Source organism: Lathyrus oleraceus, chromosome 5 (assembly GCF_024323335.1).
Source record: "Lathyrus oleraceus cultivar Zhongwan6 chromosome 5, CAAS_Psat_ZW6_1.0, whole genome shotgun sequence".
Lineage (NCBI taxonomy): Eukaryota > Viridiplantae > Streptophyta > Magnoliopsida > Fabales > Fabaceae > Lathyrus > Lathyrus oleraceus.
Genome location: NC_066583.1, coordinates 490,143,091 through 490,205,108, shown reverse-complemented (window position 1 = coordinate 490,205,108; position 62,018 = coordinate 490,143,091). Strand labels below are relative to the sequence as shown.

The 62,018-nt window shown below is 37.1% G+C and overlaps 1 protein-coding gene, 1 long non-coding RNA gene and 1 pseudogene across 3 annotated transcripts; all 3 read left to right on the top strand.

Moving 5' to 3' along the window:
• Window positions 1-24,191: 24,191 nt before the first annotated feature.
• LOC127085660 (uncharacterized) lies at window positions 24,192-25,909 on the top strand. 2 transcript variants are annotated; one of them, XR_007789242.1, is made up of 2 exons: window positions 24,192-24,758; window positions 25,166-25,909. It is a non-coding gene; the product is annotated as an uncharacterized LOC127085660 (long non-coding RNA). The 2 variants fall into 2 exon arrangements; XR_007789243.1 differs by having other exon boundaries at window positions 25,155-25,909.
• A 9,985-nt stretch (window positions 25,910-35,894) lies between these two features.
• LOC127081495 (uncharacterized mitochondrial protein AtMg00810-like) lies at window positions 35,895-36,457 on the top strand. The gene is made up of 2 exons (XM_051021747.1): window positions 35,895-36,069; window positions 36,189-36,457. The coding sequence occupies exons 1-2, from the start codon at window positions 35,895-35,897 to the stop codon at window positions 36,455-36,457; spliced, it is 444 nt and encodes a 147-aa protein (XP_050877704.1).
• Window positions 36,458-59,126: 22,669 nt separating this feature from the next.
• Window positions 59,127-60,057, top strand: LOC127081494 (putative disease resistance RPP13-like protein 1; annotated as a pseudogene).
• The last annotated feature ends 1,961 nt before the right edge of the window (window positions 60,058-62,018 follow it).

Here is a 62,018-nt window from a genome sequence, read left to right as displayed (position 1 = left end):
ACAAACTTGGTAAAACCCTAAATCTCACATCACCATGCCTCCACGCACTATTCCATCCAGAGCAAAAGAAAAGGAAAGGAAAGGAAGCAGCCGGTACTTCTCAGCAACCACCAGATGTTCCTTCAAATGCCTTAGACATACTCATCCTGCCATTGCTGCTGAATTGAGGCATCCTTCAAGGCCAGGTTGGTAATGAAACCTCATATCTTTGATAAAATAGATGTTGTTCATCTGCACCTAAATGAAGTGTTGACTCTTACATGCACAAGAGACTTGGGTCCTTTCTATCTACAAAAAGATGACTACATGAGGATTTCGATCGGGCCTTTTATGATGGTTTACAAACTGGTCAGAGGCTATATGTTTCCGGTGTTCTATCGGAGTCAGAACATATACCTTTGAAGCCTCTGATGGGAAACGGTATTTCAAATGCCGTCTCCGTCGATGGTTTCAAGTGCTGGCATTGACCTGCATTTTGATCCTAAATTTGACATACAGGACTTTATAACCTCTATCCTAAAGATTGATAGACCGTTGCGTGAGGATGAACACGTCACGTCAGGTATGATCAAGCAAACTCCGCGTATTCTTCCTGGATTATCACACATATTCTGCGTCCAACAAACAGCGGACATCTTGGTTGGATAGGCCTAGCATACATCTCTCTACATTCTGCAAAATAGTTCAACAGCACTTGGCATGTTCCAACAATCTGAATGGCACAACGAGCATCGGGACTGGCATGATGAGCATACCACGGATGTATCACAATCACCACGCTTGGCACCAAGACTTGGTTAAATGGCATCATGTTTTCTACAACGAAATGTCCGGCTTTATGGATGACTGCCGTGAAAATCCTGGGATTATGGACAGCTTTAGAAGCATTGAAGTTCAGAACCGATTTCGGCAATACTCCTTCATGGGCCAAAATCCAGACACAATGCCTCCTCCTCCGCCTCCGCCAAGCTACCGAGATCCTGACAGACATGATGAGAGTCCTGTGGTGGCAACAATCCAAATTACCCACCATCTTACATCTCACTGCATTTCATTTCATCTTGCTCATGTTTTATTGTGTTGCAAAATATATGGTTAGCTTATGTAACTCTTAAACTCGTTCGCATCTTTAAACGCGTTTCTAATCTGTTTATCTCTATTGTTATTGCCCTTATTCTTCATTCTTTGTGAATGATTCTTACTTTGAAGCGTCATTCTATGGTGATGATAGCCTGTTATCCATTTCTTGCCATGTCCTGCTACACTATGCTACCTTGATACTATGTTTCTTCCTCTTTTTGATGTTGACAAAGGGGGAGAAAATGCAGATATGCACAAACTCAGGGGGAGTATCACACATCTTGCCAAGAATTGCCATCATCAAAAAGGGGGAGTTTGTGAGAAAATTCTTTATCTGAATTAATTTTTAATGATAGCAAATTGTGTGATCATCATCCAATTTGGTTGTGCATTGCATTACATGATACATGTGTGTTTTATTATGTTTCATCATCCCACTCTATTGTTACATAACTGTACATATAAACATACATGATACTTCCTTTTGAATAAAAATTAAATGCATTTTGTCAGTAAGCATCGATACATAAAGCCTCTGCATCGATACATACAGCATGTGATAAATCACAAACCCTTTCAGTTCAGTATGCATCGATACATACGAGTCATGCATCAATACATGGAAGACAAAATACTCTATGCATCGATACACACGATTCCTGCATCGATACATGACTAAGTGAAACAGCCTGTGTATCAACACATACGCACCAGCATCGATACATACTAGTGTAATAGCATTTGCATCGATACACACGACTTTTTGCATCGATACATGAATAATAAAATTCATCAAAATTTACATTACTTACAGTATGCATCGATACACATTTGTATGCATCAATACATAAAACTGTTTTATGTTATAACAGCATCAGTTTTGCAGCATATAACACACAGGTTTGTGACAGCAGTGCAAAACACGAATTCATTGAGGGAAAACAATTGAACACGATCAATAGCAGTGTTGGAGCAATTGTTTGTGAGCAATTAGAAACCTGAAGAGACTTCATCTTCTTCATCTTCTCAATCACTTTTCTTCAAGAACATTTATACATAACCATTCTTGTTCTTTGGATTAAAGAAGCATCGAGATAACGTTCAGTGGTACGATCAAGGATCTAGCTGTTGTTTTGCAGTGGAACGATCGAGGATCTAGCTGAGTCGAAGATTGAAGGGGGTTTCTAGGAAAAACCTACTGTTTGTCCTTCAAGAACTGGAGTGTTCTTGAGGGTTTTGGGAGTCACATTTGCAGAACATATTCAGCCGCAGCGTTGCGTTTTGAGATCGGGGGATTTCGCAAGCAGGTCGTGGAACCGGTGAATTGTTTTGAACTTTGTGCAGGAAAATCTTGATCGTGCTCAGATCAAGTCAAGGTTTATACAAAAGAGGTTCTTAGAGTTTAGAATTCTGTCTTTGTACCATAACCTTGTATCAACGGATTCGGCAATATTGATAATCAAAATTCTCAATTTCATTTGAAATTGAGAGGGAGACGTACCCACACGCGAGGACGACGTGGGGAACTTCCTTACCAAATCTCTGCGTATCGTATTCTTACCTTAACCTTCTTTACGTTTTAAAACTGTTTTTGCAATTTCTGTTTGTGTTGGGGACTGTCCCTTTTGCAAGACAGCAGTGGCAATAAACCTTTAATCAACTCCATTGCTGTTTATCATCAATCACACACACACCAACTGTTTGACAAACGGTTAGCTTGATTATGTTCATTGGAATAGTCTTTAAGGATAAGTGCATTCAAATTAGTTAAATTTCTGGTGTGAATTGTTTCTGTCATTCTCATTAAAATCCAGCAATTAAACTTGTGTGTCCGGCTTTCTAGTAGCGGTTCAGAATAGACGGAAGTCGATTCGGGACGATTTTCCGCCAACTTTGAAAACTCTGATAAAACGTTAAATCCGTTAACTTTTAAAGAGGTGATCTATTCACCCCCCCCTCTCGATCACTAGCCACACCGTCTAACATATTCATCCTGATTATCTAGCTGATTTTAATGTATTGATTTCATCGATTTTAATGTGGACCTAATTACTTAATCGGTTACGACTATCTAATTAATTGTAAAACTTTGCCGTTAAACATGCGATCTTGGACCTCTCTTTGTTACCCTACGATTACGGTATTATGGTCATGTCCCGCGAATGTGGGATGCACTTAGCAAAGACCCTTCGGTTAAATCATCATAGTTCCTCGAATGTTGCCTTTGTCCCTCGATGACCCTTCGGTGTAGCCTACGGTTAAATGATGATAATCCCTTCGAATGCTAAGGTATCTCACAACTGTTGCCTTCAATGACCAATCGATGACCTTACGATGACCCTTAAATCCAAAAGGACAAGACTACTTACTTCTCAATAGTAAGGACAGTTTTACCCTCATAAGGATAGGAAATGCCCATAAAGACCTTGGGAAGGTATACCTCTTAATTGCTTATTGTCATACCCCAAAATTTGCCCATTAATATTTTAAGACATTTTTTCAGGGCACTCCGACTCATTTTTATGACACTGATCTTAAAGGAACAAAGGCCCAGCTCACGAATGGCCCAATCCAGAAAATGGCCCAAACGGCCTGCTCGCTAGGCGAGCAAATCCTTCGCCTAGCGAACGTTCGCTACACGCTCGCCTAGCGAAGCTGGCAGATAACAGAAAATTCTGGGCTTCACTCTGAGCCCATTAGGTCACAAAAAAGAGCATTATAAATACCAGCACTTCAGTAATGAAAAGGAGAACGAAAAAGGACGAAAGGAGAACCCTAGCAAGCAAACCCTCGCGCTCACAGACGGAAAACCCTGGAGGCCAACCCTGAGAATTCCGAGAAAACTCTGAAGGAAAAGCCGGCGGCAGCAAGGTCACTTCCGCTCAATTCGATCCGTCGGCCAATTCAAGGTTACAATTCGATTACAAACAGGTTGGCATTGCTATTACTACCTTATGTTCTTAATTTGCATATGGCATTATGATTAAATTTATGAAAATATCTTAAGTTTGTCATGTGAATTGTAGTGTGCACTTGAATACCTTAAATGATTAACCATATAATTGCTGTAATGAAAGCCATAAGCATAAAATTGGTTGAAATTGTACTGATATCAAAACCAGAATCCGCAGTCGCTCGCTCGCTAGCACGTCGCTAAGCGAGCATGAAGCGAGTATTCGCTAAGCTTTCGCTAGGCGAGGCAGGCGCGAACCTGACAGTAGCCGACTTTTCTATTCTGATTTTCATTCATGTTTTATCATAGCCAGGCATTGTTTATCTGATCATATTACTGTTGTGATTTCTTTTGCGGTGTAATCCTCGATTGCACCCTGATTTGGTATTCTACCCGTTTGCTGAATGTTGCAAAGGTTCACACACCCCAGGAAAAGATTGTTGTTTAGGTCTTCCACTTTATTTGTGGGATACCCTTGTGAAGAGCTGCCCTAAATTGCTTAATTAATTTTAATGTATTAATTTTAATGTATTATTTTAATGTATTGATTTTAATGTGGAGATTCACCCTAATTACCTAATTAACTTTAAAACATGGCCTCTAAATATGTGATCTTGGACCTCTCTTTTGCCCTACGGTATTACGGTATAACGGTCATGTCCCGCGAATGTAGGGATACACTTAGCAAAGGCCCTTCGGTTAAATCATCATAAAATAAATCATGGTCCCTCGGATGTTGCCTTCGAATATATGATTTCGTCCCTCGATGACCCTTCGGTGTAGGCTACGGTTAAATGATGATCATCCCTTCGAATGCTAAGGTATCCTTACAACTGTTGCCTTCAATGACCTATCGATGACCCTACGATGACCCTTTTACATCCAAAGGGTAAAATTACTTACTTCTCAGTAGTAAGGACAGTTTTACCCTCATAAGGATAGGAAACGTTCATAACGACCTTAGGAAGGTATAACTCTCAATTGCTGGATCATAACCTAAAACATTTCCCACCCCTCACACTTTGCAATCCTAGAAAATCACCACTTGGTATACATTCATACTAGAATCATTACCAAGTTACATTTTTCTAAACCGTTTTCAAAATCAAACGAGATAAATACTTTGTATACATTCATACGAGAATCATTACAAAGTTAAACTCTCTTTTCGAAACATTTTTTAAACAATTCACGAACACTTTTCAGACAAAAATATAAGTGATCCAGCAATTAAGAGCCCATGGATAACCGTGGATACAAAGGATGCTAATACCTTCCCTTTGTATAATGTACCTCCCGAACCCAAAATCTATTGAGGTCTTTCCTGTTCTTTTCCACCTTTCCTTATTGGATAAAAGAAAAGTCGGTGGCGACTCTTGCTATCCGCGACATTGCGATAAAAAGCAAAACACCCCAATCAGTTCACCGTATGACAGAACTGACGACTCTGTGGGGATCATTACAAGAGAGGTTACCTTAAAAAACAAGATCACTTATTAAAATTGTCTGATTTACTTTTAAGGGATTGCTTGGGTATTCTTGAGTGAAAGATCTTACACCCGGATCTAGTGTACCTTAGGTAAGTAGCAATAGATCATCGCGACTATCCGGCGTATACTGGAATGGTTTAAATGATGGCTACGGTTAATGTGACACTTTGGATGTCCTGATGTTCCTCATGTTTACTTGAGGAAAAATTTGGCATCTGCGTGGTGTCATTAAAGCATTAACCAGACTTTTAGAACCCTAATTGACTCATCCTGGCCATTAGAAAGTAGTGAGATAACTGACTTCGGTTCCGACTGGGGTTGGTTGAGACTCGATACTACACTCCTTGAGATTGGACTTTAAGGAAGCTTCGGTCAACCACTTGGTGTTGCACTGAAGTGGACTTGAGGGAAGGTCAATGATTGGAGATCCTTTTAGAACCCGGTTACTATTCTAGGACAGGTTGAACCAACTAAACTTCAGTGGGGAGGGTACTTACCTATGGAACTCATGCAAGCCTTAAAACCTAGGAATGATGGTTGTGTGACTTGCTTGCGCTTGTTATTTATTTAACCTCATAACATCATAACATCATGACATCATAACATTGTACTAACCATTTCAAGGACTTAGGGATTTAACTTTGCTCTGTTTTGTAAAGCTATGGCTCCCAGGAAAACCATCCGGATTAATCTTGTAGCAATCTCTCCTCAACTCAAGAACTTAGTGTCAGAACTTTCCGATCATGCCCAGTTCATCAAGAAACACGGTTCTCTCCTCAATTTGGTTACCACTGGTTTCAAAGAAGATATGATGAGAGTTTTATTCCAGTTCTTCGACCCTAAACATCATTGCTTCACATTCCCAGATTATCAGTTGGTACCTACACTGGAAGAATTCTCCAGACTGCTGGGATACCTATCCTTGATCAAATACCTTTCAGTGGTTTAGAAAAGGTTCCGAAGGCTGAAGAAGTTGCCGCAGATTTACACATGACGAAGTTCGACATTGAAGCTAATTGGGTAACAAGGAGTGGAGTTAAGGGTTTACTTGCCAAATTCCTGACAAATAAGGCCCGAGAATTCTTAAAAGTTATGAATGTCCGTGCTTTCGAAGACATCCTGGCATTGCTAATCTATGGCTTGGTGTTATTCCCTAATCCAGACCAATTCATAGACATGAATGCTATTAAGATATTTCTCACTCATAACCCTATACCTACCTTGCTGGGAGACATTTTGCATTCCCTCCACACTCGTACCATGAAGAAGCAAGGGACTCTCATGTGCTGCATACCTTTGTTGTCTAGGTGGTTTATTTCGCACCTTCCTCAATCAGTCTTGAAGAACGAGCAGAATTTGAAATGGTCTCAAAGGATAATGTCGCTCTCCCACCCAGACATCTGTTGGTGTCCTCAGTTCAAGGAAAATGTTACCATCATTGACCGTTGTGGCGAGTTCCCTAATGTACCACTCCTAGGAATAAGAGGAGGTATTACTTATAATCCTGCTTTAGCTCTGCGACAGTTTGGTTGTGCTCGAAGAGATGGTCCACATGAAATGATCATCGAAGGCATTGTGTTCGACTATGACAACGATTCCCAAGGCCTCCGTCAAAGATTTGTACGAGCTTGGGGCATGGTGAAGAGAGGTACGTTAGGACAGAAAATTTTATTCCTATGGAACCTTATCTCAGATGGGTACGCGCCAGAGCTCGTGAACTTGTCATGCCATATCTTGCAATCGGACCTCAGATTATCGAACCTGAAGCTGAAGGAGGTGCTCCTCAGATCATTCCTTATCCAGATATGCCTACCAATGTTGAGGAACTAAAGAGATCCTGGATCCAGTTGAGAGAAGAAAGGGATACTTTCGAGACTCAGTTCGTCGCAGAAAGGAAGAAAGTGTTAGAACTTACCAGTCAGCTTAATGAGGAACGAAGACTCAATGCATATCTTCGCCCAAAAAGAAGTCGCCCCTGGGAGACTTAGCTTTCATTGTATTTTTATTATTATTCCTTTTGTAATGAACATTGATCAAAGAAATTAGCAATAAACATTTCTCTCTTGTTGGTGATTTACGCAAAGTTAAATTCCAAAAGTCCTTGAAAACATTTCATGCATTGCATAACATAACATAACACTGCATAACAGGTATTCTACAAGTTCAATGTTCTCACGGTCTTCATTGAAAACAGAAAAATGGATCTCGAACAAACTGTCAAAGATCTCCAGACTCAGAATGCTCAATTCAAGGAGATGATGCTAAGCTTATCCAAGGGGCAGGAGGAACTGAAGGCTCTTTTGCTCGAAAAGAAGAAAGACAAGAAAGCTGTGAGTTTCATTAACCCGGGAAGAAGGCGTAAAGGACAGGCCGTAGGAGTCAAGTTTGGAATCCCGAATGGTCCAGAAGAGGGGGCGGAGAATGATTCAGAGGAGAGAATGCTGATTTCTCCAATCCTGAGGATGACGATGAAGATTATGAAAATGAACAGTACTCTCCAAGAGATGATAAGTACAAGTTGCTGGAAGAACGTATGCTAGCTATGGAGGGTCAGAAGGCGCCCGGTCTGGATTTCGAAAGTTTGGGTCTGGTCTCCGATGTGACCATTCCTCGCAAATTCAAAATCCCCACTTTCACTAAGTACGATGGTGCGTCTTGTCCTCAGATGCATCTGAGAGCTTATGTGAGAAAGATTCAGCCACATACCACTGACAGGAAGCTATGGATCCATTTCTTCCAAGAGAGCCTGTCTGGCACACAGTTGGAATGGTATTATCAGCTCGAGAGCTCTGACATCCGCACCTGGACTGATTTAGCAACAGCTTTCTATAAACAGTACCAGTATAACTCTGAACTAGCACCTACCCGGCTACAGTTGCAGAATATGACTATGGGATCTAAAGAAAGCTTTAAAGAATATGCTCAAAAGTGGAGAGATTTGGCTGGCAGAGTCAAACCCCTATGACTGACAGAGAATTGGTGGACATGTTCATGGGCACACTGACCGGCCCATTCTACAGCCATCTACTGGTAAGTTCTTCATCAGGTTTCACTGAACTTATATTAATAGGTGAACGTGTTGAAAGCGGCATCCGAAGTGGAAAGATACAGGCGGCTACCTCTGCAAGCACCAAAAGGTCCTATCAGGGGAGGAACGAATCAAATGCTGTGTACGGTCAAAAGGGTCGTAACAAGAAAAACCGTGACCACGACATTGGAGCAGTTACGATTGCAGCACCACCATCTCAAAACTTCCAGCCCAAACAAGACAGGCCAAGAAGGCAGTTCACCAGGATCAATATGACCTTGGCACAGGCACTGCAGGGAATGCTAAAGGCAAATTTGATCACCCTTAGAGATCCTCCTACAAATCCCAACACTACCTCTTCTCGTTATAATCCCAATGCCAGGTGTGTATATCACTCCGATAGCCCCGGGCATGATACAAACGATTGCTGGTCATTGAAGAATAAGATTCAGGATATGATCGAAGCTGGAGAAATTGAGTTTGAGCCTCCGGAGACTCCTAATGTCATCACTGCTCCTATGCCTAACCATGACAAGACTGTTAATGCTATGGATGACGATTCTCACATTTCCAATGTGGCGGACTTAACATCTCCTCTCCCGATCATAAAGAGGAATTTATTGCAAGCTGGTTTATTTCCAGGTTGTGCTGAAGATTGCAATCTCTGCATACTCCGGCCCGAGGACTGTTTGAAATTGAAGAATGGTATTCAACGGCTGATGGACGATCGTACAGTTCTCTTCGAAAGGATTCCTAAGGCGGAAAACCCTATTGAAGAAATATCTGTGATTGCTAGGTCCAAAGTTCCAGTGAAGATTACCGCTACCAGGGCGCCTGTGAAGATTACTGCTGAGCCCAGGGTTGCTCCCCTAATCATCACTGCACCTGGCCCGATCCCGTATTCCTCAAGCAAAGCTATTCCGTGGAATTATGGCGGTGATGTTTACGTCCATGGCGTGAAGCAAGTGGATAATGCTGCTAATACTAGTGGCATTGTTGGGACTAGTAAAATTACTCGAAGCGGAAGGATCTTCTCTCCAGAAATCTCACCTCCTGTCCTTGAAACTCGAGGAAAGGAACCAGTCAATCCTTCTCAGTCAGAGACACCGGTCGAAGTTACTCCCGAAGATGTTGCCAAACAAGAAATGGAAGAAGTGCTGAAAATCATTCGCAAGAGTGATTTTGATGTTGTAGAACAGTTGGGGCATACCCCGTCTAAGATCTCAATGTTATCCTTGCTGTTATCTTCTGAATCTCATGCCAATGCATTGGTAAAATTCTTGAAGACTGCTCACGTGCCTCAGGAAACATCTGTCGATTAGTTCGAAAATTATGTTGCTCACTTGGCTGTTGACAATGGCCTAGGCTTTTCCGATGCTGATCTGACACCAGCAGGAAAGAATCACAATAAAGCCCTGCATATCTCCATTGAGTGTAGGGGAATCACTTTGTCTCATGTGTTGATCGATAATGGCTCTTCCTTGAATGTGCTGCCGACAGCTGTGCTGGATAAGCTGGATTGTAAAAGCATTGAACTGAAACCTAGTGACATTATGGTACGTGCTTACGATGGTGCGAAGAGTGTTGTCCATGGCGAAGTAGTCCTTCCTATCAAGATAGGACCTCAAGTCTTCAACACTACCTTCCATGTAATGAACATTCGTCCTGCCTATTCCTGCTTACTGGGACGCCCTTGGATTCATGGGGCAGGCGTTGTAGCCTCGTCTCTCCATCAAAAGTTGAGGTATCCCACAAAGGGCAAAATTGTCACCGTGTGTGGAGAAGAAGAGTACATTGTCAGTAGTGTGCATACCTTCAGATACGTCGAGATGGATGGTGAATTCATTGAGACTCCTTGTCAGTCATTTGAAGTAGTTCCTCCGACCAATCCTGTCCTTAAGCCAACTTCCTGTGTACCCAGGGTTATTCGTGCTCCTCCTGCTATGATTTCTCTGAAGGACGCTCAAGCCGTGGTTGAAGATGGTGGTCGTACGGGCTGGGGTCAATTGATCGACGTACCGTACAAGTCTGACAAATTTGGCCTGGGGTTCAGCTCTGACAAGAGTCAAATTAATGCTGTAGAAGATGCTGACAGCGATTGCGACCTGGATAGCTGGATTTTCCCAACAATTGGTGACGGACTCAATAATTGGAAGGCTGAAGACACTATCCCGATTTCCTTTAGTCAGGAGTAATTGTTATTGTCTATTTTAGTGTTGCAAATTTTTGTTTTTTTTTTACAATTGAACTTCTCCAAGCGTCATGTCTATGCCCGGGGCACAATAGCTAATTGGTTAAGGGTTTTGTCATCTTCATAAGCATATTCATATTCAATAAATCAATGGACTTTTTGCATTCAAATATTGCGCTCCTTGTCTTTTCTGTCATCTTCCAAACGAGCTATGTTTTCTTACACACACTCACGTAACGAATTGCAGATCCATACCCACTCTGGATCCTGTTGACAATAGTTCTACTACCATTCATTATGACTTTGAAAATCCGATCTACCAAGTCGAGGATGGAAGTGAGGAAGATTGTGAAGTACCTGGAGAACTTGCCAGACTGTTACTGCAGGAAGAAAGGACTATACAGCCACACGAGGAGTCAGTTGAGACTGTAAATCTGGGTACTGAAGTAAACAAGAAAGAAGTCAAAATAGGAGCAGGCTTGGAAAACAGTGTCAAGAGAAGGTTGATTCAGATGTTGCATGACTATGTAGAGATTTTTGCTTGGTCTTATGAAGACATGCCAGGACTGGATACCGATATAGTAGTGCATCGACTGCCAACGAGGGAAGAATGTCGTCCTGTTAAGCAAAAGGTTCGTCGCATGCGTCCTGAAATGTCTGAGAAAATCAAAGCCGAGGTGATGAAACAATTTGATGCAGGTTTTCTGGCTGTTACTTCTTATCCTCAATGGGTTGCTAATGTGGTACCAGTGCCAAAGAAGGATGGTAAGGTGCGAATGTGTGTAGATTACCGAGACCTGAATAAAGCGAGTCCCAAGGATGACTTTCCACTCCCGCACATTGATGTTCTGGTAGATAACACCGCTCAACACAAGGTGTTCTCATTCATGGATGGATTCTCAGGTTACAACCAGATTAAGATGGCGCCTGAGGACATGGAGAAAACTACGTTTGTGACGCAATGGGGCACGTTCTGTTATAAAGTAATGCCATTTGGTTTAAAGAATGCAGGGGCAACGTACCAGCGTGCTATGGTGGTTTTGTTCCATGATATGATCCATCATGAAATAGAAGTATATGTGGATGACATGATAGCCAGATCTCATACTGAGGAGGAACATCTCGATCATTTATACAAACTGTTCGAGAGGTTGAAGAAATACAAGTTGAGGTTGAACCCGAACAAATGCACCTTTGGGGTAAGGTCCGGCAAACTCCTGGGCTTTATTGTCAGTGGTAAAGGGATTGAGGTTGACCCGGCCAAGGTGAGAGCTATTCAAGAAATGCCAGTTCCCAGTACAGATAAAGAAGTCAGAGGTTTCTTGGGACGCTTGAATTACATTGCCCGATTTATCTCCCATTTGACCGCCACCTGCAAACCCCTCTTCAAGCTACTGAGGAAAAATCAAGAGATGATATGGAATGAGGAATGTCAAGAAGCTTTTGACAAAATCAAGAAGTACCTCCAGGAACCTCCGATCCTGATGCCACCGGTTGAAGGAAGACCTCTAATCATGTATTTGACTGTGTTAGAAAATTCAATGGGGTGTGTATTGGGGCAACATGACGAGTCTGGTCGAAAAGAGCATGCCATATACTACCTTAGCAAAAAGTTTACCGACTGTGAAACAAGATACTCACTGCTCGAGAGAACTTGCTGTGCTTTGGCCTGGGCTGCTCGCCGACTAAGACAATACATGTTGAATCATACCACTTTATTGATTTCTAAGATGGATCCTATCAAATACATATTTGAGAAACCCGCTCTCTCTAGAAGAATAGCAAGATGGCAGATGATTCTAACAGAGTACGACATCCAGTATACTACCCAGAAAGCAATCAAAGGAAGCGTGCTAGCCGATCATTTGGCTCATCAAGCAGTGGATGATTACCAATCTATGAATTTTGAGTTCCCAGACGAGGATGTCATGCTTGTTACTGATTATGAAGAACCTGGACCGGATGAAGGACCCGAACTAGGATCCCGATGGACTATGGTTTTCGATGGGTCTTCTAATGCATTGGGCAATGGTGTTGGTGTGGTAATCATTTCTCCCGAGGGTTACCATACGCCTTTCACTGCTAGACTATGTTTTCATTGTACCAATAATATGGCTGAGTATGAAGCATGTATTTTGGGACTCAAGGCTGCTATAGACCGGCGGGTCAAGTTTTTGAGTGTGTACGGAGACTCAGCATTAGTAATCAGTCAGATCAAAGGAGAATGGGACACTAAGCATCCGAATCTCATCCCTTACCGAGAACGGGTGATGACATTAATCCCATACTTTGAAGAGATTACATTCGAACATATTCCACGAGAAGAGAATCAGTTGGCAGATGCATTGGCTACCATGTCATCTATGTTCAGAGTCAGATGGGACAATGAAGCTCCCAGGATCACCATTGAGCGACTAGATGAACCGGCATACTGTTATGAACTTAACACTGAGGGAGTACGGGAAAAACCTTGGTTCCACGAAGTAAAAAGATATTTAGAAACTCAGGAGTACCCTGAGGGGGCATCTATCAATGATAGAAAATTCCTGAGGAAGTTCTCTGCTAAATTCTTTTTGAGTAATGGAGTATTATACAAACGTAATCATGACTCAACTTTGCTTCGCTGTGTGGATAAAAAGGAAGCAGAAGAGATTATGGAAGACATGCACGACGGTATTTTCGGGACTCATTCTAGTGGACATACGATGGCCAAGAAGATTCTGAGATCAGGGTATTATTGGTCTACCATGGAAGCTGATTGCCACCATCACTCCAGAACCTATCATAAGTGCCAGATATATGCGGATAAAGTACATGCACCTCCTGCTCCATTGAACGTGTTGACCGCACCTTGGCCCTTTGCAATGTGGGGCATTGATATGATTGGGGAGATTAAACCTACTGCTTCTAACGGGCATCGTTTCATCCTTGTTGCTATTGATTACTTTACAAAGTGGGTAGAGGCCGCCTCATTCGCTTCTGTCACCAAGAATGTGGTGGCACGATTCATCAAGAATAATCTCATTTGTCGATATGGCATCCCTGAAAGAATTATTACTGACAATGGTACTAATTTGAACAACAAGATGATTACTGAACTTTGCACGCAGTTCAACGTAAAGCACCATAACTCTTCTCCGTACCGGCCAAAGATGAACGGTGCCGTGGAGGCTGCTAATAAGAATATCAAGAAGATCATACAAAAGATGACGGTGGCGTACAAAGACTGGCATGAGATGTTACCGTTTGCTCTTCACGGTTATCGCACTTCAGTACACACTTCGACAGGAGCAACTCCTTTCTCTTTAGTCTACAGAATGGAAGCCGTTTTACCAGTGGAAGTTCAGATTCCCTCTCTAAGAATCATGAAAGAGGCGGGCTTAGATGAAGAGGAATGGATTCAGACTCGACTCGATCAGATAAACTTGATTGATGAGAAGAGACTTGCGGCTGTTTGTCATGGACAGATATATCAGAAGCGCATGACCCAGGCATTTAACAAAAGAGTCAAGAGACAGGTGTATCAAATTGGCGACTTGGTAATAAAGCGTATCGTTCTACCACAAGGTGATCCCAGAGGCAAATGGACTCCCACATACGAAGGGCCATTTGTAGTTAAGAAGGTATTCTCCGGTGGAGCCATGATACTTGCTACGATGGATGGCGAAGACTTCCCTCATCCCGTGAACGCAGACATAGTTAAAAAATACTACGCATAAAAGACACCCGCTAGGTCGACGTACCTAGGCAAAAGTAAGGGCATCCCGGCGAACCAAAAAGGTTCGGGAAAAAATTAGGGATAAACATAAAAAATGTGCACCCGGCAAGTCGAAAACCTGAAAAGGCGGCTTGGGCAAAAAAGGGGTATCCTGGTGGATTGAAAACCTGAAAAGGCGGTCCAGGCAAAAATTAGGGATTAAAGCGTATGACTATGTCCCGTTCTCAGACAGCTTCATCCAAGTTCAAAGGACTGAACAAGCTAATCACTTCTATCCGACAGCAGGAGATGAGAGGCTTGAAGACATAATGGCAGTAGTGGAATTAAAGTCAATAGGACGTTTTCGGCATAGCTTTCTCTTTGTTTTCTTGACAATTTCCTCTTACTAGGATTTTTGTCTCCTTGTACACAAATTGCCTGTTTATAGGCCCTCTTTCGAAATCAATATAATTTTAGTTTCAAAAAAAATGCTCTTGTTTTACTTTCTCTGTTTTGTTTGCATAAACGTCCATTGATTTAATTCGAATTAATATATGCATTTGGATATGATCGATGTGTACCAAAAATGCGTGCATAAAATAGAAATAGCGATTACTACTAGGCTTCAGGATCGAGGAGAAGGTCTAATCATGCTTTCCAATGAATCCGTTGCTAATTCTATTCCCCAGCAAAGCCAGTTATTCCCCAAAAGCAATTGGCATTACTAGACAAATTGGTCATCTCTTCCACCCCCAGCCGGGCTTCTGTTGAACATTTCTACCATCAGACAGAAATCAAGCATCCCCGGCTAAGAAAGGATCACCGACACCAGTATCTCCAACCAGAAGATTGAGATTTATTTTCCCCAGTAGAGTCCTCTGGAAGAACTTTTCAGATGCATAATTCATTCATTACATCATTTCACAGCATACGCATGCATACATCGTTCGCAGTTATTTTCGAAAGCATAAAACGTCTCATGCATCATGACATGGCATGAAGCTAACTTTATTTTTCAGGTTAATTATTCCCCTGATACGGTCAAAATGAAGATCCATTCAGACGGACATCTTTATCGATTACATTCAAGATTCAAATACATTCATTCTGATAAGCACTCTGATATCCTCCTAATGGTGGCATCTTTAAGCCCACCCCAGATATTCATTGCAAATACAGCATCTACAAATACGATCAGATACAGTCTAACGTACGGTTCATTCTGATTCAGCCCAACATATAACTCCTTCCACTCAGATACGATCTAACGGACGATCCATTCTGATCTTCAACTACTCCAACACGGTCTAATGTACGACCCAGTTGGACCTTCATTTCTCAGGTACTGCCTAGCATACGGTCCATCCTGATTCATCTCAACATATGACTCCTTCAACTCAGATGCGATCTAACGTACGATCCATTCCGACCTTCAACAACTCCAATACGGTCCAGCATACGACCCATTTGGACCTTCAAGGCCTCGGGTGCTACCTAGCGTACGGTACCTTCTGAAGTGTAGTCTGGCGTATGACTACCCCTTTATTATCAGATGCAGCCTAACGGACGGCTCGTTCTGCTACTCAGAGACGGTCTAGCTTACGACCCGCTTGGAGGTTCATCCCCTAAAATGCTACCTAGCGTACGGTACATTCTGAAGTGTAGTCTAGCGTATGACTACCCCCTTCATCATCAGGTACGGCCTAACGGACGGCTCAGTCTACAACTCAGATACGATCTAGCATACGATCCATTCTGATCCTTCACCCCCAGTAACGATACAGCCTAACGGACGGCTCGTTCCGCAACTCAGATACGATCTAGCGTACGATCTAGCGTACGATCCATTCTGATCCTTTATCCCCAGCAGTGTATGACTCATTCGGATTCTTATCTCATTTTGATTCGGCACAACATATTACTCCTCCAACAATACGGTCTAGCGTACGACCCATTCGGATCTTCATTCCTCAGATACTACCTAGCGTACGGTACATCCCGAGGTGTAGTCTAGCGTACGACTACTTTTCGTCAGATACAGCCTAACAGGCGGCCCATTCTGCAACTCAGATACGATCTAGCGTATGATCCATTCTGATCTGTTATCCCCAGCGGCGTATGACCCATTCTAAATCCCCAGTGAAGTCGACGGCTTAATGAATGACTCACTATACGGTCTGGCGTATGACCCAGTGACACCCATGACTTCAGATATCTTCTAACGTACGACGCACTCTGAAGCTCTCATCATCAAACTTCCTAGATGGCATCTTTAAGCCCATCTCCATCCAGACTAACTAATTGACAAGTGCAAATTTTTGGGGCGTTCTAAGTGTTCAATAATCTTCCACCTCCAGACCACGAATGGCGTACATACCATTCTGACTCTCTCGGTTCAAGAATATTGAACAGGGGCAGCTGTCATACCCCAAAATTTGCCCATTAATATTTTAAGACATTTTTTAGGGCACTCCGACTCATTTTTATGACACTGATCTTAAAGGAACAAAGGCCCAGCTCACGAATGGCCCAATCCAGAAAATGGCCCAAACTGGCCTGCTCGCTAGGCGAGCAAATCCTTCGCCTAGCGAACGTTCGCTACACGCTCGCCTAGCGAAGCTGGCAGATAACAGAAAATTCTGGGCTTCACTCTGAGCCCATTAGGTCACAAAAAAGAGCATTATAAATACCAGCACTTCAGTAATGAAAAGGAGAACGAAAAAGGACGAAAGGAGAACCCTAGCAAGCAAACCCTCGCGCTCACAGACGGAAAACCCTGGAGGCCAACCCTGAGAATTCCGAGAAACTCTGAAGGAAAAGCCGGCGGCAGCAAGGTCACTTCCGCTCAATTCGATCCGGTCGGCCAATTCAAGGTTACAATTCGATTACAAACAGGTTGGCATTGCTATTACTACCTTATGTTCTTAATTTGCATATGGCATTATGATTAAATTTATGAAAATATCTTAAGTTTGTCATGTGAATTGTAGTGTGCACTTGAATACCTTAAATGATTAACCATATAATTGCTGTAATGAAAGCCATAAGGCATAAAATTGGTTGAAATTGTACTGATATCAAAACCAGAATCCGCAGTCGCTCGCTAGCACGTCGCTAAGCGAGCATGAAGCGAGTATTCGCTAAGCCTTCGCTAGGCGAGGCAGGCGCGAACCTGACAGTAGCCGACTTTTCTATTCTGATTTGTCATTCATGTTTTATCATAGCCAGGCATTGTTTATCTGATCATATTACTGTTGTGATTTCTTTTGCGGTGTAATCCTCGATTGCACCCTGATTTGGTATTCTAACCCGTTTGCTGAATGTTGCAAAGGTTCACACACCCCAGGAAAAGATTGTTGTTTAGGTCTTCCACTTTATTTGTGGGATACCCTTGTGAAGAGCTGCCCTAAATTGCTTAATTAATTTTAATGTATTAATTTTAATGTATTATTTTTAATGTATTGATTTTAATGTGGAGATTCACCCTAATTACCTAATTAACTTTAAAACATGGCCTCTAAATATGTGATCTTGGACCTCTCTTTTGCCCTACGGGCATTACGGTATAACGGTCATGTCCCGCGAATGTAGGGATACACTTAGCAACGGCCCTTCGGTTAAATCATCATAAAATAAATCATGGTCCCTCGGATGTTGCCTTCGAATATATGATTTCGTCCCTCGATGACCCTTCGGTGTAGCCTACGGTTAAATGACGATCGTCCCTTCGAATGCTAAGGTATCCTTACAACTGTTGCCTTCAATGACCTATCGATGACCCTACGATGACCCTTTTACATCCAAAGGGTAAAATTACTTACTTCTCAATAGTAAGGACAGTTTTACCCTCATAAGGATAGGAAACGTTCATAACGACCTTAGGAAGGTATAACTCTCAATTGCTGGATCATAACCTAAAACATTTCCCACCCCTCACACTTTGCAAATCCTAGAAAATCACCACTTGGTATACATTCATACTAGAATCATTACCAAGTTACATTTTTCTAAACCGTTTTCAAAATCAAACGAGATAAATACTTTGTATACATTCATACGAGAATCATTACAAAGTTAAACTCTCTTTTCGAAACATTTTTTAAACAATTCACGAACACTTTTCAGACAAAAATATAAGTGATCCAGCAATTAAGAGCCCATGGATAACCGTGGATACAAAGGATGCTAATACCTTCCCTTTGTATAATGTACCTCCCGAACCCAAAATCTATTGAGGTCTTTCCTGTTCTTTTCCACCTTTCCTTATTGGATAAAAGAAAAGTCGGTGGCGACTCTTGCTATCCGCGACATTGCGATAAAAAGCAAAACACCCCAAGTCAGTTCACCGTATGACACTTATTCATAACCTAAAATACTTTTCACACCTCACACCTTTCAAAACATCCTTTTTAGAAAATCACCACTTGGCATACATCCGTACTAGGATCATTGCCGAGTTATATTTTTCTAAACAACTTTCAAAACTAAACGAGATAACCACTTTGTATACATTCATATAAGAATCATTACAAAGTTAAATTCTCCTTTTCAAAATATTTCCTATACATTTCTCAAACACCTTTTTCAAACAAGAAAAACATAAATGATTAAGCAATTAAGAGCCCATGGATAACCATGGATACAAAGGGTGCTAACACCTTCCCTTTGTATAATGTACCTCCCGAATCCAAAATCTAAATTAAGGTATTTCCTGTTCTTTTCCACCTTTCCTTATGGGATAAAAGAAAAGTCGGTGGCGACTCTTGCTAACCGCGACATTGCGATTAAAAACACATTAAAGTCAGTTCACCGTATGACAGTAGCTGAAGCTCTTGACATTCCGGCTGCCTCAAACATACCATCCATTGAACAACCATATTCTATAGAGCCTAAACCACTTCCCAAGAATTCATATTATCATCAAAGCCTTAACTTAAGCAGAAACATAAGAAGGGAATTGGATGGACATTGGCTGACACTCATGATATTAGCCATTCCATATGTATGCATAGGATCTCACTTAAAGATGAAATAAAAGTAGTGAGGAAGCCCCGTAATCCTTTGATTCTTGATATTGTGAAAAAGGAGATCACTTTCACGCGCTCATTCAACACTTTTACTTATCAAAGATTCTTTTTTGATCCTAGAATACAAGGCGAATGCACTAATCAAAATTTCAAGGTCAATGGACACTATCCAAAGCTACTACATGAGAACCCGACTTTGGAAGAAGAGACTGTAGAAGAACTCTCTTTGGGAAAGAATGCTTATGCAATCACTTATCCGCCTTGACTCCTCGGGTGTGTTCTTTCCTTTCTCTCACTCTTATTTTATATTTATGCTCTTTCATTAAGGACAATGTATGTTTTAAGTGTGGGTAAGGGAACCATTTATTTGTTTTGTTTTCTTTGTTTTTTCTCTGTTTTGGTTTTGGTTTGCTTTCTTAAAAAAAATTGTATGTTTTTTCCTTTAGTTTTTGAGTTACAATTATGAGTATTTTTCTTAGTTCTCTTGACTAAAGTCTTGTGGGGTGATGTGAAAAATTCGATGTGCATTTTTAGTATGATAGGAATGACTAAACTCTAAATTGTATATCATTTGTTGTAGATCAATTAACCTTTGTGAGATTTTGAGCCTTATATGGATAACATACAAAAATCCATCTCTTTCTTTCTTGTGTGGTTCACTCATGTCTGTTAGTCTCTAGAATTTGAATTGACTCTTGTTGATGCTGTTGTTTACTTGTGCGCACTGATATGATAAATGCAGTTTTGTTTTTTGTTTTTTGTTTTTTAGTAAGTTATCCAAAAAAACAACCCTGAAATAATATCATCCTTTGTTTGAAACCCCCTTGAGCCTATTATCTTTTTTTTTGTTTAAAACTCATTACAAACCGAGAAGTGAAAAACAATGTTATATCACCCTATTCAAAGGGTTGAAAGAGTCTTGTTTGGAGTTGTGTGGGGTTGAATAATTATGTTTGCAATATTTCATAAGTTGGTAGAAAAAGAAAAGAAAAATAGAAAAATAAAATAGAAATGAAAAAAAATGAATGAAAAAAATAGAAGCATGTATACATGTTAATACACACTCCTTATGAAAAAGAAAAAAAAGAAGAAGAAAAAAGAGAAAGGAGAAAAAAATATGAATGAAAACAGTTAATATAGAGCTGTTGAAGTGAATGAAATATTTTGTAAATTCAACTCCAGCAGTTTCTTTCAAGTCTCTTTTGTCTCTTTGAATTTTAGCCTAGTACCCCTTAGAATTTATCTCACCCTTACCTTTGCCACGTTACAACCAAATAAAAGTCCTTTTGATCTTTGTATGCATGTATTTCAATTGTGGAAGTTAGAGTCTTTTCAAGTTTATGGTAATACTAACTTTCATGTTGTGATTTGAGTGTAAATAGTTAACCTAAACACTTGAGAGTTGAGTGAAATTTATCCTGTGAGGATCTTATTACTTTTGGATGTACTATTTGGTAATTTGTTTTTCTATCTTCTTTGAATGTCACAAGAAGTTTTTCACTAACACTATATCCTTGAAGCTTAGACTTAGAATTCTGCTTGTACCTTGCATCTTGATCAACTTTGGAATTGCATGTTTTGTTTGTTCTTGTTTTTTTCTTTCTGTTTTGAGTTTTGAATTTATAATTTTGCTCGGAGTGCAAAAGTTCAAGTGTGGGGGAATTTGATTAGTGCATTTTGATGCACCTTTTTCTACTATTGTACTTAGGTAACTCTATAGTTTATTATATTATTTTTACTATTTTTGTGTATTTTTATATTTAAGTTTATTTTTGGTTTTATTTTATTTTTGTACTTTATTTTCAGCATAAATAGTTATTTTATACCTTGTTACTATGCAGATCATAACTTGAGCTACAAGGATCGAATTGATGCGTTCTAATATGCATTGGAAAGCTGAGAGGATAAGCTAAAAGTTTCATGTTGAAGTCAAAAGCTGATTCTAAGTGAAGGAGGGTCGAATAATTTATTGAAGTTCTAGACTTAATTAAAATAGTTAGTTTGTGCCAGTTTTTGTAATTTTCGGGTCGGATCCTATAAGGGTCCGAATTTACCTTTTATTATATTAGGTCTTTCACTACTATAGAAATCTTAATTCTGAATTTTGATGATACAATATTACTTAGAAGATTTCATGGAGAGCTAATTCCCAAAGAGTTGGTCTGTTATATTCGAATTCCACTTTGAGGTTTTTATTAATTTCAGTTTAATTTTAATTTCTTTTCAATTCTTCCTATAAACTCGTTTTCTTAATTCGATTACTTTCGTTTGCTTAATTAGATTGTTTCTTATAGGATAGAGTTGATTAAATTTGATTTTTTGTATGATCCTTAACTATAATCATGTTAGCGTAGCTTTTTCGTTATCGTGTTTGATTAAGTCGCGTTTGCTTAATTCGTGTCTCCTTAAATCTGTTTTCTTAATTCGGAAATTAGGAATTTGTGCTTCTCAATGAATATTGTAATCGAATGGGCAATATGTTGGGAAAAGAGAAATTGCATAGTAATGAATGCTTGAAGGAAAACGTTAGGATAGGATAATAAAGCGACGTTTAAGAATGGATATTAAGGTCAGTGTTTATTGGTTGAAAGAATTTATGAGGAATCATTCCAAGCAAATGCCACGTGTATTTAATCATGTTTTGATTGCAGATTAATTGATTACAATTGTAACCTTATTTAGTGTTAAATGTTAAATTAGTGAAGGGCATGATAGATAGTTCAATTCTATCCATTTGTAGTGTATTGATAGTAGATGAGGTTATTGCCAAGATGTTTGAAAACATAACCTTTAGGAAAGGGAATTGAACCAAATTTAACAAGTGATCTTCTATTAGCCTGGAAATTCTCAATTTCATAAAGTGTTGTAGGCTTTGTGATCTCTTCTTCCGTGAGGATGAGATCTACAATTTTTTTTAAGATAATGGTTGATAAGTAGTAAAATGTTATATGAAAAACATGTTAAAAGCATACTGAATAACAATTTTATTCAAAAGAAATCGGAACCCCAACATCTTGTCTCCTCTAAAGTAGAAATATATTCCCAATCATCTTCAAAAAAATTCTATAAAAAATATGCATCTCTGAAGGATGGATGCTAAAAACCGTTAATGCATTTGAAGTTGTCGTAAGTTTGAGGTCCTTTTACGACAGTGTGCATCATTTGAAGATGATAAAGACCAAGCTAGGAATGTGTTCTTAAGTAATCATGCATCTCTAAGTTATACTCATATGGCAGACAACAAGTCTGGTGGTTAAGAAATTGAAAGTATTATGTTCAATTTGGTCCACTTATTTTGACATCCATATACATGTTCATGTTTTGTTATGTCATTCATTTTTGTTTCTTCATGATGATATATCCATGTCATTCATATTCATGTTAACTTTATACATCTTTGATTGATGTTATTGTATATTTGTTCATGTTCACATGTTATACATATGTGTTTACATACCATGATTGATATTGTTATGATCATGCTTCCATATATTTATTGATGTCATGCTTGAACATCTTCTTAATTTGATTATCTTTGTGGATGTCATGTTTGAACATCTTCTTCATCCTTGTTTGTCATTGTTGATGTCATGCTTGAACATCTTCTTTACCATTTGTTTATCTTTGTTGATGTCATGCTTGAACATCTTCTTTATCATGTGCTTATATTTGTTGATGTCATGTATGAACATCTTCTTCATTTGCTTATCTTTGTGGATGTAATATTTGAACATCTTCTTCCTCCTTGTTTGTCCTTGTTGATGTCATGCTTGAACATCTTATTTACCATTTGTTTATCTTTGTTGATGTCATGCTTGAGCATCTTCTTTATCATGTGCTTATATTTGTTGATGTCATGCTTGAACATCTTCTTCATCTTGCTTATCTTTTGTTTATCTTTTTGCCTAAATCCAAGGGAAAGGCCTCTTTATTGACTTAATGTCATAGGTAGTTTAGCAATCCCTAGTTTCCCTTTGACCTTGTTAGAGTCATTCTCACTTTCAACTTAAATTTAAGTAAGAGTTTGTAACTCTTGTAAGTATGTTTGTTATGAACACTTACTTCCCCCTTTGGAACCTTGATCACTACCAAGTGTTCTTTCACCCTTAGTTAGGTGAACTACGGTTGCTCTGATTCCATCCTTATAAGGATACGTAGGCACATGACCGCGAAGTTTTGGCGAGCAAACTTAATAAAACCTTTAGGTCCTTCCCAACAAAACATTTCCAAATAATAGCAAACAAATAATAACATAACACAAATACTTTCAAAAGGTTCCTATAGGATACTAGAGATAATGAGGATGCTAATACCTTCCCTTAGCATAACCAACCCCCGAACTTTAGATATCTTCGCATTGTGTTTACATTGCACAATTAGGGTTTTATTCGATCTTTTCCCCTTCCCCTTAATAAATTAAAGTTCGGTGGTGAACATTTAATGTTTTGTGATTTAAGTTAATACAATAGTTTGATATCCGATTCTCACCACGACAACAAGTAATCAAAGATCTATCATGTGATCATGGCAAATGAAATTAGGCATACAAAGTATTCATCATCTAAATTGAAATGAGATTTTCAATTTATTCAATATGATCACAAACCAAATGAATCGATTCAATGGATAATTAAAGTGAATATTAATTATAAGGACTAAAGTCTACCTAAATATGAATTAGGGAACACACTAATCAAATGAGAAATTACTAATTCAAATCACAACTTCATCTAATGAACATGATCATGACAATCATAATGTGATATACATATCGGAATGGAAATTAATCTAAAATCTAAGCATGGTAAAAATCTATAATTAACCAAATTATTTGAAACATGAATAAAGTCAAAATAAAATAAAATGGATTAGGATCTAACTGAAGAAATGGGAATAACTAATGGTTTGGATTGCACCCAGGTTCACCATAAGGCCACGATGCCAAACCCTTGATCTCAGTAGTGTGCCAAGAAAGCTCCTTCAACATTCCTCACGTTGTCATCTCAAAATCTTAGGTTTGAACGTGATTTACAGAGGAAATCTCCCAAGAATTCAAATTCGTAGCTCGAATCGATTTCGTGCTAATCAACACATGAGCGGCACAACCAATATGAATCTGAGCTTCACACTCCGATCCGACGAGCCAAGAACAATCTCTGAATCGCGTTCAATTCCTCATCAAATCAAACTCCAAACCGAAACGGCGTTCTTCTTGTGCGTGAGAAGAGGAAGAAGCGACTTACCCGATCTGACGCAAACCCCGGGTGACTCCACTTGGACTTTCCTCTTTGTGTATGCTTCTGTTTGAATTTATTGGAAAAATCTCCTTCTCCTGTTTCTGTTTTTGATCTTCTGTTGAAGATTTCTTCTTATTCAATTTCGTTTTTGTTTCCCTGTTGCGTGCCCCTGCAGAATCGTTGTGAAACTTTTGCTATGGGTTCTTGGTTGTGAGTGTTGTGATTGAGGGTTGTTAAAAGTTAGTTGTTCTGTTAGGTTAGTTAGTAGGTTGATTAGTTGAATGTGTTGTTAGTAATGTCAGTTGTGAACTGTTGTTGAAATTCTAACAGTCTGTTTCTGTTAATGTTAATGTTGAGCTGTTATGACTTGGATGAAACCATGCAATACTTTGTGAGTGAAATTTAAATGTGATGCAATTTTTTTTGGTTATGCCTGAAATAGCTATTCTAGAATGACTGCAGATTTATGGCTATCCTGCAGCTTGGTCATATGGTGCAGAACAATTGCTTATGGTCCTGACTTAGGTGTGTGTGTAAGAGCTTGAATAAGTAAATGCCATTGTGTGCCCTGTGAAAATTGGAGATCGATTATATGAATCCGGAATTCATTTGCCATGGTTTCATGAATAACAACATTTGCAGATATTACGCAAATTTAAAATATGGATAAATCTGATACAGGATATGCATGTAACTCATTAGCTATTTGCTTGTCGATTATATTTTGCATGCACGATGTATGGGCTTGCTGATGTTGTTGTCCTTCCTAGTACTTTCGCACCATATCGCCTACATGGAAAGTTTCTTACTACCATAATCTCATGGCTGCATAAGGTTGTTAAAATGAGCATTGTCTGCGAACCAAATTACATTCCTCTTTCTGTTGAAGTTAAGGAGCAACTTTTATATGCAATTGAAGAGGTTGTGAAGTTGAATATTAGCCTTGTGAATGTAATTTTTGTTGTAATTTTGGAATATAAATGGTTTTGGATTAGCCATGGATTTTTTATTGGATTTGGACTTGGCTATTTTGTAATGTAAAGTTTATGTTGAATTTGATGTATGGTTGTAATTTGAAGTTGAAATGTAATAGTATATGTATGGTATTCGGGAAACCATGAATGAATCTAGAAATTGCATTGTAATGAAATGATTGTATTGGATTGGTTTAAATGAAAATGGAAATTGAATGGTTCATGCTTGGAATTGAAGGGTTTATTTGTACATGAAAATGGAAAGTATAATGGTTGTAATGTGATATAATTGTTGAATGTATGAATTTGGTTTTAAAAATGGAAAATGGCTTAAAAAATGCAAAATAGTTTATGTGTGTAATGAAATAATGGATTGATGGAAAAAAATTAATGAACAAAGGTTTGAAATTTGAAAAAAGTGTAGGTCCAAAGGTTGGTCCAAAAGGCGGTCCATTTGTTGGTCTGACCTAGCCTCTTAAGTATGAAAAAACACAGGAACATGTATTTTAATGATTAAACATGATGAAATGAATTGAAAATGGACTCAGGGGACACGGGGGTCAGGTGACTTTGATCAACTGTTTGATAAAAAAAAGTCAACAGTTGACCAAAAGTCAACTATAACAAAAATTGCCAAATATATATTTTTTATTTTCTCATCTCTAAAAATGTTTTTGAAAGTTAACTTATCAAATGAATTTTTAATTTTCTCGTTTCTAAAATAGTTTTGAAATGTTATTTTACCAAACAATTTTTTTATTTGTTCTCTTCTTAAAAACACACTTCTCTAAAATAAATTTATAAAACATAATTTAAAAAGTAAAAAGCAAAACTCTTTCAAACATGCCCTAAGTGTTTGGATGTGATCTTTTCTTATGTGATACTTCCTTCGTCGCAAATTATAAGACCATTTGCACTTTTTACGTGAATCAAGAAACATAATAATTGTTGTATGTGAAAGACAAATTATAATGACTTTACAATATTATTTTTCATTTATTGTAGACGAAAGAGAAGTTTAAAGAATTGAAAGAAGAAATAACAATAAATAATAGAGAGTATGTTGGTAAAAAACTCATTAATGTTATATTGAAATTGTAAAGTGATTTATAATTTGGGACAAATATTTTTAACAAATAACTTATAATTTGGGACCAAGGGAATTAGTGTTTATGTGGTACTACTTGTATGAGTGACTCTTTCCTCAAATTCCTTTTCAGATCTGAATACAAATTGTAAGATGTGTCGGCACATGTTATGGTTGAATGCATATGGGGTGGGAGGGATGAAACAAAGTCTTCATTGACTCTTCTACATCAATAACAAAACCCTTTTCCACTAGGAAAAGTTATCTATATTAGCAAACAAGTCTATAATAATATCTATTTGTATATCAAGTCTTGCGGCAAAGTAGTTAAAATCTAAATGATGGATACTTATTAATGGTTGACTTATAGCTTATATTTATTGGCTTCTTCTTTTTGGTTTCAAATACTCGATTTTTTTAAAAAAATAATCATGTTTTTCAATTTAATTACTAATATTACCAATTTTTCAAAATAAATACCAAAATAACCAACTTTTTTAACTGATGCGCCAGTTGAACTGGCGCATCCAATAAACCCTAAAAGGAGACGCCAACTCCATTGATGCATGCTCCCTATTCCATTGCATGTAGACGCCATGATAACTGGCGCATAAATGCGTCCTTTAGTAAATACGCCCATACATCTAATGCATGCATGTGCTTGTGTGTGTGATGCCTAGGGCTTTGATGCATGCATTTCATGGTTCATCTATAAATAACATTCGCATCTCCTGTATTTTGCACACTACTTCTTACCCTTAAACCCCATTTTCTTTCATTCTACTTTAATCACCTTCAATTTTGTTTTCTTTAATCATGTTTGAATACATTCACAAGAGAAATATGGATTTAATCTTTTCAGCAGTCGTACCGCCGATAAAGATTCGACTTTGGAATATAGATTCATTAGAACTTCTTAATCGGACGTTGGACCGTTGGTTAGAAGGAGAAATTGCAGATGGTGAAAGGATTAGAAGTATTCAATGGCTTGAGTCCATCTTAAACCAAAATGGAGAAGTGCATGAATGAATGTATATTAAGACTGACAGAGACGTTCGCAGGGTGGTGCATAATATGTTCAAAGTTGTTTTGATGGTTGTAATTGCTTAGTTATAGTAATGGTATTTTAATTGTTGTAGTTGTTTGTGTTGTTGTTTATGTGTTACTTGTTTGTTGATTGTGTTGTATTTGTTTGTGATGGTATTTCCTCACAAAGTTATCATATGAAATAAATTTTGTTTTTTATATATTAAAAAAGAGGTACATGTAAAATTATCTTATTGTACTTGTTCCAACACTAGGACAGTTAGTACGATCGTGACCTGACTGGCGACATGAACTACATAATCGAAGCATTTTATTCATCGTATCCATTTCAGTTTGAATACGGGTGTTATTTGGGCGACCCTTTTTCTTTCTTCGCATAACTTCATCGTTCCAGAGAATGTCCCCTTGATATTTTGGACAGTAATCCTCTTTTGCAACTATTGAAAAACTAATTTTCTAAATATTGGATATGCTTATGACTTTGTAAACATCAAATAGTAAGTAGGATGAGTCCCTTCGAACCTTTGAACATGCCGCAATGACATGGGAGCAGGGCGTACGAAAGGCTTGAAACTTTCCGCAGTCGCACCAACCTCTATCTAGTTCCACTATGTATTGTCCCATCGGCATGCCTTTATTGTGATCCATGGACTCAACAACATTATACCAACCTTTAGTACGGTCAAACACCGTGACTATGTATGTGTTTGCTTTGGCAGTTTTGTGTCTAATGAATTTCATTGAAGCATTATTGAACAACTATCCAGATTGCAACATTGAACTCCATTTGGAACGTCTGGTCTCAAACAACGCCCCTATCCTGAAATATGTTGTCTGCACTAAAGCGGTTATAGGTAGGTTTCAGATGCCTTTGAAGACAGAGTTCATTGATTCCACGAGATTTGTTGTCATGTGGCCCCAACGTTGACCTTTATCGTATTCCCTAGTCCACTTCTCCGATGGAATATTATCGATCCACCGTACTGCATCTGCGTTTGACAATCTGATGTCTTCGCGGTAGTGTTTGAAAGAAGGTTCTGATAATGCGTAACCTGCATTGACAACCTTCTTCCACAACATTTTATCTTTGATCTCCCGCATAAAATTCTAAGCGATATGTCTAGTGCAGAAGACATGCATCGACGGAGGATCCTGCCAGCCATTATCAATATTTTTGTATGCATTGACTATTGAAGGATGTCAGTCAGAGATCAAACATAAGTTAGGTTGAGGAGCAACAAAGTTTAAAACTTTACAATATAATTAATTAGACTTTATATTACAATTAACGGTAAATAATATTTTTCAATTGTTTTTGATCTAGGTGGTCAGTTAGAGGGATGAACTACAATAGGTGTCAGAAACACGCTATAGTAGTCTATCACAATCTATTGGATCACATTGGACCAGTCGATGTAATACTCCTACACAACTCTATTTTGATTTAAAAATAATTATCATATTATTTATCATCTAATCATGTTGTATTGTTGTACACTTTATCTGGAGGCCATATCTGGGTCTTGATCAACAGGTTATCCATGATGATGATGCAGTTTGGACAACAAAAACACCAATTATCTAGTTTACTACTGTGAAGATGCACTAGAGTGATCGGGTAAAACTGGAATTCGGCATGCAACAACAAATTCTAGAACCTCTGACATGTTTGGGAGATTAACATCAAAAAAGAGTCGATGTCTAATGGGATTATTCCGACTGGAGAGACTTCGCAAAAGAGATGTGTTGTCATTGGAGGAATTGACGATAACACATCTTAAACGAACCAGACATACAGGGTGCTAGACCAAATCAACAGTATATGACCTTGTTTAGATCGGTTACAACGCAACAATTTGTGTCTGAGCCAAGGTATTTGATTGATCCACGCCAACTAGCTTCGTCATCATACGCCCAACAACAAGTCCTCGTCCAAGAACAATGTCAAACCACCCAAACCCAACGACCAACCTCACACTATCACCCTACCAGATACACCCAACCTCGCAACTCATTCATGCCACACACCCAACCTCAAAATCAAGAATCAAACCCTACCCACCAACAACCATACGCATCCACCACAACAATCTATAGCCCAGATGATTCATACAATTCAGGCCATCATAGCCCCCCACCAATGATCATCCAAACATCTCATCACCACAACACCCAACCATTGTTTAACTATAGTACACCTCAGGAACCATCGATTCGTTTCCAAAACGATTCAATGTCCCAATCCGGACAACTATACCGTCCATAATTGATCCAACCACATCGATTCAACTACGACAAAATGGGCACCAAATAAAATTACAGAAGCGTCGTTGGCGAGAACCCCCTAGCTATTGGGAACAAATGATGACACATCTATCAAATACCGTTGGATCTTCCATCGGACCTTCACACCAGCCACCATTGGATCATGTCAGCACTCAAAAAGACCCCAAACACCTCAGGAAAATCATGGGAGACCTCGAAGACAGACTAACGCAACTGGATGTGAAACAGGGGATGTAGTTTCAAGATTAGCCTAAGAGGGGGGGGGGGGGTGAATTAAGCTTTATAAAAAAATTCGGTTATTTTATCGGTGGATGAATTTGTGTCGTCTAAGTGTCTAGGTTATGAAAGCTATAAAGCGGAAAATAAAACGACACCAAGAATTATCCTGGTTCCCTTTACAAACCGAAGGTACATCCAGTCCCCTTACACCTCGTAAGAGATTTTATTATAGTTTTAGATTGTACAGCCTATCACACCATAAACTGGTGAAGCCTACGTTCTAACAACTATACAACAATCAAGTGTGCAAGAACAATCCTCTTGCAACACCAACCCTTGTGTCCAACAATCCTGGATCACAAGTCAAACAAAAATAAATCTTCTTTGATGATTTGAATAAAGTGTAGTACTATCAATCTTCTCTTGATTGATCTTCTCCTTGGATAAATAATTCACTCAAAGGATAATATATAAGTGTTCAACAAGAAATGGAATGAGATGAAACAAGAATGTTAAAAAGTTTCTTCTCAAAAATTGGTTATGAACACTTTTATGAGAAATTGACAAATATGAAAGAGTGATTATCTTGAGTTTTTATGAAAGTTCTTGGAGGTATTTTTTCATTTAAAAAATCCAGAATTTATATTGATCAAAACACCTTTTCAAAGAGGTATAATTTTCTTCATAAAAATTAGTGAAAAGGTATAAGTATTTGAAAATATTTTTCATGAAAAGAGGCCAAGAAATGTTGAAACGAAACAGTGTTAACCGGTTAACCAAATGGGTTAACCGGTTAACGCATCTAACGTTAACTTCAGAATTTCAAATATAGGACCGTTAACCGGTTAACGTATCTGGTTAACCGGTTAACACTGTTGAAACACAGGAAAAATATTTTAAGTAAAATGTGTTTTTCATTTCAACATGTTAAAAAATGGTTAGGTTAAATATGGAAATGCAAAACATGATTGTTGAACACTTGTATACTAATTTAAGAGTGAATTAGATATACCTTAGAAGTGATTCAACAAATTTGCAAAAGTGTTGGCTTGATAATGAAGCTTGAACCAAATGTTGCTATGCATATGTGGCTTGATTAACTTGATGCTTTGAATTCTCTTGAAGCTCTTATCTTTTTGCATTGATACATGTTGTCTTCATCAAAATTCTTTGGATTGAAGCATGCTTCTACAGGGGACGTTTCAATCTGGCCGGTAAGTGAATTTCTTGCCAATTCTATAGAATGCAGTCCTTAGTTTTATCTTAATGTACTCTTTCTATCTTAATCATGTGCAATAATAACCATTTGTTAGTATATTATTGAATTTACCTTTTGAACCATCACTACAGTGAGCGAGTGTTGCTTTTAACATTGACATAGGTGCCTCATACCAAATGGTATGTTTGGTTTGTTAACAACTCAGTATGTTTGATATTTCCTTCTATATCTCATGTTAAGTTGTCTAAAATAGGAACATGAATTTTGAACAGGCATACAAAAGAAGTAAGTTATTATAAGAGGTAATGTTGCATACAAAAGAAGTTTGTGAGATTTCTGTTAGTAAGTATTTGTCACCTGTAAAAGATTTGTAGAGATTCTGATATTATTCTTTTAGTAATTGTTTGTCATAGTTCTTTTTGCGTATATTACTAAAAGATCCGTGCGACACACGGGTCCATTAATTTTAATTAATATATAATTTATTCATATTTATTTATAAATATAAATTGATAAATTTAATTATATAATACACATTAATTATATCAAAAAAATAATATATTAAAATTATCATAAATAATTGACCATTTTTAAATGGGTTATAAATCATTATTTTAAAGAAAATTTCAATTAAAAAAATGTTGAAATGTGAAAAAATGGAAAATACTAAAAACACAACTCTCATAAATCTTCATTTTAAATAAGAGAACTTAAAGTCAAACATATCTCTATATGAAACCAAGTCAACAACAAATATTGACAATTGAGAAAAAAATGATAAATTTTTTAACAGTAAACAACATGCATTAGATAAAATTGAGAAAGTTTAAGATAAATTGAGAAAAACCGTCGGTGGGCAATAACAATGGTAGGAATGACGACACCATTGGAAACAGGAACAACATTGTTTTTTGTGACAGTTATTCCAACATATGCGGTAATGATCAAGAGGGTTTCTCATACTCCCTCTAGGTCAATATCCCTAAAATGAATGGGCTCAAACCGTTCAGTTGGTATTGGATAGCAAGGGGAAACTTGATTTCTTAACGGGAGCAATAGCTGAATCAGCAACAGGAGACCCTCATTACAAACAATGGAAGTCGGAAAACTCCTTGATTATTACGTGGCTGGTAAACTCTATGGAAATTGGAATAGGTAAGTCTTACATATTTTTACCTTCCACAAAGGATGTGTGGGAAGCTGTTAAGGAAACATACTATAATATTCAAAACTCCTCTCAAATTTTTGGTTTAAAATCAAAGTTATGGCATGCGAAACAATGTGACAGGAGTGTAACTACTTATTACAATGAGTTGTTGACACTGTGGCAAGAGTTAGATCTCTGTTATGATGACAATTAGAGGTGTATAGAAGATAATGTTTTGTTTCTCAAGAGGCAAGAAAATGATCGTGTGGTCATGTTTATCGTTGGGCTCAATAAAGACCTTGATGAGGTAAAAGGTAAGGAAAAGTACCATCGCCAACTCTTCGTGAAACTTTTGCAGAAATAAGAAGGGAGGAGGCACGATAAGGAATTATGTTGGGAAAGACACCACGAAGCTCTGAATCTGAAGGCTCAGCTCTGGCTACTAGGAATCCTGACGAGGGAAGAGGGTCAGACAAAGTTCCTTGGTGTGATCACTGCAAGCGCGAATGGCATACACATGAAACTTGTTGGAAGCTCAAAGGCAAACCTCTGAATTGGAAGAAGAAAAGTGGTCGTGTATTTCAGGCTAGTAATTCTGATCAAGGGCAACAACCTGATTCGTCTCAGTTTTCACTCACTACGGAGCAACTAGACAGACTGTACAAACTCCTTAAGTCTTCAACCCCTTCTTGCTCTATAGCAACAAAATATGATTCTGCATTTCTTAGTGTCAGTCCAAGCCATAATTGGGTAGTAGATTCAAGTTCCTCCGATCACATGACAGGTGAATCTAATTTGTTCTCTTCATATAGTCCATGTGCAGGTAATCAAAAAATAAAAATCGTAGATGACTCTTTTTCGGCCATTGCAGGTAAAGGGTCAGTTGTGTTGTCTCCGACGTTAACTCTTAAAAATGTCTTTCATGTTTCAAATTTATCTTATAATTTAATGTCCGTCGGTAAATTAGCCCTCGGAGAAGATGATTGGCAGTGCTAAGGAGAGTGGAGGACTCTACTACCTTGACATTGGATCTGCATCACAACTACCTTAAAAACAATAAGTTCCTGTTTTGAGTCTTTTTCTGTTTTGAATAATAAAGATGACAACATTATGGTATGGCATTTAAGATTAGGTCATCCTAGCTTTTGTTACTTAAAACACTTGTTTCCTAAGATATTTCACAATAAGAATTTTTCTTCGTTTAAATGTGAAGCATATCAGTTTGCAAAGCATCATCATTCCCAGTTTTCAATACAACCTTATAAACGATCAAAACTTTTTTCTATTATTCATAGTGATGTTTGGGGCCCTAACCGTATAAGTACACTCTCTCTCAAAAAATGGTTTATCACATTTATAGATGACCATACAAGAGTATGTTAGGTGTACTTGTTAAAGGGGAAATCAGATGTTTGTTAGATTGTAAAGAATTTTTTTTCAATGGTGGAGAACCAATTTCAAACAAATATCCAAGTCTTTAGAAGTGATAATGACAAAGAATATTTTAACACTATCCTGGATGATTTTTTTTCTAAAAAATGGGATTGTACATCAAAGTTCATGTCCTAATACTCCTCAATAAAATGGAGTGACCGAAAGGAAAAATTGACATTTACTAGAGGTTGCTAGAGCTCTACTTTTTTCAAATAAAGTATCAAATTATTTGTGGGGCGAAACTGTTTTAATAGCTGCGTATTTAATTAACAGAATGCCCTCCAAAATTCTCAATTTCAAAATCATATTAATGCCTTCAAAGAATGTTTTCATAGTACTCGTGTTTTAACTTATTTAACTTTAAAAATCTTTGGTTACACAGCCTTTGTTCATGAACATAAAAATGTTGGAAAACTTGAGCCACGTGCTATAAAATATGTCTTTGTTGGATACTCCCCAACCCAAAAAGGATATAAATGTTTTGATTCAAAGAGTAAGAAAATGTTTGTCACTACGGATGTTATTCTTTGAAAATAAACCTTTTTTTGATGACACTCATCTTCAAAGGGGGAGATAAACGAAGACTCGTTTCAAATTGAGGACATGGGTTTTTAAAATAACTTATCGTTGCCAGTATCATAAAATTATGAGATTTTTACACCTGCACCAACCGAAAATGGCCATGATTCTTTATCTGATCTACTCCTGTTATGAGTAAGGAACCTTGTGAATCAGAGCCTACATTTTCTCTTGTAGAAAACAATGAGAATCCTGAAAGCGATGATAATGATGATCTAATTGAAATACCATAAAATAATGAGTCACTTCAATAATAAAAATTTGAATTAGGAAACACGACTTGGAAAGGAAAAGGTTTTTGTGAAAAAGCACCATAAAGGAAAGGACCAGTCCATGTCTCAACACTGCCAGTAATCTAGGAATCTGAACCAGGGAATGACCAACTTCTTAACAAAAGGAAATGTAAGTCTATGTCTATTTCTAAAATTCGTATTTTGTATCTTGATATAGATGATCACGTTGCCATTAGAAAACCTGTCAGATCTTGCACTAAACATCACATGTTCAATTTTATATCATATTCAAATTTGTCTTTATTTATGTCTGTCTTCACTTCAAAATTGTCTAGTGTAGAAATTCCAAAAAGTGTACAGGATTCTCTAGAAATTCCAAAGTGGAGGAAAGTTGTACTTGGGGATATGAAAGCTCTTGAAAAGAACAAAACTTGGAGTGTTACATCACTACCAGATGGCAAGAAGACTGTTGGATGCAAATGGGTGTTTATTGTGAAGTATAATTCAGATGGGTCAATTGAAAGGTACAAGTCTCGCTTGGTGGCTAAAGGCTTTACTCAGACCTATGGTATAGATTACTCAGATACATTTGCTCATGTTGCAAAATTGAACATTGTCAGAATTCTTTTGTCTCTTGCTGCTAACATGGATTGACCTTTGCATCAGTTAGATGTTAAGAATGCATTTCTTAATGGCAATCTAGAAGAAGAAGTATATATGGACATTCCTCCTGGATTTGAAAACAAATTTGGATCAAATGTGTGCAAACTAAATAAGTCTTTGTATGGATTAAAGCAGTCCCCTAGAGCTTGGTTTGAAAAATCCACTCAGTCCATGAAGAAACAAGGGTACATCTAAGGACAGGCTGACAACACCTTGTTCACAAAGTTCTCCCATGATGGGAAAGTTATTGTCCTGATTGTTTATGTTGATGATATTATCCTTACTGGAGATGATACAGTTGAAATGGAAAGAGTAAAAGAGAAATTGGCAGTAGAGTTTGAAATCAAGGACATGGGATTCATGAGATATTTTCTAGGTATGGAGGTTGCTAGGTCAAAGAATGGTATTATGGTTTCACAACAGAAATACATTCTAGACTTGTTGAAAGAAACAAGAATGTGTGGATGTCGTCTTGCAGGTACCCCTATGGATCCTAATGGGGAGAAGGTAATGCTTCTGTTGATACTGGGAGATATCAGAGATTGGTTGAGAAACTGATTTATTTGTCACACACCCGACCTGATATTACTTTCTCAGTTAGTGTAGTGAGTCAACTTATGCATTCTCCTTTAGAGAAACATCTTGAGGCAGTCTATAGGATACTGAGATATTTGAAGGGAAATACTGGAAAAGGATTATTTTTTAAGAAGACTAGTGAAAGAAATGTGTCTATCTTCACTGATGCCGATTGGGCAGGTTCAGTGACAGATAGAAGATTATCCTCTGGATATTGTACCTATGTTTGGGGTAATCTTGTGACATGGAGGATTAAGAAACAAGGAGTTGTAGAAAGGAGTAGTGCATAGGTCGAGTTTAGAGTTATGTCTTAAGGTATTTGTGAAGGATTATGGATCCTTAGATTCCTAGAAGAACATAAGATGAAAATTGAGCTTCTCTTAAAATTGTACTCTAATAGTAAAGTTGCTATTAGCATAGCCTATAATCTAGTTCAACATGAAAGAACCAAGTATATTGAGATTGATCGATACTTCATAAAGAAGAAGTTAGATGCGGGAATCATATGTCTACCCTTCGTGACTTCAAGTTAGCAAACTGCGCATATCCTGAGCAAGAGTTTGGCAAGACCTACTTTTGAGTATTCGATAGACAAGTTGGGCATGATAGATATCTATGCACCAACTTGATGCGGTGTTGGAAAATATATTATTTCTGGTTTTATTATTACCTTTAATACAACCTTTATTTTTCTTTATTCTCCATTAAGGAGAAAATCAATTTTAATAATTGTATCTTCACTATATAAATCAACATAAGGCTAACAAATAAGATATAACATCTTTTACCTATTTTTTTCAATACTATCATAAAACTACTTTCACTGGGGGTTTCCGTATGAAAAGTTCATACTTCATATTAAAGTTTCCATCAATTCGTCTTATTAATCAAACACAGATAAATAAAGTTACAAAATACGTATCAGTGTATATCGAATGATACTAAGTTGAACTAAACTTTAATTTCAACGAAGAACATAAATCATATTGCCTTATTGCTAATAATTTCAATATGAATTCAGAACTGTGCACATAAAATGCTATCATTGTGTACAACAGTAAAAGGAACTGAAAGAAAAGGAAGAATCAGTGGAACGTAAGCTCTCTTTCTGATCAGTGCATTTTGATGCACCTTCTTCTAATATTGTACTTAGGCAACTCTATAATTTATTTTATGATTTTTAATATTTTAGTGTATTTTTATATTTAAGTTTATTTTTGGTTTTATTTTATTTCCGTACTTTATTTTCAGCATAAAAAGTGATTTCATACCTTGTTATTATGCAAATCATAACTTGAGCTACGAGAACCGGATTGATGTGTTCTAATATGAGTTGGAAAGATGAGAGGATAAGCTAAACGTTTCATGTTGAAGTCAAAATCTGATTCTAAGTGAAGGAGGGTCTAATAATTCGTTGAAGTTCTAGACTTAATTAAAATAGTTAGTTTGAGCCAGTTTTTGTAATTTTCGGGTCGGATCCTATAAGGCCCCGAATTTACCTTTTATTATGTTAGACGGTGTGGCTAGTGATCGAGAGAGGGGGTGAATAGATCACCTCTTTGAAATTTAACGGATTTAAAGTTTTATCAAAGTTTTTAAAGTTGGCGGAAAATATCAGTCCCGAATCGACTTCCGTCTATTCTGAACCGCTACTAGAAAACCGGACACACGAGTTTAATGCTGGATTTGAATAAGAATGACAGACACAATCAACACCAGAATTTTAGCTAATTGAATGCACTTATCATTTAAGTCTATTTCCAATGAATAAAACCTAGCTAACAATTTTGTCAAACAGTTGGTGTGTATGTGATCAATGATGAACAGCAGTAGAGTTTAATTAAAAAGGTTTTCTTGCCACTGCTGTCTTGCAAAAGGAACAATCACAACACACCAACTGAAATTGTGAAAACTGTTTTAAACGTAAAGAGGAGTAAGGTAAGAATACGATACGCAGAGATTTGGTAAGGAAGTTCCCCACGTCGTCCTCGCGTGTGGGTACGTCTCCCTCTCAATTTCAAATGAAATTGAGAACTTTGATTATCAATTATTGCCGAATTCGTTGATACAAGGTTATGATACAAAGACAGAATTCTAAATTCCAAGAACTTCTTCTTGTATGAACCTTCACTTGATCTGAGCACGATCAAGAATTTCCTGCACGAAATTGCAAATAATTCACCGGTTCCACGACCTGCTTGCGAAATCCCCCGATCTCCAAACGCAACGCTGCGGCTAAATCTGTTCTGCAAACGTGACTCCCAAACCCTCAAGAACACTCCAGTTCTTGAAGGACAAACCAGTAGGTTTTTCCTCGAAACCCCCTTCAATCTTCAACTCAGCTAGATCCTCGATCGTTCCACTGAAAACCACAGCTAGATCCTTGATCGTACCACTGAACGTTATCTCGATAATCCTTTAATCCAAAGAACAAGAATGGTTATGTGTTGATGTTCTTGAAGAAAAGTGATTGAGAAGATGAAGAAGATGAAGTCTCTTTCAAGTTTCTATGTGCTCTCAAACAATTGCTGCTACACTGCTTTTGATCTTGTGTTCAATTGTTTTTCCCTCAAAGAATTCGTTATGTTGCCACTGCTGTCACAACACCTCTTATATATGCTGAAAACAGAAACTGTTATTACATAAAACAAACTTATGCATTGATACATGAGGGTATGCATCGATGCATACTGTAAAATGAATGGGTTTTTGGTGAAATGGATAAAGCATGGATCGATGCAAAATACGTATGTATTGATGCATATGACATTTCCACTAACATGTATCGATGCCTAATACGTATGCATTGATACATAGGCTGTTTTAACTGATCATGCATCGATGCAAGGATCGTATGGATCGATCCATAGATCATTTTGCCTTTCATGTGTCGACACAAGACTCGTATGCATCGATGCATACTGAACAAAAAAGTTTTGTGATTTACCACATGCTGTATGGATCGATGCAAAGGCTTATGTGTTGATGCATACTGACACAAAATGGATTTTATGTGTTATTTTAAGAGAAGTATCAATGTAGGTCTTTATGTACAGTTATGCAACAATAGAATGGGATAAAAACACAATAAAAACACAAATGTATCATGTAATGTAATGCACAGCCAACATTTGGATGATGATCACACAATTTGCTATCATTAAAAATTAATTCAAAGTAAAGAATTCTCTCACAAACTCCCCCTTTTTGATGATGGCAAATTCTTGGCAAGATGTGTGATGCTCCCCCTGAGTTTGTGCATATCTGCATTTTCTCCCCCTTTGTCAACATCAAAAAGAGGAAGAAACAGGTCTATCAAGGTTGCATGGTGTAGCAGGACATGGCAAAAAATTGATAACAAGCTATCAATCACAAAGAAGGAAGCTTCAAAGTAAAGAATCATTCACAAAGAATGACGAATAAGGGCAATAACAATAGAGATAAACAGAAAGAGAAAAGCATTTAAAGGTTCGAACGAGTTTAAGAATTACATAAGCTAAACCATATATTGTGCAACAAAATAAAACTTGAGCAATATGAGATGAAATGCAGTGAGATGAAATGAGGGTGGGTTAATTTGGATTGTGGCCACCACAGGACTCCTCATCATCTCTGGCAGGATCTCTGTAGCTTGGCGGAGGCGGAGGAGGAGGCATTGTGTCTGGATTTTGGCCCATGAAGGAGTATTGCCGAAATCGGTCTTGAACTTCAATACTTCTAAATCTGTCCATAATACCAGGATTTTCGCGGCAGTCGTCCATAAAGCCAGACATTTCGTTGTAGAAAACTTGGTGCCATTTAACCAAGTCTTGGTGCCAAGCGTGTTGATTCTGATACATCTGTGTATGCTCATCATGCCAGTCACGATGCTCCTTGTGCCACTCAGATTGTTGTACATTCCCATACCGTGCTTCTTCATGACGTTCTTTGTTGGCAATTTCCATCTGTTGAAGCATATGAGTGATGTCCGCAGTAGGTATTGAGGATGAAGTATGTCTAAGGTATTTGGAGGAACATCTGGTGGTTGCTGAGAAGTACCGGCTGTTTCCTTTCCTTTTCCTTTTCCTTTTGCTCTGGCTGGAATAGTGCGTGGAGGCATGGTGATATGAGATTTAGGGTTTTAGAGAAGGTGAAGATGAGGAGGATTAGGGTTAGTCACTGGTTTTGGGGTTTTTGAGGACAGATGATATGAAGTCTTGAGATAGGAAGTGATAGGGTTGGTTGATGTGTCGATGCATGAGAGAGAAAGAAATGTATTTAAATCACATAGCATCAGTATGTGTCGATGCAAATGGTCATGCATCGATGCCTATTATTCACATTTGGCATGTGTATCGATACATGCGATGGATGCATCGATGCATCCTGAACCAGTTTGTTAAAAGAATTGAAATCCAGAATATATGGATCGATGCATGCTTGTTTTGTGTCGATGCATACTGATGCTAAACCAGATTTTAATGAATTTTGATGCAGTATGGATATGCATTATGCACTATGTCATGATGGTTATGCCCAAGAAAGATTCATAAGTCAGATTTTTAATGTGCAAACAATATAGGCAAACAATATATGCAATCAAATTTATATCAACGAGAGTAAGAACATTTGTTCTAACATACACAACCACTTAGCAGTAAGAGACTTGTAGAAAGGATTGATATTACCTCTGTTAGCGTAATCTTGTGATGGATAATTGGCATCTAAAACGAATCTTATTAACCAAGGTGAGGCATAATATAATTAGGAGGCAACATGCTTAAGACATCAAATGAGAGAGATCTAAGATCCCTAATTCACGACGAATGTTGAAGAAAGGTTCCGTTGCCAAAGGTTTAGTGAAAATATCAGCAAGCTGATTTTTGGAGTCAACGTGCTCAAATACAACGTCTTCTTTTTCAACATGGTCGCGAAGAAAGTGATGTCTAATCTCTATGTGTTTAGTGCGTGAGTGTAGAACAGGGTTTTTAGTAAGGTTTATGGCACTAGTGTTGTCACATTTTATAGGAATACGTTTGAGTTGAATGTTGAAGTCTTGTAGTTGCTGCTTCAGCCATAAAATCTGAGCGCAACAACTACCGGCTGCAACGTATTCTGCCTCTGCAGTTGACAAAGCCACAGAAACCTGCTTTTTGCTATGCCAACTTACCAAGGAATTTGAGAACAGGTGACATGTACCACTTGTGCTTTTCCTATCTGATTTACAGCCAGCAAAATCAGAATCGGAGAACCCTACTAAACTACAATCACTTCCTTTGGAATACCAAAGCCCATATTTAGGTGTTCCGTGAAGATATCTAAATATGCGCTTCACCGCTTTTAGGTGCGATTCCTTAGGATTTGATTGATAGCGTGCACACATACAAACACTAAACATGATGTCAGGTCTAGAAGCAGAAAGATACAAGAGAGATCCAATCATACCTCTGAACTTTTTGACATCTACACACTTACCATGCTCATCCTTATCTAGATTTCCGTTGGTAGGCATTGGGGTGTCAATTGATTTTGAGTCATTCATTCCAAAGCGCTTGAGCAGTTCTCTGCAGTATTTTGTTTGACATACTGTTGTACCCTCATCAAGTTGCTTTATTTGCAGTCCTAGAAAGTAGTTCAGCTCCCCCATTAGACTCATCTCAAATTCACCCTGCATAACCTTAGAAAATTCTTCGACCAAGTGTATGTTAGTTGAACCAAATATTATATCGTCGACATAAACTTGAACTAAAAGTATGTGCTTCCCTTTGTGTTTAATAAAGAGAGTATTGTCCACCTTACCTCTTGAATATCCATGATCAATTAGGAATTTGCTAAGCCTTTCATACCAAACCCGAGGGTCTTGTTTAAGACCATACAAAGCTCGTTTTAATTTGTAAACATGATCTGGATTTTCAGCATTTTCAAAACCAGGAGGTTGTGAAACATATACCTCTTCATTTATGACACCATTAAGAAAAACACTCTTTACATCCATTTGGTAGAGCTTAAAGTCCTTAGAGCACGCATAGGCGAGCAAAAGACGTATAGCTTCAAGGCGAGCAACTGGAGCATAAGTTTCCTCATAGTCTATGCCCTCCTCTTGGTTATACCCTTGTGCTACTAAACGTGCCTTGTTCCTAGTAATCACTCCGTTTTCATCAAGCTTATTTCTAAAAACCCACTTAGTGCCTATGATATGATGATCTCGCGGACGAGGGACAAGTTCCCAAACGTCATTTCTTTTAAATTGATTAAGCTCTTCTTGCATGGCCATTAGCCAAAATTCATCAATCAAGGCCTCTTTGGCATTTTTAGGTTCTACTTGTGAAACAAACGCGAAGTGAGAACAAAAATTACTTATCTTAGAACGGGTCATTACTCCCTTTGAAATGTCTCCCAAGATGTTGTCAATGGGATGGTCTTTTGAGGATTTCCAAGTTGTTGGAAGATCATTCACTTCAGCTGTCTTTTCTTCCTCATTTTCTTCATGACTAGTATCTTCCTCCTTCTCATGGGCAACTGTTTTGGACTGATCAGTTTCCTCAACAGCTTCCTTGAGTATGTCTTCTGTAGATACACCTGCGTCATCAAAAGAAATACCTTTTCCGACATTTTTCGGATAAGACTCATCAAAAGAAACATGAACAGATTCTTCAACAGTAAGTAAACGCTTATTATACACTCTATATGCTTTACTTGACAGTGAGTAACCAAGAAAGATACCTTCATCCGCTTTTGCATCAAACTTCCCAATATTTTCTTTACCGTTATTCAAAACAAAACACTTACAACCGAATGCGTGAAGATGTGACAAGTTTGGTTTTCTTCCTTTCAAAAGTTCATAAGGAGTTTTATTTAAAATAGGGCGAATTAAGATTCTGTTTAAAACATAACAGGCTGTGCTGACAGCATCAGCCCAAAAGTGTTTTGGTAATCCACCCTCATTAAGCATTGTTCTTGCCAACTCCTCTAAAACACGATTTTTACGCTCCACAACGCCATTTTGTTGTGGAGTTCGAGGAGCTGAAAAATTATGCTCAATACCATACTTGTCACAGTACTTCTCAAAGTGATAATTTTGAAACTCACCACCATGATCGCTACGAATTATAACTATTTTGGAATTCATTTTGTTTTGGGACAGATTTGCAAAATTCTTAAAAGCAGAAAAAGTTTCATCTTTGCTGTGAAGGAATATAGTCCAAGTAAATCTAGAGTAGTCATCAACTATTACAAAGCCATAGTAATTTGCACCTAGGCTCTTTGTCCTAGAAGGTCCAAAGAGATCCATATGGAGAAGCTCAAGGGGTCGTGAAGTTGAAATTACATTTTTAGATTTAAAAGAGACCCTCGTTTGCTTTCCCATTTGGCACGCGTCACATAGGTGGTCTTTTGAAAATTTTATTTTTGGTAGACCGACTACTAGATCCTTAGATACAACCTTATTAAGCAAATCGAAATTAACATACGCTAAACGTCTATGCCAAAGCCAAGAATCATCATTCAAGGTGACTAGACATTTAGTACTTGTCAAAGGTACATCAAAAAGGTCAAGCATATAGATATTGTTTACTCTAACACCCTTAAACACAATGTTCTGTTCAACATGTTCAATTATGCAGCAAGTTTTTGTGAACGAAACTTTATAGCCCATGTCGCATAGTTGACTTATGCTTAACAAATTGTGTTTAAGTCCCTCTACTAGATGGACATTTGAAATAGTAGTGGTGGAGGGATTACCTACACTACCTTTGCCGAGTATAGCTCCTTTGTTATTGTCTCCATAAGTAACATATCCCTTCTTCTTTGCCTTGAAGTCTATAAAAAGCGATATGTCACCGGTCATGTGCCTCGAGCAGCCGCTGTCAAGAAACCACCTTCTATCTGCGGAGGCAAGGCACTCATCCTACAATATCAAAAGAGAGAAGTTGGTACCCAATTTTCATTGGGTCCAAGTGGGTAAGTGCTAACATGGTTGCCTTTTGGCTTCCATTGATAAATACCTTTAGGGACAAGAAATCTCCTAAACTTGCATTTCTCAATGGTATGGCCAGCATGACAACAATAATGACATAAACCATGATGATGTGTTTGTTGTTTCTTGTTCATTGAATCCTTTAGAATAAAAGAGTATTTTGCATATGGAGGATTTAATGACTTCTTAAACAACCTAGAGTCAACGGCATAAGTAACTTTAGGTTGTAGCGCCTTCTTTAATTTGACCTTAAGAGTGTTTACCTCTTTTTGCCAAATATAACAAGCGTCACAATACCTAACTCTACTACATCCATCAATGTCAATATTTTTTGAATTTTCTGCAATACTAGCTTTCAACGCTTCTAAATCAATTTCAGCTTTGTTTACTTTACCTTCCAAAAATGAAAAAATATGTTTGTCGGAAGATAGTCTTTTAAAAGCATCTACAACTTCGTTATGCAGTTTTTCAAAAGCTATTTTTAGTTCCGAAAAAGACATAGAAGAGAAATTATTGTAATAGGCTTGTTTTACCTTTTTGTCATTGTTTTTCTTCTTGTGGTTGGACAGATTTTTTGTGTGAGCCATAAGGCACAGATTTGCGGCTTCATCACCATCACTTGAGCTTTGTGTGCTTGATGAATCACTATCACTTTCCCATGCAATGTACGCTCTTCTTTGTTTGCTGTACCTTTTTGGTGAATCTTTTCTTTGATCCTTATACTTCATAGGGCAGTCCGTTTTATAATGTCCAGATTTACCACAATTAAAACAGGATCCTCTTCCTCTACTCTTCTTGTTCTCTTCTTGTTTCGAATTTGTAGATTGTCTTCGAAACTTCATGAGATTTTTGTCAGAATGCTTGACTCCATTCTTTCGAATGAATCTATTATATCTCCTTACAAACAGTCCCATTTCCTCATCATCTGAGTCTTTGTCACTACTTGAATCATTGTCGCTTTGCTCTTTTCGTGAGGACTTAGAGCTAGAGGCCACAAGAGCTATTGGCTTCTTCTCTCCCTCTTTGTCTCTTTTCTTCTCCTTTTCCTTCTTACTTTTGTTCTCATATTTTTCAAGACTTTCCAATGCTTGCTGATGTTCTTCCAGCTTTCCAAACAGAGTTGTAATCGTAAGTCTTGTTAGATCGTTGGCTTCCTTAATTGCTGTTACTTTAGGTTGCCACTCCCTGCTAAGACACCTGAGAATTTTATTAGTAGCAATTTCATTGGAAATAGGTTTTCCAAGCGCATTCAATCGGTTAGTTAGATGAGTGAATCTCTTTTGCATGTCGGAGATAGATTCTCCTTGTTTCATGCGAAAGAGCTCAAACTCTTGATTGAGTGTGTTAATGCGGGACTGTTTTACTTCAGTAGTACCCTCATGGGCAACTTCTAAAGCATCCCACATTTCTTTAGCTGTCGTGCAATGGGATACTCGATAATACTCATCAACACCAAGTGCTGAAATTAGCATGTTTCGAGCTCTCCAATCACACAACCACTTTTTCTCATCTTTCTCATTCCAATCATCTTCTGGTTTAGGTACTATGGCGCCAGCCGCATTTGTCATAGTAATTTGAAACGGACCATTTTCAGTGGCAGCCTATACTAGCCTATCCACAGAATTTATATGAACTCGCATGCAGTCTTTCCAGTAGCCGTAATTTTCACCGTTGAAAATAGGCGCTCTATTATACGCCCCCTTTGGTTCAGAATCCATACTGTTACAGGCAGCCACAGAGCACCAGCGAACCGGCGCTCTGATACCACTTGTTAGACGGTGTGGCTAGTGATCGAGAGGGGGGTGAATAGATCACCTCTTTGAAATTTAACGGATTTAAAGTTTTATCAGAGTTTTTAAAGTTGGCGGAAAATATCAGTCCCGAATCGACTTCCGTCTATTCTGAACCGCTACTAGAAAACCGGACACACGAGTTCAATGCTGGATTTGAATAAGAATGACAGACACAATCAACACCAGAATTTTAGCTAATTGAATGCACTTATCATTTAAGTCTATTTCCAATGAATAAAACCTAGCTAACAATTTTGTCAAACAGTTGGTGTGTATGTGATCAATGATGAACAGCAGTAGAGTTTAATTAAAAAGGTTTTCTTGCCACTGCTGTCTTGCAAAAGGAACAATCACAACACACCAACTGAAATTGTGAAAACTGTTTTAAACGTAAAGAGGAGTAAGGTAAGAATACGATACGCAGAGATTTGGTAAGGAAGTTCCCCACGTCGTCCTCGCGTGTGGGTACGTCTCCCTCTCAATTTCAAATGAAATTGAGAACTTTGATTATCAATTATTGCCGAATTCGTTGATACAAGGTTATGATACAAAGACAGAATTCTAAATTCCAAGAACTTCTTCTTGTATGAACCTTCACTTGATCTGAGCACGATCAAGAATTTCCTGCACGAAATTGCAAATAATTCACCGGTTCCACGACCTGCTTGCGAAATCCCCCGATCTCCAAACGCAACGCTGCGGCTGAATCTGTTCTGCAAACGTGACTCCCAAACCCTCAAGAACACTCCAGTTCTTGAAGGACAAACCAGTAGGTTTTTCCTCGAAACCCCCTTCAATCTTCAACTCAGCTAGATCCTCGATCGTTCCACTGAAAACCACAGCTAGATCCTTGATCGTACCACTGAATGTTATCTCGATAATCCTTTAATCCAAAGAACAAGAATGGTTATGTGTTGATGTTCTTGAAGAAAAGTGATTGAGAAGATGAAGAAGATGAAGTCTCTTTCAGGTTTCTATGTGCTCTCAAACAATTGCTGCTACACTGCTTTTGATCTTGTGTTCAATTGTTTTTCCCTCAAAGAATTCGTTATGTTGCCACTGCTGTCACAACACCTCTTATATATATGCTGAAAACAGAAACTGTTATTACATAAAACAAACTTATGCATTGATACATGAGGGTATGCATCGATGCATACTGTAAAATGAATGGGTTTTTGGTGAAATGGATAAAGCATGGATCGATGCAAAATACGTATGTATTGATGCATATGACATTTCCACTAACATGTATCGATGCCTAATACGTATGCATTGATACATAGGCTGTTTTAACTGATCATGCATCGATGCAAGGATCGTATGGATCGATCCATAGATCATTTTGCCTTTCATGTGTCGACACAAGACTCGTATGCATCGATGCATACTGAACAAAAAAGTTTTGTGATTTACCACATGCTGTATGGATCGATGCAAAGGCTTATGTGTTGATGCATACTGACACAAAATGGATTTTATGTGTTATTTTAAGAGAAGTATCAATGTAGGTCTTTATGTACAGTTATGCAACAATAGAATGGGATAAAAACACAATAAAAACACAAATGTATCATGTAATGTAATGCACAGCCAACATTTGGATGATGATCACACAATTTGCTATCATTAAAAATTAATTCAAAGTAAAGAATTCTCTCACATATTATATTAGGTCTTTCACTACTATAGAAATCCTAATTCTGAATTTTGATGATACAATATTGCTTAGAAGACTTCATGGAGAACTAAAGTTTACGAGGTTGATCTGCTGTAATCGGTTTCCGCCAATACTTTGAGGTTTCTTAATTTTCAATCAAATGTCTTTTTCCTTTCAATATTTTGTTCTATACCTTGTATGCTTTATTCAAGTTCTATAGAATATGTGTTGATTAATTTCGAGTGATATATATTACATAATCGTGTTTGCTTAATTCGCATGTGCTTAACTCGTTTGCTTAATTCGAAATCTGTTTGCTTAATTCAGAAATTAGGAACACATATCATATATTAGTATCAATGCGCTTGTTATTGTTACGGTAATCGAAAATAGATTAGAATCCGCTTAGGACATGAAAATTATATTAACCAATAATAAGTTAGGAAACTAAATCAGTAGATCAGCTTATTTTATAATCACTTTTTATAATCGCTTATTTTAATCACTTTTTATAATCACTTATTCTAAATCGAATCGAAACCCCCATATTTTGTTTTCATACTTGTTAATTTGCCAAGAGTCCTTGCGATACGATACTCGAGGTGTCGCTTTCCATTTACTATATATTATTACTCGTTTTTGACCCATGTGCGACAACGGATCAAATTGGCGCCGTTGCCGGGCTCTTGTAGATCTTAACCATTATTATAGTCTAATCATTATTATAGGTTTAGGTGTTATGTTTTAGCATTTTTTGTCCCAACTTTCTTGCGTTTTGGTCTTTTTGCGTTTTAGGATAAAAATAATATGTTTTTTTAGAAAATCATCTCAAATTATTCCAATTCTTTGTCTGATTAACTAGGAAAAAATCAAGGATCAAAAGTCTATATTTAGGGACTAAATAATGGGAGCCGTTCTAAAAATCCGAAATTCCTTATTTTTCTATTTTTTATGACTTATTTTCTGTTTTTATAGTTTCAGAAAATTCTGCAAAAATTCTCAAAATTCTCAATTTACGTTATTAGATTAATTTTTGTGTTTTTGTATTTTTTGTATATTTATTTTAATCGTTTTTTTCGTATTTCAATTGTTTTTACTTAATATGGACATTGTCGGTATTTTCCTATTTGTTGTTGCATTGCTGAATTAGTTGTGTTTTCTCATTGTTTGTTAATTTTTTTTTCTTTTCTATTGAGTTTAACATGGATGACCAAAGAATTCTGAGAGAACTTGTTGCCCCTGATGTTGATTATAATGTTTTGTGTATTGAATATCCTGTTGCTGCCAAATCCTTGATTGGGAACATGTCACTTGACTCCCAACAGTTCACAACAAGGGATAATTTTGTGGTCCAAGCAAAAGGTGTGAATGAGATTCAGGTTTCTTCTTCCAACAAGGCTCTAGAAGTCAAAATTGATGAACTTACCTCTTTAGTGAAACAATTGATATTACCCCTTCCACCACCACCACCATATAACCCTCCACAAGTAACCACCTATTCACCTTATGAACCTTCACTACAGGAACTCGTCAAGCAAATGGTTATAAATAGTCTCCAATTTCAGCAGCAAACAAATTATAGTATTCAGACTTTGCAAACACAAATTGGACAACTTGCCACTTCAATGAGTGTCATGCAACAAGTTAAAGAATCAAATCAACTACATGCCCAAACAGTAGCTAGTCCAAAAGGCTCTAATGTGAGTGCAATTTCCTTGAGATCCGAAAAAGTTACAGAATCAGCCCCAGAAAAACATAAAAAAATTGTTAGTGTAACGCCTGAAAATAAACGTGAACCTTCTATTGTTATTGAGGTTGAAAAAAAGTATGTATCACCAATCCCTTTCTCACAAGGAGTACTGAAAAATAAGAAGGTTGACGAGGAAGAGCATTCTGTTTTTCAGATAGAGTTGCTTTCTGAAGTTGTTGATGAAGCTTATTCTGATTTGTTTTCAACTAATTTTCCAACATTATCTGGTTTTGATGATATTTACTCATGTGATGATTGTACTAACACTAACCTTTGTGTTGTTTGTGCTGAGATTGATGCTGCCTTGCAGGGTGACAGTGTAAATGAAGTTGTTTATGTAGCTGAAGTTCTTGACATTCCGGCTGCCCCAAACATACCATCCATTGAACAACCACATTCTATAGAGCCTAAACCACTTCCCAAGGATTCATATTATCATAAAAACTTCAACTTAAACAGAAACATAAGAAGGGAATTGGATGGACCTTGGCTGACACTCGTGATATTAGCCATTCCATATGTATGCATAGGATCTCACTTAAAGATGAAATAAAAGTAGTGAGGAAGCCTTGTAATCCTTTGATTCTTGATATTGTGAAAAAGGAGATCACTTTCACGCGCCCATTCAACACTTTTACTTATCAAAGATTCTTCTTTGATCCTGGAATACAAGGCGAATGCACTAATCAAAATTTCAAGGTCAATGGACACTATCTAAAGCTACTACATGAGAACCCGACTTTGGAAGAAGAGATTGTAGAAGAACTCTCTTTGGGAAAGGCTGTTTATGCAATCACTTATCCGCCTTGACTCCTCGGGTGTGTTCTTTCCTTTCTCTCACTCTTATTTTATATTTATGCTCTTTCATTGAGGATAATGTATGTTTTAAGTGTGGGTGAGGCAACCATTTATTTGTTTTGTTTTCTTTGTTTTTTCTCTGTTTTGGTTTTGGTTTGCTTTCTTAAAAAAAATTGTATATTTTTTCCTTTAGTTTTTGAGTTACAATTATGAGTATTTTTCTTAGTTCTCTTGACTAAAGTCTTGTGGTGTGATGTGAAAAATTTGCTGTGAATTTTTAGTATGATAGGAATGACTAAACTCTAAATTGTACATCATTTGTGGTAGATCAATTAACCTTGTGAGATTTTGAGCCTTATATGGATAACATACAAAAATCAATCTCTTTCTTTCTTGTGTGGTTCACTCATGTCTGTTAGTCTCTAGAACTTGAATTGACTCTTGTTGATGTTGTTGTTTACTTGTGCACACTGATATGATAAATGCAATTTTTTGTTTTTTTTTGTTTTTTAGTAAGTTACCCAAAAAACCAACCCTGAAATAATATCATACTTTGTTTGAAACCCCCTTAAGCCTATCATCTTTTTTTTTGTTTAAAAGTCATTACAAACCGAGAAGTGAAAAACAATGTTATATCACCCTATTCAAAGGGTTGAAAGAGTCTTGTTTGGAGTCGTGTGGGGTTGAATAATTATGTTTGTAATATTTCAGAAGTTGGTAGAAAAAGAAAAGAAAAATAGAAAAAGAAAATAGAAACGAAAAAAAATGAATGAAAAAAATAGAAGCATGTATACATATCAATACGCACTCCTTATGAAAAAGAAAAAAAGAAGAAGAAAAAAGAGAAAGGAGAAAAAAATATGAACGAAAATAGTTAATATAGAGTTGTTGAAGTGAATGAAATATTTTATAAATTCAACTCTCGCAGTTTCTTTCAAGTCTCTTTTGTCTCTTTGAATTTTAGCCTAGTACCCCTTATGATTTATCTCACCCTTACCTTTGCCACGTTACAAACAAATAAACACTACGCCAAATAAGGGAAAAGAGAGCGCTTATTTTGGCCTATAACAGCGCTTTTAAGCGCCCTCTAAAGTGGCGCTGGCATAGGTAAAGACAGCGCTTTGTTTTCCTGGAGAAAGCGCTGTCTAAAGTGGCCCTTTAAGGGCCACATTATAGTGCGCTTTCAGAAAAAAGCGCCCTCTGGAGTGGTCCATAAAGGGACACCTTAGAGGGCGCTTTCTGGAAAAAGCGCCCTCTAAAGTTGTCAATGTAAAGTGTTTAGAGGGCGCTTTCAGGAAAAAGCGCCCTCTAAAGTTGTCAATGTAAAGTGTTTAGAGGGCGCTTTCTGGACAAAGCGCCCTCTAAAGTTGTCAATGTAAAGTGTTTAGAGGGCGCTTCCTACAGAAAGCGCCCTCTAAAGTGTTAGTTATTTTTAAAAAAATTGTTTGAAAAACAGTGGATATTTAATTGGTAACCTGTTCGCATGCTGCAAAAGTGTAAAATTCATATTGATTTCATCCTTTAATCCAATGTTATACACCATTAATCCATTGATATATACAACATGAATCCATTTATATACAACATTAATCCTCCATATATACAACATTAATATATGATTCTTTGATCAACAATATACAACAACATATTCATGATTTAGTAAAAGTACAACAACAATATACAACATATATACAACAACAACATTCCATACATATATGTACAACAATATACAACCTAGCTATATGATTCTTTGATCAACAATGAATTGACACAATTCATCCTTCATTTCATCCAAATGAGCTCTTGAGTAAGATTTGTATTCCTCAAAGTACTACAATTAAGAGAATAAAACATATTCATGATTTAGTAACAAATTAGATGAAATATCAGATAATATTAAAATAAACCCTAAGTTATTATTCCATACCATTTTTGGGATGTCTATACGATTCAACGCAATGATATCTCTCATAAATCTCAATACAAAAAATCCGCAATCGACCGAATTATTTTGCTGAGGACACTACACAGAAAAACAAACAATATATATATAGTTAATTTCTTACAAACACTATTATAAGCAAAAAAACAAACACTATTATAAGCAAAAATAAGATACTTAATATATACCTGAACTCTGACCCAGGTAATGTCCTTCCTATTGCGGTAATTCTTTTTCGATCTAAATTTTAGTATTTCCCTAACAAAATAAAAACGTATATTGAGATCAATCTGACAGACATAATTAAATATACAAATACACACGAATATTTAGGGGAATTTCACTTACGCGTCAACCGTCTTCTTCATACTCGGATATTTACTCCAATCACCCGATAACGAATCGAGATAATATACAATTAGTCTCGAAAGATCCATAGCAACCAACACCCAGTGACCACTATAAAATAAAACAAAAATTTAGATGCATGAAAATTTTCTACGTAAAAGATATACATAGATTAGAATGAAATTATTAGAAAGAAAATCTAACCCGTTGCCAGAATTAAACGGTAAAAAATACAAACTGGGTGTAGTATTATCGCCGGCCGCCATGAATCTATCGACTAGTTCATTCTTTACGGATGTTGGATTTTTCATTATAAGCGTTGTGTTGATACGGGAAGCAGCAATAAAATTGAATCGGTTACACAATTCAGTTCCCCGCATCAATGTTACATACATATACCTTAAATAGAAACATAATAAACATTAAACTACTCATTGAAATGTGTAAATAAATTGTTCAACTAAGTAAATAATAGATTGATCGGAGTACCATATGTATGTATGAATGACAGCGATGCCCAATTCTTCGTGTTCAAAAAGTTGTTGCATGTCCTCCTTTGCAATTATTTCGGAATGAGCAAATCCGAAAACACCTTCATCAAAATCTACACTACGGATGGCGCCGTGTATAATATCGGACTCTTCCACCATTTTCTCAAGACGCATCATAATTTGAGATTTTGTCCCGGACGTCGTTGGAGGAATATCGTTACCAGCTTTTTTCAACTTTCGACCGGGAACCTAAAAATTCATATAAATTAAATCATGACTTTTTGTGATGCAACAGAATCGTTGCGTATATAATTCAATGGGTATATATATTTGTACCTCTTTTTGAGATGCAACCGACTCGATGCGTCTTGAAATCCCTTTACCAGCTTTATGCGTGGGTCTTGTAGGAGTCTAACATTACCATGTAATAAGGATTGATTAAATATCATAATTGTAGCTGAATTGAAATGTGAATACTAAATATTCATAATCATTTAGAACATATATACCTCGGCATCTGGGAAAATTAGATCTGACGGCCATCCAACAAAGGATCCGACTGCTTCTCGCATCAACGTTGTCTCTGAAACAACGTCAGGTAATGGTAGAAGCGCGTCGGTATCTAATACAAGGTCAACCGAAACTTTCATATATCCCACCGGGAAGGGATTATGGTGAAGTAATTCACCCGAAGTGTTGTGCACTTTTCCCTTGCCAACCATGCGATAAGTTGGTGACGATAGATACAGCTGACAAGGTGAAATGCCCTAAACCAATAATAAATGTTATTGTTAACGTGTATATGTGTCAAGTAAAAAAGTGCTATTTTAATTTCATAATAACATATATAATTACCTCGGGAAATTTCGGTTGACAATTGATACTAGCTCGGTCACTAGTATCTTTTGCCTCGGAAGCGCACCTTTCCTCTCTATACCTTGCATTCTCGTTTTACAGTTGGAGTACTTGTGCCCTTAACTCCGCCAAGGTCTCCATCACCTCTTTGTTGGTAGGATTTTTTGTTTTTGGTTTTTTATAAAATGACGACGGAGTCACACCAAAACCCTTACCCCTCACACGACCGGAATACTCAGGAACATTTAGTACTCGACTAAGTACGCTCCTGCAATCCTGGACCTCGGTTGAAGGTAAGGTTTGGGATAAAGTCTCCTGAAATATTATTAGAGGAGATTAAAAATGAATTATATGTCTAACAAAATTTTCGATATAATTAAAGAAATAATGTTACATATACTTACACATTCGTCATAAACATTTTGGACCGCTTCAACGACAGCCCCATCCTTCCCAACCCGAGCAGCCTTCCATAATACGTGCTCCGGAAGAGATGTTGCGTCACTTTTCTCCTCGGCTAGCTACACATTGAATTAGATTATAAGATCATCAATTATAACATATTGTGACAATGTATAAGCTCATAGCATTTGAATATACTCACAATTCTTTGTTGTAACCGTGCATATCCCGTACGCCCTTTTTTGTACGGATACGCGGGTTTTGATGCCCTTTTCCGATTTTTGTCGCTTACTTCCTGGATAAAAAAGTTTAAGGCATATTAGAACCAAGTAACTTAACAATTGTATAATACCATAATTAATAGACATTACATGGAATTTTTCGTTTCTTCGTTTGGCGACAAAGTTATCCCATTCATCGGCTGAAATAATCTCGGCATACTTCATTGGTCGTTCTGCTTCAACAAATTTTCCTTCCTCATCCTTGAGAAATTTGTTGGACAAAAAGGATCGAAATCCTCGTAGTCTTTTTCCGGTCAATTGAATACAATATTTTTGCCGGCTTTCATCGATGTGAAAGGATCTCTAAAAAACATACACATGGAGTGTGTTATTATAAAGTAATATTATAACAATATATGGTCAACAAATAGTCAACAAAAAAACATATAACAATATATGGTAAGTACCTGTATCTCGGACCATATTTTTTCTTTGCCAACCTTCAAGTCCGGACTTCTCCAATTATCACATGTAATCGGAATATGTTGTCGAACAAGGAAACCAATGTAACTTGCCAATATTGAACCGTTAGGCTCAATTAGTTGGTCTTCAGCACTCCAATGTACTTCAAATTTTACACCCTTGTCTCTTGCACGAATGATTGACTTCATAACAGTCAATCCTCGTTTGATTTCTTTTTCAACATTGTTACGTGATCCATTCGCGTCATGGGTATCGTCTTGGTTAGCCATTTTATCTGTAATATAGAAATGATTCAATAAGACCCAAGTAAGACAATGACCATATTCGTGAAGCTACACAAAAAACACATTCATATACCTTCCATTTCTCTCATGTTACAACAATCTAAACTCTTTTTTTTATCATTATTGAATACAAACTCACACACACCTACTGCATGCAAAAGACCAATGCAAACTTATGGTGTTTGGAACATGAACAAACTTGCATCCATAATCATCAAACTTCCAAGCACAAGCTCAAGCACACTTCAAATGATATCAATTTTCAATCAGAAATAAAAAACTCAGTTTGCCCTAAACAACATTAATCAACATAATGCACAAAATGTAAAACTAAGTTTAGAAAATGCCCTAATCAAACACATGAAGAAAGTGAACGGTAACGATGGAGAAGAGAAATACCTTCAAGGTGACGGTAACGATGGAGAAGAAAGTGAACAGTGACGGTGGACGCAGATAACTCAGTGAACGTGAACGCAGCAGCAGAAAAAGGCGACGGCGACGATGACGGTGAGGGAGGGAGAACGAACGGAGGACGAGAGTAATCGCAGTAGAGAGTAATCGCAGTAGAGAGAAAACCCAGTTACGTAAACGAAATAGCTTATAGAGAGGGAAAATAAAGAGACATGCAGTATATGTTATAATTTTAATGTTTACTAAAGGGGACCTTAGAGGGCGCTTTTGTAAAAAAAGCGCCCTCTAAAGGGGGCCTAAGAGGGCGCTTCTGAAAGCGCTCTCTAAGGCTTTCCAAAAGCGCCTTCTAAACTGGAAATGTACATGGACTTAGAGAGCGCTTTTTTAAAAGCGCCCTCTAAGGGTAACCTTAGAGGGCGCTTTCACTAAAGCGCCCTCTATTGTTGTCCCTCCATTTCCTCATTATTATTTTTTTGGCTTCACTTTAGAGGGCGCTTTGTTACAAAAGCGCCCTCTAAAAGGGGCCTAAGAGGGCGCTTCTAAAAGCGCTCTCTAAGGCTTTCCAAAAGCGCCTTATAAACTGGAAATGTACATGAACATAGAGAGCGCTTTTTTAAAAGCGCCCTCTAAGGTTACCCTTAGAGGGCACTTTCAATAAAGCGTCCTCTATTGGTGTCCCTCCATTTCCTCATTATTTTTTCGCTTCACTTTAGAGTGCGCTTTGTTACAAAAGCGCCCTCTAAAGTGCGCTGTCTATTCCAATAGTATGCTCCTTATTTTTTCTCTTCACTTTAGAGTGCGCTTTTGTAATAAAGCGCCCTCTAAGGGACGCTGTCTATTCCAGTTTTTGGCGTAGTGAAACGTCCTTTTGATCTTTGTGTGCATGTATTTCAATTGTGGAAGTTAGAGTCTTTTCAATTTTATGGTAGTACTAACTTTCATGTTGTGCTTTGAGTGTAAATAGTTAACCTAAACACTTGAGAGTTGAGTGAAATTTATCCTGGGAGGATCTTATTACTTTTGGATGTACTATTTGATAATCTGTTTTTCTATCTTCTTTGAATGTCACAAGAAGTTGCTCACTAACACTATATTCTTGAAGCTTAGACTTAGAATTATGCTTGTACCTTGTATCTTGATAAACTTTGGAATTGCATGTTTTGTTTGTTCTTGTTTTTTTCTTTCTGTTTTGAGTTTTGAATTTATAATTTTGCTCGGAGTGCAAAAGTTCAAGTGTGGGAAAATTTGATCAGTGCATTTTGATGCACCTTCTTCTACTATTGTACTTAGGCAACTCTATAGTTTATTCTATTATTTTTACTATTTTAGTGTATTTTTATATTTAAGTTTATTTTTGGTTTTATTTTATTTTCGTACTTTATTTTCAGCATAAATAGTTATTTCATACCTTGTTACTATGCAAATCATAACTTGAGCTACAAGGATTGGATTGATGCGTTCTAATATGCATTGGAAAGTTGAGAGGATAAGCTAAAAGTTTCATGTTAAAGTCAAAAGTTGATTCTAAGTGAAGGAGGATCGAATAATTCGTTTAAGTTCTAGACTTAATTAAAATAGTTAGTTTGAACCAATTTTTGTAATTTTCGGGTCGGATCCTATAAGGGTCCGAATTTACCTTTTATTATATTAGGTCTTTCATTACTATAGAAATCTTAATTCTGAATTTTGATGATACAATATTGCTTAGAAGATTTCATGGAGAGCTAATTCCCAAAGAGCTGGTCTGTTATATTCGAATTCCACTTTGAGGTTTTTATTAATTTCAGTTTAATTTTAATTTCTTTTCAATTCTTCCTGTAAACTCGTTTTCTTAACTCGATTACTTTCGTTTGCTTAATTAGATTATTTTTTATAGGATAGAGTTGATTAAATTTGATTTTTTGTATGATCCTTAACTATAATCAAATTAGCGTAGCTTTTTCGTTATCGTGTTTGATTAAGTCACGTTTGCTTAATTCACGTCTCCTTAAATCTGTTTTCTTAATTCGAAAATTAGGAAGATACATCATATAATACCAATTTGTGTTTATCAATAAATATTGTAATCAAATAGGCAATCTGTTGAGAAAAGAGAAATTGCATAGTAATGAATGCTTGAAGGAAAACGTTACGATAGGATAATAAAGCGACGTCTAAGAATGGATATTAAGGTCAGTGTTTATTGGTTGAAAGAATTTATGAGGAATCATTCCAAGCAAATGCCACGCGTATTTAATCATGTTTTGATTGCAGATTAATTGATTACAATTGTAACCTTATTTAGTGTTAAATGTTAAATTAGTGAAGGGCATGATAGATAGTTCAATTCTATCCATTTGTAGTGTATTGATAGTAGATGAGGTTATTGCCAAGATGTTTGAAAACATAACCTTTAGGAAAGGGAATTGAACCAAATTTAACAAGTGATCTTCTATTAGCCTGGAAGTTCTCAATTTCATAAACTGTTGTAGGCTTTGTGATCTCTTCTTCCGTGAGGATGAGATCTACAAAAAATTTAAGATAATGGTTGATAAGTAGTAAAATGTTATATGAAAAACATGTTAAAAGCATATTGAATAACAATTTTATTCAAAAGAAATCGGAACCCCAACATCTTGTCTCCTCTAAAGTAGCAATATATTCCCAATCATCTTCAAAAAATTCTATAAAAAATATGCATCTCTGAAGGATGGATGCTAAAAACCGTTAATGCATTTGAAGTTGTCGTAAGTTTGAGGTCCTTTTTACGACAGTGTGCATCATTTGAAGATGATAAAGACCAAGCTAGGAATGTGTTCTTAAGTAATCATGCATCTCTAAGTTATACTCATATGGCAGACAACAGGTCTGGTGGTTAAGAAATTGAAAGTATTATGTTCAATTTGGTCCACTTATTATATTATTATTTTGATCATCTGTTGAAAGTTTTTTTCACAAATAACTTATAATTTGAGATTCCTTTTCAGATCTGAATACATATTGTAAGATGTGTCGGCAAATGTTGTGGTTCAATGCGTAACAAAGTCTTCATTGACACTTCTAGATCAATAACAAAACCCTTTTCTATTGGGAAAAATTATCTTCATTAGCAAACAAGTCTATAATAATATGTTATTGTAAACCATGTCTTGTGGCAAAGTAGTTACTTCATCCGTCTCATAACAAGTCTTATTTGAACAATTCATGGTTCTTGAGGAAATGATTGGATATGGTGGTTTTGATGATAAAATTAATACCATTTACTAGAATTCCACTATTAATTGTAGTTAAAAGAGTGGTTGGATAAAGTGAAAGTTAATAAATAGGGGTATGATAGTGGAAAAGTAATAATAAATGTTGCATTAATATTATAAAAGGACAATCATTTTAAAAAAGATAAAAAATCCAAATAAGACACTTTTTATGAAACAGGGGAGTAAAATCTAAATGATGGATCCCTATAGCATATACTTACTGGCTTCTTCTTTTTGGTTTCAAATATCTTTTTTGTATTAATAAAGATGAATTGAGAGAATCCATCTAACATAAACTATAACCCACTTCTCAAGAAAACCATTGACATACCACTCTTTGCTATCCATTCACATAGATCTTGATTTCCTTCAATCTTTTGATAATACAAAATGGCTGCAACTATGATTGGAAGTGCTTTCCTCTCTGCAACTGTTCAGACCTTAGTTGAGAAACTTGCTTCCAAAGAGTTTCTTGATTACTTCAAAAAAACTAAGTTCGATGACTCACTCTTGTAACAGTTAGGACAAACACTACTCACTATTCAACATGTGCTAGATGCTGCAGAGGAGAAGCATATCAACACTCTTTCTGTCAAACAATGGCTTGATGGCTTGAAAGATGCTCTCAACGATGCTAAACATTTGATAAACCAAATTAGTTATGATTCCCTTCGATGCCAGATGGAGAGCACGCAAGCTACAAGCAAAACTAAACAGGTCTGGAACTTCTTTTTTTCTCCTTATACAAATAACTATGAAGAGATCAATTCCCAAATGAAAAAAATGTGCTTAAACCTCAAACATTTTGCTGAAAATAAAGATATCATTAAAGTGTCGGAGTTTCTCGTAGAACACCTTTAACTCCTATGTTCAATGAATATGTCATGGTTTGTAGGAAAGATGATAAAGACAAAGTAATGAACATGTTGCTATCACAAAGCAGTACTAGCCATAACAATATGGGCGTAGTTGCAATTGTAGGCATGGGAGGTGTCCGAAAAACAACACTTGCACAACTTGCTTACATTGATGAAAAAGTTGAACATCACTTTGATCTCAAAGCATGGGCTTGTGTATCGGAGGATTTTGATGTTTTTAGAGTAACCAAAGCTCTCCTTGAATCTGTCACTTCAAAAACATGGGAAATCGGTAATCTTGATCTTCTTCGACTTTAGTTAAAGAAAAATTTGAGGGACAAAACATTTTTCATTGTGTTGGATGACTTATGGAATGACATTTATTCTGATTGGTATGAACTTGAATAGGTTAAAGGCATGGCTTGTTAGGAGCGCGCTTGAATCTCAAAATCATATGTGGAAACAAAATAACAAATAGGGTTAGTATGAGATCAAGTCAAGTGAGAATAATACAACAAGTGTAAACATGTTCAAAGATCTAAATCAATTCAAGTGGCAATGGATTAATAAATGACAAGTGTCACACCCCAAATTTTACCCCTAGATTTCATAATCATTTTCATCCTAGACATCATTCATGCATAGCTAACCTCAAGATCAAGATATGCCTGGTTAGTTTCATATGTGAATTATGGTTTCCCTCAAAGAGCTCAAAGGATTGATCAGTCAATGTTTTGGATTGATAATCAATGAATCAAGTTCTCATACATTCAAGAGATATCTCTCCATCAACAAATAAGGGTATTATGGCCTAATCACAAGTGCATCGAGCTTCACTTTCATCTGGTTCACTAATTAGGGTTTCTCAACAACATTCAATTTCATCTGAGAATTTTGATCAAGGCATGATCTCAAGCCTTGAGACATAACTTAACACACTAAAGTACATATTAGGGCCCATCCATGATGTTCAATTGGCTCAAGAGTTTGAATTCATTGAAGATCAAGAAATTCAAATTCATCTGATACACAATAAATGCACTACAAAGTCAAACCTTTGACTTTTGAGATTTATGATCAAATATGAACTTCTCAAGTTAAATTTCATGAGTATATGCTTAATTTATGAATTTGATCAAGAAAAATCAAGATAAATGAGGTTACTTGCAAAAAGGGCAATCTTGAAAACATTGAAAATTTCACAAAGTATCCAAATTTCATGTTCAAGTGCACTACTTTCTCAAGCCATAACTTCCAATCCGAGCAGTCATTGTTTTTTCTCCAAAGCTCAAATTAAATCTCTTGTTCCATACTTCAACTTTGTCCTAGAGGGTTGATTCCCTAGAAGTGCAAGGATTTTGAGTTATGAGGCTATAAAGTTGGTGTCTCAAGTTGAAACATTTAAAAAAATTCAAGTCAGCTTTTGATCCCTAAAAAGTGATAAACTTTACAGCCAGTTTTCATCATGATCCACTTTGATTCAGAAAAAACTCAAAACATGAAAGTTGTAGAGCATGTCTGGGGCTTTTTAAAAAGTACAAGTACATTTTTTTCCGTGCATGGGCCACGAGTTTCGAAAATGGGAAGTTAGGGTTCCAAACTTGAATTTCAAGTCATATTCATGATGAATTTTTAGAGGAAAACCATTTCAAATGTGAAAATCTCTTAATTGCGAACCAAGAACAATCTCTGAATCGCGTTCAATTCCTCATCAAATCAAACTCCAAACCGAAACGGCGTTCTTCTTGTGCGTGAGAAGAGGAAGAAGCGACTTACCCGATCTGACGCAAACCCCGGGTGACTCCTCTTGGACTTTCCTCTTTGTGTATGCTTCTGTTTGAATTTATTGGAAAAATTTCCTTCTCCTGTTTCTGTTTTTGATCTTCTGTTAAAGATTTCTTCTTATTCAATTTCGTTTTTGTTTCCCTGTTGTGTGCCCCTGCAGAATCGTTGTGAAACTTTTGCTATGGGTTCTTGGTTGTGAGTGTTGTGATTGAGGGTTGTTAAAAGTTAGTTGTTCTGTTAGGTTAGTTAATAGGTTGATTAGTTGAATGTGTTGTTAGTAATGTCAGTTGTGAACTGTTGTTGAAATTCTAACAGTCTGTTTCTGTTAATGTTAATGTTGAGCTGTTATGACTTGGATGAAACCATGCTATACTTTGTGAGTGAAATTTAAATGTGATGCAAATTTTTTTGGTTATGCCTGAAATAGCTATTCTAGATTGACTGCAGATTTATGGCTATCCTGCAGCTTGGTCATATGGTGCAGAACAATTGCTTATAGTCCTGACTTAGGTGTGTGTGTAAGAGCTTGAATAAGTAAATGCCATTGTGTGCCCTGTGAAAATTAGAGATAGGTTATATGAATC

Excerpts from the sequence above, each read along its gene's own strand:
- LOC127081495 (XM_051021747.1), top strand. The coding sequence starts at position 35,895 with ATGGAAAGAGTAAAAGAGAAATTGGCAGTAGAGTTTGAAATCAAGGAC. Across the intron at positions 36,070-36,188 it reads GTGTGGATGTCGTCTTGCAG|TTAGTGTAGTGAGTCAACTT; the intron begins GTACCCCTATGG and ends TTACTTTCTCAG.